The 62,814-nt window shown below is 42.9% G+C and overlaps 1 protein-coding gene across 1 annotated transcript; it reads right to left on the bottom strand.

Annotated features, from left to right (window-relative positions):
* Nucleotides 1-2,502: 2,502 nt before the first annotated feature.
* Nucleotides 2,503-47,420, bottom strand: LOC306965125 (high affinity choline transporter 1-like; the record flags this gene model as incomplete). The annotated part of the gene is made up of 8 exons (XM_079559367.1): nt 2,503-3,036; nt 5,775-5,992; nt 6,195-6,348; nt 8,961-9,104; nt 20,490-20,638; nt 20,715-20,870; nt 20,953-21,069; nt 47,237-47,420. The coding sequence occupies 8 exons, from the start codon at nt 47,418-47,420 to the stop codon at nt 2,503-2,505; spliced, it is 1,656 nt and encodes a 551-aa protein (XP_079415493.1).
* Nucleotides 47,421-62,814: the final 15,394 nt, after the last annotated feature.

The raw sequence follows: 62,814 nt of genomic DNA, 5'->3' as shown, positions 1-62,814 counted from the left end.
TTGAAAATTTACCAACTCCACTGGTCCCCGTTTGGGCTTGCTGTGATTCAACGTTGAGAAAGTACTATGGACATCAGGATTGAGCTCAGACAGATCAGTGTTTGATAGATTTATCCACTGAAACATTTACATGAAACAGTAAAATGTCCATACTCAAAACATTTAAAGCAAAGTCTCTTTTCCTAAACAAAATTAATCTTCCCATTATGTTGCAGGGTTGTGAACTTGGGACAACAACTTGAATAATGACATTGTGAACAAAAACGTAGAGTTGGGATTATTAACTTTTACAGATATGATATTAGTTTGGTTCATGTCTTGTTTTTTGGTTTAACAGTTTCTTAGTCGACACTTTGAGTTTGAAGGTCACCAAATAAGGGATCAGTGATGATTTTCAACTGACACTCAACAATAATTATAATGTCAGTGAAATTTGTCTTGCGATTCTGTTCTTCTTGGACGCCACATGCAACATATCTGAACTGTTCTTTCAGTTTGTTTGGCAGCTTTATTATGGTTTTGGTTGACAAATTGATCTCATTTAGGTGTGGTAGTTGAGTTGTTTTTTTTGTTTGTTTGATGAGCAGGTCTGATATTTCATTTTGCTTTTACAGAAAATGTCCCAGTAAACTTTGATCTCTGTCAAATTTTGGTGGTGAAGGTATGCTGCATTGATCGCAGGTTGGATGTTTGGAGTGCTTTCTTTGGTTTGTGTACTTTCCATCATGTTAAGAGTGGTTGCAGTTTGCATGACTTTTGGTTTGGGTTGGAGTGGTAGTCTTTGTTGCATCCACCGCCTCAGTCTTGTCATTGAAAGCCAATTTTCTCCAGTTTATGTTTTTTTCCTTTAACACAGTCTCTTTTACCTCTATGCTGCTCTTTTGGCATATGCATGGATCCTCAAAATTGATGACCTCATTGAGTTACTTGATTTTTAACTTTTACGAGACACGTTTTGCTACACTGTCCACATGTTTGATATCATACAATTCCTTTTTAATATTGTGACACACTCTGAACACAGTCTTTGACATGCAAAAGCTTTGCTTTGATCCAAAGTTTATTCTTTTCTTTTTTCAGAATCAGATAGAACCTTGTGCAAACTCCTTATCACCGGGCAGGTGGCGAGGGGGTGAGGATCAGGCGCATACTGTATGTTAATGTCAGGTGTCAGCCTTGTCTAGACGCCTAAGTGGTCAGGACTCTTCAGCCGGGACGCAGATTGAAATGTTTTACTTCAAACACGCTCTATGGGCTCATCTTTACATCATTTGATGTTTTATTTAGGCGTGTTTCCTCTGTGCTACTACTGCACCAACTCAACGACAACCAAGTCATACACAATATACTGAATAATAACAAAATATATTATTATCACTATTATTATTAGTAGTAGTATTATTCCACTATAGAAACATTACAGAAGTAAAGCTTACAAACTAGCAATCAAAATTACTTTGGAATAGCCCAAATCAATAGTATAATTAAGTTAAGACTAATAAAAATAAAACATTGCAGCTTAGCTCTTAAAGCACAGCTGTTTAATGTTACTTTAAAAAGTAAACATTTAAAAACAGTTTGTCACACACAACACCGTCAGCCAAATTGTCGTTACTTCCATTCTAAACCCTTTCGGTCATGTTGTACACAAAGAATTGGAAATTTTTTTACGTTTAAAGGAATGAACTGACCGAATAAACTACTACTACTACTACTAATTTAGCTCAAAGACCCACAAGTCATACACAATATACTGCTGTATCTGTAACTTTAATTCAGTGTTTGTTTTCCTATGGAAAACGGTAAACAAAAACGTTTTATTTTTATGTTGTTTTGTTTACAGAATCCCGTATTTACGCCCGCACACATTTCTCTAAAATAAAATAATGAAAACAACAAAATATATTATTATCACTATTCTTATTAGTATTGTATTATTCCACTATAGAAACATTACATAAGTAAATACAAACTAACAATCAAAATGACTTGGGAATAGCCAAAACTAGATAGTATAACTAAGTTAAGACTAATAAAAATAAAACATTGCAGCTTAGCTCTTAAAGCATAGCTGTTTAATGTTACTTTAAAAAGTAAACTTTTAAAAACAGTTTGTCACACACAACACCGTCAGCCAAATTGTCGTTACATCCATTGGGACACATGCTTTTTGCAGCAGGGGAGGGGAGGTGAGAGGGGAGAGGGGTCTGCAGAGGCGTGAACCGGTTTGCCCATGCACCTGCAGTGGCGCCATCACGTCAAGGACACCATGTGGGTTGGGGAGGTGTGGAATAATTTTATTACGATATTTTGTTTACACATAATTAGCATAACAAAGAAAAAAATAGCATAACAAAGAAAAGAAGCCCCATATTACTACTACCATCCATGAAAATATGAAATATATATATTTTTTACCTTCATGGCACTGAAATACAGTTTGCATAATAATTTGGAACGTGGTGTGGAGCCTTGATCTAGTGCTGTCAGAGTTGATCAGGTTCAAATCATTGGTTCCAAAGTCTCCATTTGGCAATCACCATTAGTCACAGCCACATCCTCTTGCCCGCTGGCTGTTTTATTCAACGGTAATGCTTGAGCTTTCACTTTAAACACATCCCACCTCTCAGGAAGCAGGCCTTTGTTGAAGAGCCTTGACCCCAGGTAGGAGAACAGCAACACTGAAGTCAGAGTGGCCAGCATGCAGATGGTTTTAATGGGCGAGTGCTGGACGTAAACACCATCCTTCAGAGTGCATCCTGGGAGGTGCAGGGCAGGAGCCAACCCTATTAACGGCTCTCCACACAGCAGGCGTAAAGGGAAGCCCACCAGGAAGCCCATAACAGCGCCGTAACCGTTTGAGATGTTGAAAAAGAGGACGCAGAGGAACTGGGGGAATACTACAATGTAGCCGATATCTGCCGAGAGAAACCAAAACAATATGCCGCTGTTTTTTAACATGGTTAACGATGTGCCACTTATGCCGGCGACAACCACCGAGGCGCGGATCACCCACTGGATCTCCCTCTCTGACGCCTAGAAAAACGGGGGGAAAAGCAGAAAGTTTAAGTGGGATTTAACACATCTTAATCACTATCCTCAAAAATAACTTGTTCATGAAGAGAACGAACTTTCACTGGGATATTTGCACCTTATTTTTTTATGTTTGTGTTTTGTCTATTTGTAACAGTGTGTTTTTTCTAACAAGGGAAGCTCATGATATTTTATATTTATGATCATGGATCTGCATAAGCCTGTACCAACCATTGTCCTCTGCATTTATACACACATGTAGTTCAAATGAAAATGTGAAAATTCAACAACAAACAAGTCGAGCATAGTATTCCTACATCAGCAACAAGTCCAAACAGTCGCTACAGCGCTAACAATTTGAAATGATGCAAAACTTGGACTTAACCAGGTCCAAATTGGGGCAAACTCTGAGCTGTTGTGTTTGTGTGTATGATGAAGAAGAAGATCTTTATTTCTATAGTGCCTTTCACAGACACAGTCACAAAGCACTTTACATGAGACAATTGTACGTTGACGCCATAGTGGTAAACTACGTTTGTAGCTTCAGTTTCCCCTGGGGGAGACTGACAGAAGCGCTGTCGCGACTGCACACGTCTGCGCAAACGGTCCCTCTGACCACCACCACACATTCACTCACACACATCATTCGTCCTCGCCTATTGTACATGTTTTTTGTGGTAGGAAAACCAGAGTACCCGGAGGAAACCTACACAGGCACAGGGAGAACATGCAAACTCCACACAGAAAGGCCTCGGCCTGGTGGGAATCGAACCCGGACCTTCTAGCGAGAGCGCTAACCGCTGCGCTACGGCGGTAGTGTGGTGAGTGAATGATGGATCTGTATGTGGCAAACAGCTGCTAAAGCAGGAGGAGCTAACACCAGAAAACATTTTCCACTCACCACACAAGTCTTTTATGCTACAAAAGTACATTCTTTTGAAAGCTTTGAAAAAAAACGTTGACTGAAATAAAGTCCATCCCTGTCATGGTGGTGCCAACAGAGCTTCACAGTGACACCAAATAATGCTAATGCTAATGCTGCTCTCACAGACACAGAGCAGGAGTAGCCGAAGCTGTCAGTCAAAGCCCCCCCCAATGGGCAAGGAACACGTATGGTCCTTATGGTGGGGAGCTGACATTGCTGTAATACCACTGCCTGGTGGCCAGGGGTGACTCCAAGAGACACTTGGGAGCATTGATTCTAATGGGACTTCAAACATCCCAAGAATTGCTTAAAAGCCAAGCCAAGAGTTTTTCTTTTTCTAAAAATCGCTATTTTTAACCACACTGGTTTTTGTTTATCAGCCTGACAGTTGGAAGCATTTTCAGTACATTGACTGGCTCCGTGTGGAGGCCCCGCTCACCCGGGCACTCACAGGGTGGGCAAAAGGATTCTCGCCTCGCCCTTTTATGGAAGCGGCCATTAAGGTTCACACAGGACTCGGGAACCTTTTTCAATGAATGGGGCTGAATGGGACCCACTCATCTTTATTATATAGTATATACATATACATATACATATGTATATATATATATATATATAACATTATATATATATAATGTTATATATACATATATATAACATTATATCTATGGGAAGATCACACTGAAACACCTGATTAGCAACTGACATTCTCACAACATTGAAGACAGATAGTGGATTTATTATGTAAGGATTAAACAACGAGGAGCCGTGCATTCAACGGTTATAATGCACGACGCGGAGTCAAGAACACCACGACGCGCAGCGGAGTGGTGTTACTCCGCGAAGTGCATTATAACCGTCTGATGCACGGCTCCGAGTTGTTTAATCCGCTTATACCATGGTCCCACAAACGTAACATTTATAATAAATATTTGTTTCATTTACTAAAGTCACTAAATATGCCAGACCACCGGGACTATTTTATGTTGGTTATTAGCCGGTCACTGAAGGCTCGTCTCAGAGCGAGTCATTCTCCGCAGCTATTACGAGGATCTCAGTCAGGCGCAACGAAACAACATAAGCACACGCTGCATCGCCAGAATCACAACACAACAGGACTAACCCGGCACTTTTCCGTGGAAGTAAACACCGATGTGCGGCACTCGTGGGCAGGAGTTATTTCACTTTTACGCTGTTTAACCTGAAGCTAGCTAGCTAGCTCAACCAGCTCAACTGTTTATGGAAACAGCTGTGGTGGAGTCCGCTTACACCTGAGCCCCACGAACTGAAACTTTTATGATTGACTTTACTAATCCAGCCAAATATGTTTAAATGCAGAGATCATTTTATGTACGCCTGAACATCATGAATAGTGCCTTAACCGTTTTCAATAGAAATGGAAAGCTCATATTTTATTAACAGTTGGCTAACCTAGCTGCTCACTCTCCTCTACTTCCCATTTATCAAACATTTTGTTTTGGCCAAAAACGTTGAAATTAAACAAAATCCATCTCATACGTTCCTGTCAGTCACTAATTACGTGTTTATCTGATTCAGCTGTGTCATGCGTTGCTATGGCGATGCCCACAGCGGAGTGATATCCCAGTGATTTAACTACCGGACTACGTGTGTGGTTATACCAAAATAATGCACGCTTGTTAGCACCCACCAGCCAATCAGAATCGAGTATTCACCCAGACCATGGTATAAGTCATTTTATACCCACATTTGCAAAATAAAATTAATTGTATTCATTCAAAGCTTCCCTTACAGTCAAAAGGGCGCTGCCGCTGATTTGTAATGCACTTTTTCTCACCTGAGGCCTTATGATGTTCTTGTACACATTGGCAGAGAAGACCGAGGCTGCAGACATAAGTGTGGAGTCTGCGGAGGACATGACGGCAGCCGCCACAGATCCAATCCCGATGATGGAGATGTAAGACGGAGTGAGGTACTGCATCATGATGGGCAGCACATGAGCGGCTTCTCCTCGTTCATAAGGAGAGGGAGAGCCGTAGGACGTCTGGTTCCAGTCTGGGGGAGAAACAAGGATGATTGATTGACCTTTATTCGTATGGTTTTTGGGAGGCCTTGAGCACAGTCAGCTTTTTGTAATGTTAAACGCAACAAATAAGAATTGACAACAAACCCTGACCCTAATTTTCTGCTCTTTCCTTTATTTTCCTGGCATCAGAGAGAAATTTGAAGCTTGGCTTCAAAACAGCCAAGATCATACCAGTGGAAGAGGCGGCTGCTCCAAACAAAACAGGTGGGATGCCAAATATCAGTATGAGGATAGAGGCGACACAGCAGGTGACCTTTGCTGTTTTGGTGGAGGAGGCTGACAGGGTTCTCTGATGCAAACACTGGAATGCCATGCTTCCAACAGACTGAGGAAATAAAAATGTCATTAAAATGTCAGTGTAAGCTTTCAGTCGTGCAGGAGTTGTCCATCTTCAATGAAGGTATTCGAGCCGTCTTCTGTACTCAGTGGTTGATGTCTCGAACGTTTCGCCTCTCATCCAAAAGGCTTTGTCAGCGAACTAGGGTTCTGTTCAGCTCACAGCCTAGATAAAGACCAAAAGGGAGGAGTTGGGGTAGGCCCGGTTTCCGGTTCAAGGAGGGATTTTCTTTCTTGACAAAAATAGCTTCTTTTACTCCTCGTTCAAACCAACTTTCTACTTTTGCTAAGATTATGACCTCTCCGTCCTCAAAGGAGTGGTTGGAGGCTTTGAGGTGGAGATGCACAGCTGACTGGGGGCCGCTAGTGCTTTCTCTTCGGTGTTGATAAAGTCTCTTCTGTAGTACTTGTTTTGTTTCTCCAATATAATGTTCTTTGCACTCTTCTTCTTTGCATCTAATATAATAAACCAAATTGCTTTGTTTGTGGCTCGGTGTTTTTTCTTTGGGATGAACTAGTTTTTGTCTCAGAGTATCCACAGGTTTGTGGTACACTGGAATCCTGTGCTGCCTAAAGATTTTCTGATGTATCTCTGAGACCCCAGCTACATACGGCACCGCTACTCCCTTTCTTCTGGGCTCTGTGATCTGTTCTTTGGGTCTTCTTGCCCTCTGTGCTTTAGTGAAAGACCAGTTAGGATACCCACAGCCTGAGAGCTCTCTGGATGTGTTGCTCCTCTTTGGTCTTGCCCTCTGCACTGGTGGGAACCTCTTTAGCCCCCAGTCGGCTGTGCACCTCCAGCTCAAAGCCTCTAACCACTCCTTTGAGGACGGAGAAATCTTAGCAAAAGTAGAAAGTTGGTTTGAACGAGGAGTAAAAGAAGAGCCGGTTCTTCCTATACGCAGACTAAGTAAGGTGCGTAGGGCCCCCGCGGCTGCAAGGGCCCCGCATCTCAGTCAAACTACGGTGTTGTTTCACTGATTGATCAACGCGTTGTTACGGGGACAGACTCTTCCAGCGCGCACTCACTCTCCGCCTACTTCGCCACATATAACATCAACACGGAGTAGTCTGGTGAAGTGAATGAGCAGGAGAGACCGACCGCCTTCCCCCTGTCTCTTCCAAAGCGCGAGTGCTTCTCCGCTCGTGTCCCCGCCCGGCCGTCTGTTTCCCGGTGCTTCGCCTCATACTCGGCTCCTCCGCGGCTGCATCATGTCACCCATGTCCCGAGCGCTGCTCTCATGTTTTCTCTGCGCGGACTCTGGGCTGCAACTCTGGGCCTCTCTCTCATTTAACCCCTTAACTCCCACCTGAACCGAGCACATTTTCTCCAGCTTAACCCCAATCCAAAAGGCTCTGGAAAAAAGGTGTGAAAATAGCAATAAAACTGAAACGAAAACAAGGATGAAAAAAAATCTGATGACGTGAGGAAAAAGATCAATTTAGTTTTGTAGGTCTTAGCTTTCAAATGAGGTGTTACACTGGCCTACAGGATTTGGGTAAAGCTGAACTGGAGAAAATGCTCTCGGTTCAGGCGGGAGTTAAGAGGTTGAACTCTCTTCTTATTGTGCTGGTGAGTCTGGGGCATCAGGACAGCAGTTTGGCGAGTAGACGAGAGTAAAGCCGTTCTCCGTGGCCTTTTTGTTGAGTTGAATCCACATGGTTCTCATGAGCACAGTAACTTACAGTAACTCTGTTCTCTGAATGTGCACAGTCTAAAACGAATTGGGCGACTCACAGACTAATTCTCAGTGCTCAGACAGAAACAACCGCCAGGAGCAGGTTTCAGTTAGTTTTAAATCAGCGGTTCCCAATCTGTGGGTCAGGGACCAGAGGTGAGAGAATGGGACCATTTTCCATTTACTATTTTAAAAAGGGAAATAGACTAGTAGTCGTCCTAAATACCAGTCTCACAGTGGCTTAGTGGTTAGTGGCTCTCACACAGGGGGCAGGGCCTGAATTGAGGTCTGTATGTTCTGCTTCTGCCCTGGAACAGTGGAACTGTTTTGACCATAAATGGATTCTCTCTTCATCGAATAGCTACTGTAGGGCCCCCGTGTGGATTTTTGCTTAGGGCCCCAGAAGGGCCAGCACCGGCTCTGAGTAAAAGAAGCTATTTTTGTCAAGAAAGAAAATCCCTCCATTAACCGGAATGGTGGTCTCAGATTTCATCTTTCTCCACTTTACTCCAATCTCCTTCGCCGACAGCCGTTCACTGCCAGTCCAATTAGACGGCACATCATCCAGCTACAGAACAATAGGCAGGTAATTAACAGTGATCAGCTTTGAAGAGCTCAGGACACATCCATACTCTGGAGTGAGCAGGTGGTTAGAGACACTCTACTTCAAAGGTGTTTACTCACAGGTAAGAGTACCGGTAGTTTCTGGGGGGGAGCCGGGCCTACCCCAACTCCTCCCCTTTTGTCTTTATCTAGGCTGCGAGTTGATCAGAACCTTTGTTCGCTGATGAAACCTTTTGGATGAGAGGCGAAACGTTCGAGACTCCAACCACTGAGTACAGAAGACGACTCGAATACCTTCATTGAAGATGTCGTTAAAATGTATTATTTACATTTGTAAATATATAAAAAGATGACTCACCATGAGTAAGAAATCGTCAATCAAAAGCCATATCTTCTCCGTGTTCGGTGCACCGATCCAGGGAGTGTGCAGAGTGTTGTTCATCAGAGTCTCGCCGATGCTGACGGTGTGAGGGTTCATCAGCACAAAGGGAACGCAGAGCCACTGCCAAACAAGACACACTCCAAATAAATTCACAATTAGTATTATTTTTGGGGACTTGGCACTTATGTAAGCAGAAAAGTTAAGATTTCCCAGGAACATTTGGCATCTAAGTTTCAGAAACTATGGTACATGTTTATAGCCTTCCATGTGTCAAACCAGAGTACCCATGCAAAGTCCACACAGACAGGCCTCACCCAGACTGGTAATTACTGTGAGATCACTAACTGCTATGCCACTGTGCCGTTTAAATGTGGTTTTCAGGTATTTCAAGTATTGGAAGAACGGAAAATCTCCTTGGCGTGCATTAATCCTGGTCCACAAACACAACATCGCTGGCCAAAAAAGGACATCAACGCCTCTTATAGTACGTGCGTAATTATTATGCATGTGAGGTTTTTTTTTACTATATTGCTCTTCTTCACAGTTTCAAACAACAAACTGTAAAACTGAAAGGCTGTTTTTAGCTATTCACAACAAAAACAAAGTCAAAGATGCAAGATTGTGTAGCCACCAGGAATCCGGCATGGTGGCATAGCAGTTAGCGCGGTTAGTGCTTCAAAGCTAGAAGGTCCCAGGTTTGATCCCTGTTCAGAGGGGACCTTTCTGTGTGGAAATGCATGTTTCCTCTGGTTTCCCCTACCACTAAAAACATGTACAATAGGCCAGAATGAATGAGTGTGAGGGGGGCTCTAACAACTCCCATGCATTTCTCTGCATAAGTTTCCCTCAGAACAGAAGCTGAGGTTCTTTAGGCCATGATGAGTGTTACAATAAACTGGTTGCTCTATTAGAATATTAAGGTAAAGAATAGTTCACAGTTTTTCCATACTGAGATATGTTCTTACCTGAGCTTAGACGAGTTGATGCGTACCTGTCTGGTCTTTTTGCGTGCCCTAAGTCACGATGTTGTTAGCATTTGGCCTCTCCCAATGTATGCTCCAAACGGGGGTGAAGTTGGAAGCTACAAAGACCAGACAGGTACGTATGAACTTGTCTAAGCTCAGGTAAGAACATATCTCAGTATGGAAAAACGGTGAACTATTCCTTTAAGGTTAAACTTTATTGTCCATCTGCGTACAGACATCTGTCTGGGACTTGCCGTGCTATGTGGTTCCTGTAATAACAATATGACAGTACATTCAGTACAGTACAGTACAACAGCTCAGCCCATTTGGCATCATTTCAACAATGGAGTATGACTGTTCCATAAACAAAGACAGTACAAAAGAATGTGTTGCACATTTAGACCGCAATGTTGCCCAAAGTTTCATCGAGGCAATGAAGAGAACAAGTCCAAACACAAAAGTGCTATCTGCACTTGTAAAGAAGAGAACCGATACAGGAACAAAAGAGTGTTTGTATCGGTTGCTTGTGGCTTTTACAGCCTGATATCGTTTCCCTGCTAGTAGAAGCTCATATTCACTAAAGAGCACATGAGAAGGTTTTTCCAGAATGTTTTTTGCCTGCACTGTAACAAATTTCTGTAAATTTTCAACATGAACCTTTTTTTTTTTTTATGTAACATGCACATTTAATCATAGTTTGGTTCAAATACATCCAGTGGTGTATTTTTACCACAGTTATAATGTAATTACAAAAAAACTCTATCATGCTGTTAATTCACTTTGTAATTATCTAAATTTAACATTACCATGTTATATTTTTGGAATGCTGGGAATTTTTTTTGCTGAGCAACCTCTACGTGAGGACAACGTCTCAATTTTTCCTCCATTTTCATCTGCAATTTCTCGGTAAGTATTGTTTTACAAAGATTACACAAGAAGCAGCACAGGGCTTCACAACCTTCATGTGTTTTTACATTTCTTTGTGACGGCGACAGGACCAATCTGATGAGCGTGTGATATCTTTAGCTAACGCTTCAAGTTTTTCTCATAGAGCCTTTCAGAGGAAGACACACAGATGCTCTGCCATCCCTGTGACGTGGGTGGTATTTCCCCTCTCGTTCGCCTCTCATTTCGATCAGACTACAGCGACCACCCTCCTACTGAGTCTCTTTTTCCCTGTAATTAAATTATTTTAGGAAACTGGCCATTCTTTGACAGATAAATGCTGCTGTGTGCGTTTTTATCGCTTCTTTCTCTCGTTCGTGTGAGCTCCTTGCTGCACAGATTTTGTTGCGCGTAGCGTCACTTTGTTGTTGTCCCGGTGTAGCAGCTCAGGGCCAAACACACTGCACATGTGGTGTCTGAGAGCCACTGTTCTGAACTCGGAGCTGTGTGCTGAGTCTGAGTAGGTCTGAGTAAAACTGACTCTGACAGCCAAAGCATGCCCCCTTTCCCTTACCTTTTTGTGGACTATATGTTCTTAATTATTTCATTTGTTTTCTTCACAGATCCGAATTTCACAACTTTTACAACTTACAAAACCTCTTTGTAAGTACTCCCATGTTTTTGTCACCTCATTCTTGAGAAAGACAATGTTGTCTACATGTAATATTTGCGGACACATCAATGCAATATATCAGACATATAAGACAAATGTGCTGTTGCACTGTTGTGTGGTTGATTGCAAAATGAAATACAGAAAATATAAAACTTTAAAAACCCATATTTACCGGCATCATAGACAATCAACGAATAAAATATTGCCTGGCGATATGATACGTATCCCGATACATAGGTCACGATACGATATGTCAGTATGATATATACAGTATAAGACGATTATTGCAGCTTTTTAAATAACTTTGACTTTAGTGCAACATGGCTTTGACTTTGTGCAATATGGCTTTAGTGCAATTTAACTGAGGTATATGCCTAGAACAAATAAATGCAGAAAGTTGGTTTCTTTTAAGATTTTTTTGAAGAAACACAAGCTGCTCAACATGCCCAGGTTTCAGCGCACTTCTTTGTGCAGTTACAATGTCTCCTGCAGTGGAAAAGACTCGCTCTGCAGAGACGCTTGTGCCTGGGATGCAGAGGAATCGGAAATATGAGGATAGGCTCCCTCATGTTCTCTCCACCAAGTGAGAGGATCACCATTCAGCAGCAAAGGGGACTCCATCCTGACCATCTTCACCTCATCTCCACTTCAGCTGCTTCTTCATAAGTTTTTGTTTCAGTGTCATGTCACTCAGACATCACTAATGTAGCATCTTTCATTGGCTTCAGTGCTTTGAGTACCTCCTCTGTAGGGATGGGTACCGTTCGTTTTTTTTCGATACCAAGTACTTTAATGATACCTGCTTTTCGGTTCCGGTGCCTTAACGGTACTTTTTTCGATACCTATGTTATTTTAATTCAATAAAAATAACGTGTATAAAAAAGTATAGTTCAGGAAAAAATCCTAAAACAGCACAGCAAAAGCTACACAGGAGCAGCAGCGTCACCTGTGACTTCGTGTTTTGAGCACAATTTCCACTTAAGCAGAGATAAAAAGAAAGAAAGGACGTTATTACCTTAAAGGAATAGGCCACCGTTTTTACATACTGAGATATGTTTTTACCTAACCTTAGTCGAGTTAATATATACCCGTCTGGTCTTTGTCCGTGCGCTCTGCCAGGCAAACGGAGCACATACGCAGCCTCTCCCACATGTCATATAGCTCCAAAAAAGCTCACGATAGAAGCTACCAAGCTCTTCCACGTGTTCCCTATTTAAATAAAGTTACGTGAAGTGTTTTCATGCGAAGTATATTTACACAGAAATGTAACATGTCGATTTTATAAGCAGATAAAAAGGGGTACTATAAAAAGAGGCGTAAGGATACGAGGAGCAAAACGTCCGCGCAGTAACTCTCAAAGACTTCCCCCGCTCACTTCCGGCAATAACCTTTAGGAGTTACTGCGCGGACGTTTTGCTCCTCGTATCATTACGCCTCACAATATAGTGCCCCTTTTTATCTGCTTATAAAATCGACATGCTACATTTCTGTGTAAATATACTTCGCATGCGTGACAGAGCGCACGGACAAAGACCAGACGGGGATATATTAACACGTCTAAAGTGAGGTAAGAAAATATCTCAGTATGTAAAAACGGTGGCCTATTCCTTTAAGCTGCAGAGACAGGACAGATCCACATCCACATCAGGTATTGGTTTCTTTCAGATAAACTTTTCTAAACACACTGCGCTGTTCGACGAAGCGAAAGCAACTTCACACTCAAAGATCCTTGCATGGTGTGAGCGCTCACTCTGCCACTAACAATTTACCAAAACTGGACCAACAATGTAATACAGAGTGAGCGCTCGCTTTCAACAAACCATCTTGGATATTCCTCTCGCTGCAGCCGCAGTTGTAAACAACAGCACGTAAGCTCAGCCTCCGTGGGTCTGTCACTAAAGGTAAAGACGTCTTTCTTATTGTCACTGCTCTCTTTTGCTTTTCACTTTGACTAAAAACTCCAGTTTCTTATTCAGTCCTGGTCAAGTCCTGGTTTATAACTGGTTTTGTTTAGCTCTGGGTCTTACAACCGGTGTAGTCTACGTCCTGGCTCAGTCCTGATGCAGACCGCGGCTTTGTCATCTCTATTACAAAAGTTTAGCAAGTTTTGCTTCGCTATAAGTTACATCTATAAAATATATCTTTGCTTCGCTCCATTTGCGCTGAAGCGGGTCAGTATCTGCGCACACGTTCATGTAGCTTTTTTTAAGACTCACTGCGGGTCACATATTGACGTCTGGAGAGAAAAAGAACCGAAAGTTGGCACCGAAAGAATTCAAATTTTTCGATACCGCCCCTGACCGGAGCTTTTCGGTCGGTTCCAAGTAGGAACCGTTTAACGGTGCCCATCCCTACTCCTCTGTCTCACTCAGTGTGAATACTTCCTTTTCATTCTTTCGCACTTCATGTGAATAAAGTGCTGCACAGACAGCTGGTTGCTGCTCTAAAAACCTCTCAGTCATGTCATAGGAGCTATTCCATCGAGTGTCTATCATCGATCTATGCTTTAGTTGCTCCAGTTGGACTTGTTTGAGCTGTAGTTGGTGACTTGCTGTGGTACTGCCTCTGAGGAATCCAGTAACACGTCTAATTCTCCCCAGCAGTCTTGCCACTGCTGGTAGTTCGAGTGCTTTCTGTGAGGTTAAGGCTGTGCGCTTTTTTGGTCAAGATGTAATTTTTAGACATTTGGTGAAAGATTTGAAAGACATTGAGGACAATAACATGGTGTTAGCCAATGAACAAGTTTGTAAAGGAGTACTTCTCGCTATTGCTGGTGACAACCTGGGGTCTGTCAATCAACAGACACACCTTTTCTGATGACCTCTCAGCAAGGCTCCAGATCGTACAATAGAGTCCTACCGAGATCACATTCATTGAACAAGGCATAGATCAAAGTGGTGGAGTAAAATTTGACTCCGTCTTTAGTATGCTGTCTTGTTATCATGTATGCAAGCTGAGACTGCCTCCATGTATGGGTCATGACCTATTCAAAGGCTTTGTCTCATCAGATTTGTGAAAATTGACAAGTAGTTTACCTATCCTGAGTTGAACTGAAGGATTAAGCATTTTAGGTATAAGGTATAAGGCAGACAGACAGACAGACAGACAGACAGACAGACAGACAGACAGACAGACCTTCTTTCTTTCTTTCTTTCTTTCTTTCTTACTTTCTTACCTTCTTTCTTTTCTTCCATTCTTTCTTTCCTTCTTTCTTTCTTTGCTTCTTTCTTTCTTTCTTTCTTTCTTTCTTTCTTTCTTTCTTTCTTTCTTTCTTTCTTTCTTTCTTTCTTTCTTTCTTTCATTATCTTTTCTTCTAACAAACAACCTAACTAACTGTCTTCAGTTTCAGGAGACACTGGGGGAAGCTGCATTTGGCAGTGGAAAATGCTGCTGTCTTTTCATTATATTATAATTTGAATCTACAGTACCAGCTTGAATCAGAATGCACAATGGAATTCATTCAAAGGTTAGTTAAATAATAAAATGCATAAATATACTGTATTTAAATCAATCGATGCCTTGCCTGTCTAAGCCAGTACTTTTATTCGCAGGCGCTTGATTGGAATCAACCCTGAACGTGGAACAAAAAGAGTAAGTGGGGAGGCTGTGTGAATCCTGTGTGAATGAAACAGTGAATCCTTGTGTCTCCACTCTTGTAAGGAAACTCATGGACTTTGAGTGGGATTTTATTTAGTTGAGTCTGATATTCAAAAGAATGTCAAAAGACTCTTATGGACGTACAACAAACAAGGACCGTGACGTTGCCCGGCATGGCACAGCCGGGGCCCCACCCTGGAGCCAGACCTGGGGTTGGGGCCCGAACGCGAGCGTCTGGTGGCCGGGCCTCTGCCCACGGGGCCCGGCCGGGCACAGCCCGAAGGGACGACGTGGGCCCGCCCTCCTGTGGACCCACCACCCGCAGAGGGATCCGTAGGGGTCAGGTGCGAAGAGGACTGGGTGGCAGTCAGAGGCAGGTGCCTCGACGACCTGGTCCGCATGCACAGCTTCTGGCGTTCGGGACATGGAACGTCACTTCGCTGGGGGGGAAGGAGCCTAAGCTTGTGCGGGAGGTTGAGAGATACCGGCTAGATATAGTCGGGCTCACCTCCATGCACAGCTTGGGTTCCGGATCCCAACTCCTGGAGAGAGGCTGGACTCTCCATTTTTCTGGAGTTGCCCGCGGGGAGAGGCGGCGGGCTGGGCTGGGTTTGCTCATATCCCCCCAGCTCAGCCGCCACGTGTTGGAGTTCACCCCGGTGGACGAGAGGGTCGCATCCCTACGCCTTCGGGTTGGGGACAGGTCTCTCACCGTTGTCTCGGCCTACAGGCCCAACATCGGTGCAGAGTACCCGGCCTTCTTGGAGTCCCTGGGAGGAGCGCTAGACGGTGCTCCGACTGGGGACTCTATTGTTCTACTGGGGGACTTCAACGCCCACGTGGGTAAGGACAGTGAGACCTGGAAGGGAGTGATTGGGAAGAACGGCCTCCCCGATCTGAACCCGAGTGGTGTTCTGTTATTGGACTTCTGTGCTAGTTGCTGTTTGTCCATAACAAACACCATGTTTGAGCACAAGGGTGTCCACAAGTGCACGTGGCACCAGGACACCCTAGGCAGGAGGTCGTTGATCGACTTTGTAGTTGTGTCATCTGATCTCCAGCCGCGTGTCTCGGACACTCGGGTAAAGAGAGGGGCTGAGCTGTCAACTGATCACCACCTGGTGGTGAGCTGGATCCGCTGGCAGGGGAGGAAGCCGGTCAAACCTGGCAGGCCCAAACATGTTGTGAGGGTCTGCTGGGAACGTCTGGCGGATCCCTCTGTCAGTGGGGTCTTCAACTCCCACCTCCGGAAGAACTTCACCCGGATTCCGAGGGAGGCTGGGGACATGGAGTCCGAGTGGACTCTGTTCTCCTCCTCCATTGTCGATGCGGCTGCTCGTAGTTGTGGCCGTAAGGTCTCTGGTGCCTGTCGCGGCGGCAATCCCCGAACCTGCTGGTGGCGCCCGGAAGTAAGGGATGCCATCAAGCTGAAGAAGGAGTCCTACCTGGCCTTGTTGGCTTGTGGGACTCCGGAGGCAGCTGAGAGGTACTGGCAGGCCAAGCGTGCTGCAGCTCGTGCGGTCGCAGAGGCAAAAACCCGGGTCTGGGAGGAGTTCAGAGAAGCCATGGAGAAGGACTATCGGTCGACCTCGAGGAGATTCTGGCAAACCATCCGGCGCCTCAAGAGGGGGAAGCAGTGCTTCACCAACACTGTTTACAGTGCGGGTGGGGGGCTGCTGAACTTGACTGGGGATGTCGTCGGGCGGTGGAAGGAGTACTTCGAGGACCTCTTCAATCCCGCCGTCACGTCTTCCGATGGGGAAGCAGAGGCTGGGGACTCGGAGGTGGGCTCGCCCATCACCGGGGCTGAAGTCACTGAGGTGGTGAGAAAGCTCCTCGGTGGCAAGGCTCCGGGGGTGGGTGAGATTCGTCCTGAGTACCTTAAGTCTCTGGATGTTGTAGGACTGTCGTGGCTGACACGTCTCTGCAACATCGCGTGGCGTCCGGGGACAGCGCCCCTGGATTGGCAGACTGGGGTGGTGGTCCCTCTCTTTCAGAAGGGGGACCGGAGGGTGTGTTCCAATTACAGAGGGATCACCCTCCTCAGCCTCCCCGGTAAGGTTTACTCCAGGGTGCTGGAGAGGAGGATCCGGTCGAACCTTGGATCCAGGAGGAACAATGCGGTTTTCGTCCTGGTCGTGGCACACTGGACCAGCTCTATACCCTTCATCGGGTGCTCGAGGGTTCGTGGGAGTTCGCCCAACCAGTCCACATGTGTTTTGTGGATCTGGAGAAAGCGTTCGACCGTGTCCCTCGTGGTGCCCTGTGGGGGGTGCTCCGGGAGTATGGGGAACGGGGCCCTCTGCTAAGGGCCGTCCGTTCCCTGTATGGCCGCAGCAGGAGCTTGGTTCGCATTGCCGGCAGTAAGTCAGACCTGTTCCTGGTGCGTGTTGGTCTCCGCCAGGGCTGCCCTTTGTCACCGGTTCTGTTCATTACTTTTATGGACAGAATTTTTAGGCGCAGCCAGGGGCCGGAGGGTGTCCGGTTTGGGAGCCTCAGAGTCTCATCTCTGCTGTTTGCGGATGATGTTGTTCTGATGGCTTCAACGAACCAGGACCTTCAGCTGGGTCGGTTTGCAGCCGAGTGTGTAGCGGCCGGGATGAGAATCAGCACCTCCAAATCTGAGGCCATGGTTCTCCACCGGAAAAAGGTGGTTTCCCCTCTTCAGGTCTGAGGTGAGATAGACAGACGGATCAGTGCGGCGTCAGCACTGATGCTGTCGCTATATCGGTCTGTCGTGGTGAAGAGGGAGCTGAGTCGGGGCAAAGCTCTCGATTTACCGATCGATCTACGTTCCCACTCTCACCTATGGTCATGAGATTTGGGTAATGACCGAAAAGATCGCGAATACAAGCGGCCGAAATGAGTGTCCTTCGCAGGGTGGCTGGGCGCACCCTTCGAGATCGGGTGAGGAGCTCAGTTACCCGGGAGGAGCTCGGAGTAGAGTCGCTGCTCCTTCACGTCGAAAGGACCCAGCTGAGGTGGCTCGGGCATCTGTCCCAGATGCCTCCTGGTCGCCTCCCGCGGGAGGTGTTCCAGGCATGTCCTAGTGGGACAAGACCTCGTGGAAGACCCAGGACACGGTGGTGGGACTATGTCTCCAAGCTGGTCTGGTGTCGCCTCGGGGTCCCCCCAGAACAGCTGGAGGAGGTGTGTGTGGATCGGGAAGCTTGGGCATCTCTGCTGAGACTGCTGCCCCCGCGACCCGGCCCCGGATAAAGAGGAAGAAAATGGATGGATGGATGAGTCTGATACTAGTGCGGGATTTACATTTTAGTTCAGTGTTTCTCAAACCATTTTACAGGTACCTGTGGTGTTGACCACTTAAAGAGGGGGTATTATGCTTTTTTCAGCCACATAGCACCAGTCTATAGCACACTACAATGATGACGAAACCTTCTGTTGGTCTGTCAATGCAGTAAATTAGAATAACTGCCTTGTATAAAATCGCTCTTTCAAAATGGCGGTAGCAAATGACTTGAAATAGGCCCCTGTCTCTTTAAGACGCTCCCTGACCCTTTCAGACACGCCCCCTCCACACGCTGTCTGTGGCATCACAACACTGCGCTCGTTTTCTCCACAGTATTGAAACTACGATCGGTGCATTTTAATTTTTATTGTTGGAAAGGAGCTACTGTTTATCACTTTGTGAACAATGGCCACACAGGATATTATTTGGAGACGAACCTTCCACACCGGACGCTTGGAAGGGGCTCTTGCCTGAAAAATAACTGCTGTTTGGAGGCTATCTCTTTGTAACTGCCATGCCGTATGGATCTCTAACTATACCCCCATGGACAACACCAAGATCTGCAGGAGCCCATACGATTCAAAGACGGACATTATCTGTGCAGGTGGACAATGGTTTTTCGAGGTTACCCGTTAGCTTGTTATAATCGACTACAGCTCATTGTTGATGAAAAGTCTGCAATAAACCACAAATGTGTAAAGCCAGGCTCATTGTGTGATCATCGTAAAGGCTGCTTCGAGTAGTTGCTGCTTTATTGACGTTATTTGTGCATAATATGCTGCCTGTTTTCAATGAATGTTGTGAAGGTGAAGGTTGTTAGCTTGTCACGGCTAATAGTGCCTTAGCTCCGGGAGAAAACCTCTCGGCTACGACTCACTGTAGATGAAATGTGAGCAATAAACTACGACATCAACAAGCCAGGCTCCGTGTGTGATCATCATAAAGGCTGCTTCAAGCAGTTGCCTGTTTTAGTGGCGTTTTTAGTGCATAATATGCTGCTTGTATTCAGTGAATTTTCCCGTTAGCTTGTCGCGGCTAGCTTGTTAGCTCCGGGAGAAAGCCACTCGGCTATGACCCATTGTAGATGAAATGTGAGCAATAAACTTCCAACTCAACAAGCCAGGCTCCGTGTGTGATCATTGTTAAACGGTTCTTTATGTGTGTGGTGGTTTTATTGACTTTATGTGTGCATATTTCTCGTTTTCACGTGATGACTCGAGGTTTAGCTTAGCATTAGCTTTCTCCGGAGGCTCTGTGCATCATCAAGGCCCAGCGCAGAACCAGACACTAAAATAAATGTGTTCTTGTCACCGGTTTTAATCCTGGGTGTTTAGGTAACAGAAACACTGATGTGTGTCTTTGTAAAAGTCTGCTGTGGCTCCGGTTCACAACACATGAAGCTAATCCTCCATGATGACTCTGTTTACATCTTAGGGCTAGACACTGTGGGGAGGGGGTTCTGCTGAGGAGCAGTGGTTGGTTACTCGGCTGGTGACGAAAGGTCGGAGGCGTATCCTGGAGGTCGAGGCGTTCCCTGAAGGAATCAGGCGTTTTATCCCTAAAATGGCTGCCATCAGAGTTTTTACAGATTACTCGAAAATACGTGAATGTGCTAAGGCAACACTTCAGGCATGGTTTTAATGAGGGAATGACTTAATAACATGATGTAAAGCTTGAAAAAGTCGATTTTGCATAATACCCCCCCTTTAAGATTTGTTTTTGATCTTTTGAAGACCAGATTTCACATTGATATGGCCATGACATGGTACCCAGTCTAGAGATGCTGGGGCTTTTTTGTTTATTTGTCCTGGTGTTGCTTTTTTAGATGGTTCTTGGAGAGAGGTTTAAGATAACCCCTGCTTGTGTTAATATGGTGCTTTTGCCGCTAGCCTAGTGAGGACATTTCGGACCTATTTCTCAATTTTGGTTTTACACATGACAGTAAGAGGGCCGAACCAGGCAACCATGCCATATCTGATTAAGCTTTCCAGAACAGCATTAAAAAACCACAACATTATTTTTGTGCTCACGCCAAACAATCTGTCTTCTTAAAATATGAAGCCTCTGGGGCAATTTGCGACCGAGAAAATCTACATACACATTCCACTTGAAATGTTGAAGAGTTGAGTCCTCACCAGGCTGACGAAGATGAGCACCAGCTGTATGATGTCAGTGTAGGCGACAGAGTAGAGTCCTCCCATCAGAGTGTAGGTGATGGCCACAGCAGCAGAGATCCAGATACTCACCCCATAAGGCAAGTCTAGAACCACCTTGACAGTAGCTCCTGACAAACAGGCAAATATGGAAGCTTAACATTTGGTTCAGTTTTGGTGAAGATGTTAAAGCACTTGATCGATCACCTAAAGCAACTAATGTTGAGGCCAAATTGAGCGTATCAAGGAGAACTGAGACCATGCAGAAACATGATGCAAGTCCTTTCCCATACTTCCAATGAAAGGGATCCATCATGGTGACACATCTTCTGTCTCTTAATGGCTTTGCAAAAACAAATCCACCTACAATGGTGTAGACATAAAACAGGAAGTATTTAGTTTTCATACACACCACAGGTCCAAAAAAATATAGTGTTGTGCTTACATAATAGAAAAGATGTACTGTAGGCCATCAGTAATATTACACCCATAGTCAGTCCCATGGAGGGTCGGTAAATCGTTTCCGTTGTTCCGACAATGAAACCTCCTCCAACCCATGTTGCTGCAAGGAAAACAATAGAAATCAGAGCTGCACCTGAAACACTTACTGTAACTATTCAAGGTATTTGCTTGATTTGATTCTAAGGGGCACCCATTTACCGTGTACCTGATTTCTGGGATTGTTTTTGAAACTCTAACGGTAAAGTGGCGACTGGTAAAGTGGCGACTGGTAAAGTTCCGACTTAAAGGGACTATACGGAGTTTAAAAATGTTAAAGGTCCTATATCATGCAAAATCGACTTTTTGGAGCTTTTAGCCATGTTGTTATGCTATTTCCTTATCAAAAACACCCCCAGAGTGGTTTGTGGCTTCATTCACGCAGCTCTCCGCAATCCTCCTGAATCCTGCTCTCTGAGCAGCTGCGCCTCCCTCTCCTGGTGAACGACTGAGTGTTCAGTTGTGTCGTAACAGCGGAACGGAAGTGCTCGACGTCTGTAATGTAATGTCTTAATTCTATGCTTACGGCCTGATTTTAATTTGTAAAACAGCGTTTTCATTATTGCTGTCGTAAGAAAGAAACAAAGAGAAAAAATAAATTAAAAAAAGAATAAAAAAAATAAAAAAGGATGTGCCCGAGGTGCTTCCAGGTCAGCTGTGGCCAAAACAAACACACCCCTGAGCGTCTGAACAGACGTCATGTTTGCGCTGCAGCTGTGAAGATGGAGCTCGTTATAACTGGACACCTCTGTTCTTTATTCTTAACTAACGATAATGTCATGGAGAAAAAGAAGCGCGTTTGGCTACGAGGACGAGGAGTTTATTCAACCTTTTTCAGGAAGAGGCCACTCAGCTGTTTTTTTCTCCGGGATTCAGCGACTATCAGCCAAAATATTGTTTTTCTGTGACTGTCACTGATGGATGTTTGTGAACCTTCGCCAGAATCAAAGTGGATTAACTTTTATAACCAACGCGAGTCCCACAATGTAAACAGCGATGGACCAGAGCGGTGAGTCAATCCAAACGCGGGTTAGCTTGTGTGTTAGCATATTAGCATGTGTGTTAGCCATTTATGAAGCTGTGTTGCAGATGTCAACTCCGTATAACTGCATCGTGAAGTAACTTCACTTATTGCTGTTTATTTATATTACGGTAAAGTTATATGTGCGGAGAGAGGGGGCGGAGTTAACTGAATCGAAGCGTTGTGTCTTCCGGGTTCGAAAAATACCTCCAGAAAACACTTATATTTATCACAAAAATGAGTGCTCCATAGTGGTAGAGGTACAATATATCATTTAAATGCCTATACTTAACTTTGGAATGGCTAAAATAGCATGATATAGCTCCTTTAAAACTACCGTAAATGCTCTAATATAGGCCGGGGCCTTTATTTACTCAAGGGCATCTAGGACCAGGCCTTTATTGGAACCAGGCCACAATTAGAGACAGGCCTTTATTTCTATTTGAGCAAAACGGACGACCAGGAAAATGAAGAAAAGCGGGATTTGTGTCCATTTGCACCTAAAATATTAGGTTCATTTATTAATTAACATTGCAAACACTCTTCCAGCGGCTGGAACAGGGGACGCCTTTTATTTTGTCGGGACAACCGGAAGTGTTTCGTTGCTGTTAGCGGAGCTTTGACATCAATGTCACTGCAGGTTTCTGTTTCGTTTTTACCGCGGACTGGATTATTTGTAGTTATCTTGTGTAAAGCCGAGTTTAGACGGCGCGTTTGTGTTTGTGATCGATCATGAGACAAACCCGAGAGAAGACGAGACGCTCGCGCTGATGAGGTATTTTGAGGCGTGGGACTTACCTGCACACGGAGCAGCTGGACGCACTTTGAAGACGCGATGGTGACTTTATTAAAACCCTGGAGGGTCACACAACATTTGTTGTTTGCCCTGTTTCCAAATATAGTCACAGACGGTTTGAAAAGTGCCTAAATCTGTGTCAAAGTTACGCTCGGATCAGCTCCTCCGCAGTGTCCCCCTCGGCGCGGGTTCCCGTTTGTTTACTTCCTGCACGCGAGTTTTCATTTACACAAGCATGAGACAAATTCCTAACATGGGGAATATTTCTACCGCTATAGTTTCTAATAATAGGCCCGGCCTGTTTTAGAGACCGGCTTTAATTTGCGTCCGCCAGCCGCGAACCCGGCCTCTATTAGAGACCTGGCCGCTAATGGAATACAGGCCAGTATTAGAGAATTTACGGTATGTATTTTCCTCCCCCACATGTTCCAGCCATGTCCTAATGTGTAGAATGAGCTCAGACCTGTTCACCACAACTACCTCTAAAATCCTGCACTGTCACTCAAAAAGGTGTTACTTTGAAGTGCAGTTACACGTATGACCTGAGGTGGCAGTAGCGAGTATAAAATGGGCAACTTGCATCTAGCCTCTTTAATATTGCCTTGGAATACCGCGCGGAGTGGTAATTACGACATGTAAACTTGGAGATGATCAGAGTGGTCTGAATACAGATATGAGATGAAGACCTCAATAGCGCTCCCCAGTGGAAAAGAGCAGCGAGTGAATTTCACCACTGCATCAGTTTGATCTCAGCCTTGCTAACAACGCTATTTAGCATGTTTTGAATTACATCCAGTGTGAAGAAACGTTTGTATAACACACATATGTCAAGGTTCGCAAGATGATTTAATGTGGCCCTTTGAGGAGCATGAAGTCCTGAGTGTGTCAAAAAAAAAGTAAGTCTCTAGCCCATTCCTGTGCGGAGTTATGGATTCTTAAAGAAAAAAACAGTTTGCTCACTCCAGCCACTAGGGGGCAGCTTCAATTTAAAAAGGAAAAGAATTCCACACGTGTCCAGCAGATGGCACTGACATAAGAGATCAGGATATAAACAGCATACTATAGCTACGTAGCAAACTTCATTCATATGATTAGATTCTTTATCTCTGTGATCGCTCCACGCTGCCATGTTGTTGTTCTGACTGTGTTACGCAGGGGAGGGGGCGCCTGGCTCACGCCGCGCTACGGCAACCTACAAGGACAAGGTAACGAAAAACTGTGGTGGGAAAAAAAAAACGTGTTTGGAAGGGTCAGATTGTCCAAATTATGAAATATCCAATATCTTAATTTTGCATATCGTCCAGACAACAATTTGGATATTATCGTCTAAAGTTTACGTTAGCATCACTAGATAGCTGCTGTAGCATTAGCCGTTTTATTTACGTAGTGGAAAAAGACAGCTATTATCACAACTACTGCAGCTACTAATACCACACTGCTACTATCCCTTTCTTCTTTTTTTATAGGTGACCGTCCTAAAAGTGAATGAAAAAAAAAAGAGAAAAGAAATAATAATAATAATAATGCATTGGTTTTATATAGCGCTTTTCTGACACTCAAAGACGCTTTACATTGCACTATTCATTCACTCCATACTCGGTGGTGGTAAGCTACTATTGTAGCCACAGCTGCCCTGGGGTAGACTGACAGAAGCAAGGCAGCCAGTCTGCGCCATCGGCCCCTCCGACCACCACCAACCACTCACTCACGCATTACATTCGCTAGGCTTGCTGGCGTTACCAAACGGTCTCCCATCCAAGTACCGACCAGGCCCTTCCATGCTTAGCTTCCAAGGTCTGACGGGATTGGGCATCACAAAGGCGGTATGGTCTTACTAAATAAATAACTAAGACTAATGCCTTTTTTTGCCAAGTTGATGACTCCAAGAAAACCCTTCAGAGTCTGGAAGACACTGGACTAGGACTCAATTGAGAGCCTATCTAATGTTTCATTTGTTGATAACAACAAAGACATCTAGTAGCACAAATTAAGCATTCTTAACCAGCTTGCATCATCTGATTGGATGTAAAGGATACATATCATGCCCAACGTTGGATGGCTGTGATAGCAAGGCCCTAGCAGATCTTCAACAAAGTACTAAGTGCCCACACATGCCAGCAGAGAGTGTCCTGTCCGGCTGTGCAGTGTTGCACCCAGTGCTTTGGTCATGTTTTCTGTTTATCTCCTGACCATCTAACCAAAGCCATTCTCCAGTTCAGTCCCTGGGCAGCAGGATGGGGGACAGCTGCGAGCCAAGCCCCACACTCAATGGCTTAACGTCACTGCGGGTGACTTCAGGAAACAGTGATTCACTGAGCAGCTATCACAAGTCAGATAGCGTGGAAGTAACTGGTTCACCTGGTCGGCTCAATGCCATAGTGCCACAAGCAAAGAACAATCAATCTTTTAGAAAAAAATCTCTGATGGGCTGTGTTCAGCAACTGATGGCCGAGCGAGAGGAGGCACTTTTTGGCAGAAATACCATATAAAACAACCATTTAAACACCTTCAGACAAGGTGTCCTAATGGTATTGATACCGGAGCATTTTAATATCATGGCAACCTTGAAAAAAGTGGCCACAGAGGTCTAGCAGAGTGCACGGGGGAGGCGCTTACACTGACTGAGACAGATCAGTTTTGTTTCTGGAACACAGAAATAGGACGACACATTGAAGAACACCATGGCAATCACCGCAAGGACGTTCACCACCATGATGCAGCCAATGACTGTGGTGGATGAAATACATAAAAAAGGAGCTCCTGCAGATGTGGCACAGCAGGAAACCCTGTGGCAGTTTTCTGTGGTTACAGTTTGGCACAAATGTAGATACATTGCTTCATTATTTTGTCATCCAGACCAGTGACTCACCCACTCTGGCTGCCTGTCCCTGCCTGTTCCTATTTACAGATCATTGTGCGCTCTTAGGAAATCAAGCTAGACTACACTGTCCACAGACTGGATAATATAAGCAGGGCTGTCGACGGTCAAGAAAGGACAGCAGCAATTTCGCAAACTGAGAAGAGCCGGAGTCCTGGCCCCCGATCATGTTCACCTTCTACAGGGGGGCCCGAGCATCCTGACCAGCTGCATCACTGTGTGATACGATGCCAGCACTGCATGTAAGAGCTTCCACTGCAGGGAGAGAGAACAACTTCAACCACCAGGCTGTCTGATCACACCAAGGCCCAGCGTCACAATGAACACCACCTATCATTAAACACCCGCATCCAACATATCTGTAAGACTGCATTCTTTCACCTCCGCAACATCTCCAAACTCTGCCCCTCCCTCTCCCTTTCCGATGCAGAGAGGCTGGTTCAAGCCTTTGTCTCCTCCAGGCTCGACTACTGTAATGCACTCCTCATTGGGATCCCTGGCAGGAGCCTGCAGAGATTGCAGTACATTCAGAACTGCGCTGCCAGGGTCCTGATGAGGGTGCGTAAATCTAAACACATCACACCTATGGAAGAAATTAATTATGTATGAAAGTATGAACCTTCCCAGAGGTCAATTAAATGCTCTGTCATGGTTGTATAAGCTGTTGTTGTAGAGTAGCCTCGAATGGCTGCTCAAAAGTCTGATGAACTGGGGTGACTGTGCTAGCACCAGGTTCATCAGACTTTAAAAAGTTAATGAATAGTGACTGAGCAAACTTGTTTTGGTTCGGAACCGCACGTACTGTCTGGGTGAAAAGTCAGATCTGTTTGGTTTAGGGGGTAAGGTACCTGGGGTATAAAGTAGAATGTTTGGGGGCGATGCTCAGACTCGCGAGTGATGATATCTGTTGGAGTGCATGTTGCTTTAACTTGTATCCTGTGCTATGATTGAATAAAGACCTCTTCGAAAGAAGTAATTCTCCTGACAAGTCATTTTAAAGTCTCGGACTGGAGCAGATACTTGAACGAGGACCAATTTCCACAATTTTGGTGACCTTTTACGACGTGATATTTATACAACAATTGTCCGAGGACTTTTTACAAACAGTCCGACACGCGGACAGAGAACTCTCATCTTCCCTCCGCTCACACGGGAGGAAAACAGGGCTCAAAGGTCCAACCGAAGCCCCATCCCATCCCCCGGCTCCCAACAAGACGGTCCAGACGCAGCCCCACCCCTTCCCCCGGCTCTCAGAGAGAAGGTCATCGCCAGTCTCCGATAAAGTTTCTCAACCCATTCACGACGGTCGACAACAAAAAGAAGGTTAGAAACAGAAACCTGTTGTAACAAATTCTGTTATATTGGCTCAAAATACAAAATGTGTGGTGGATGACAGAGGAACTTTACGTATACATTTTCGTCATTAATTAATAGAATAAACTAGTTGTACCTTTTTTTAAGAAAAATAAGAAAACACTTGAATAGAATAAAGTGCTGATTTTTTAAACATAGTAGCTACAAGAAGTGTGAGAATAGAAGCTTTTTTCCGAGCACTTAAAAAATAAACTGGAAGAGAAAGCAAAATACCGTGCTGTTTTTTTAAATGCATTTTGTGGGGCACGATAAAGGTAACTGAACGTTCGAACAATGTTAAAGAGTATACAGTAAGTAAAGAGTAGGGAAAATTAGGGACAGAAAAGAGAAAGGCGTTTGTTGAAAAATAAGTATCATATGTTCTGTAAAAAAAGTGTAAATAAATAGATAATAAAACGTTTAAAAATAAATTACTAATAATAATATAAACGTAAAAATAGCATAAAAACCCAATTAAAACGACCAACAATTAGTCTAGAAATAGCAATAAATTTAACTAGAAAATTTTGCAATTGCTGCGCAATTGCGATTGACTGCGGAATAGATCTAATGCAGAAGTCACCTGAAAAATCCTTGAAAATGCCTTGAAACTGTTAAAATACTTTCTTTGAAACTCCTGAAGTCCTTGAAAGATTTGAAACATTGAAACTCCTGAAGTCCTCTTCAAAACTGTTGACACCTTGAACCTCCTGAAATCCTTGAAACTGTTGAAACTTTGAAACTGTTGAAACCTTGAAACTGTTGAAACCTTGAAACTGTTGAAACCTTGAAACTGTTGAAACCTTGAAACTCCTGAATTCTTTGAAACTGTTGAAACCTTGAAACTCCTGAATTCTTTGAAACTGTTGAAACCTTGAAACTCCTGAATTCTTTGAAACTGTTGAAACCTTGAAAATCCTATAATCCTTAACACTGTTGAATCCCTCACCACTCCTGAAATACTTGAAACTCCTGAAATTATCCGGTAACTATGGAAATGCGGTCTGGACTGCCTGGCTTCTGTAGTTTTCCTGGATCTGGTTTTGGTTCCGGTAACTATGGTAACTTGGTCTGGACTTGGCCTGGCTTCTGCAGTTTTCCTGGTTATGGTTTTAATTCTGGTAACTATGGTAACTTGGTCTGGACTTGGCCTGGTTTCTGTGGATTTCCTGGTTATGGTTTTCATTCTGGTAACTATGGTAACTTGGTCTGGACTTGGCTCGGCTTCTGTGGTTTACCTGGTTATGAATTGAATTCTGGTAACTATGGCAACCTGGTCTGGACTTGGCCCGTTTCTGTGGTTTGCCTGGATCTGATTTTGGTTGTGGTAACTATGGCAACCTGGTCTGGACTTGGCCTGGTTTCTGTAGATTTCCTGGTTATGGTTTTAATTCCGGTAACTATGACAACCTAGTCTGGACTTGCCCTGGCTTCTGCAGTTTTCCTGGTTATGGTTTTAATTCAGGTTACTATGGTAACTTGGTCTGGACTTGGCCTTGCTTCTGTGGTTTACCTGGTTATGGTTTTAATTCAGGTTACTATGGTAACTTGGTCTGGACTTGGCCTTGCTTCTGTGTGTATTACCTGGTTATGGTTTTAATTCCGGTAACTATGGTAACTTGGTCTGGACTTGGTTTAGGTTTTGGTTCGGGTCTTGGTTCGGGTCTTGGTTCGGGTCTTGGTTCGGGTCTTGGTTCGGGTCTTGGTTTGGGTCTTGGTTCGGGTCTTGGTTCGCGTCTTGGTTCAGGTCTTGGTTCGGTCTTGGTTCGGGTCTTGCTTTGGGTTCTGGTCTGGGTCTTGGTTCGGGTCTTGGTTTGGGTCTTGGTTCGGGTCTTGGTCTGGGTCTTGGTTCGGGTCTTGGTCTGGGTCTTGGTTCGGGTCTTGGTCCGGGTCTTGGTTCGGGTCTTGATTCGGGTCTTGGTTTGGATCTTGGTTCGGGTCTTGGTTCGGGTCTTGTTCTAGGTCTGGCTTTTGGCTCGGGTCTTGGTCTTGGTTCGGATCTTAGTCTGGGTCTTGGTTTGGATCTTGGTTTGAATCTTGGTCTGGGTCTTGGTTCGAGTCTTTGTTCTAATCTTGGTCTGGGTCTCGGTCTGGGTCTTGGTTCTGTTCTTGGTCTGGGTCTTGGTCTGGGTCTTGGTTCGGGTCTTGGTTCGAGTCTTGGTTCAGGTCTCGGTCTGGGTCTTGGTCTGGGTCTTGGTTCGGGTCTTGGTTCGAGTCTTGGTTGGGGTCTTGGTTGGGGTCTTGGTTGGGGTCTTGGTTCGGGTCTTGGTTCGGGTCTTGGTTCGGGTCTTGGTTCGGGTCTTGGTTCGGGTCTTGGTTCGGGTCTTGGTTCGGTCTTGGTTCGGGTCTTGGTTCGCGTCTTGGTTCAGGTCTTGGTTCGGTCTTGGTTCGGGTCTTGGTTCGCGTCTTGGTTCAGGTCTTGGTTCGGTCTTGGTTCGGGTCTTGGTTCTGGTCTTGGTTGGGGTCTTGGTTGGGGTCTTGGTTCAGGTCTTGGTTCAGGTCTTGGTTCAGGTCTCGGTCTGGGTCTTGGTTTGGGTTCTGGTTCGGGTCTTGGTTCGGGTCTTGGTTCGGGTCTTGGTTCGGGTCTTAGTTCGGGTCTTGGTTCGGGTCTTGGTTCGGGTCTTGGTTCAGGTCTCGGTCTGGGTCTTGGTTTGGGTTCTGGTCTGGGTCTTGGTTCGGGTCTTGGTTCAGGTCTTGGTTCGGGTCTTAGTTCGGGTCTTGGTTCGGGTCTTGGTTCTGGTCTTGGTCTTTGTCCCAATCCTTGAAACTGCAGAAGTATTTGAACTGCAGAAGTATTTGAAACTGCAGAAGTATTTGAAACTGCGGAGGTATTTGAACTGCAGAAGTATTTGAAACTGCAGAAGTATTTGAAACTGCAGAAGTATTTGAAACTGCGGAAGTATTTGAACTGCAGAAGTATTTGAACTGCAGAAGTATTTGAACTGCAGAAGTATTTGAACTGCAGAAGTATTTGAAACTGCAGAAGTATTTGAACTGCAGAAGTATTTGAAACTGCAGAAGTATTTGAACTGCAGAAGTATTTGAAACTGCAGAAGTATTTGAAACTGCGGAAGTATTTGAACTGCAGAAGTATTTGAACTGCAGAAGTATTTGAACTGCAGAAGTATTTGAACTGCAGAAGTATTTGAAACTGCAGAAGTATTTGAAACTGCAGAAGTATTTGAAACTGCGGAAGTATTTGAACTGCAGAAGTATTTGAACTGCAGAAGTATTTGAAACTGCAGAAGTGTTTGAACTGCAGAAGTATTTGAAACTGCAGAAGTATTTGAACTGCAGAAGTATTTGAAACTGCAGAAGTATTTGAAACTGCAGAAATGGCTGAAAGACCTGAATGTACCTGAAGTCCCATTAAAATGCATGGCCCTATTAAAATGAATGGGCAGAATTCCCCATACAAATCAATGGCAGAATTCCCGATCCCGTAGAAAAAAACTGGAAAACTGCAGAACTCTAATTTTTTCTGAAAACTGACAAGCTGCGGAAGCTGAACAAGCACAAACTGCAGAAATTGCTGAAACTGCGGAAAAAACTGCAGAATCTGTGAATTTGAGGAAGCCCCATTATAAGTAATGGGAAAAATCGGCCGAATATCGTCCGATTGCGGAAAAACCGGAAATCGCTGAATTCCCAAAAGTAATAGCAGGATTCTCCCGAACATGCGGAACGTTTAAATGTATAACTTGCTGAAATTGCTGAAACTGTGAAAGCTGTGAAAGCTGCAGAAAAACGGGAAAAACATAGATTAATAATAATAAAGAACATGAAAACCATTTATTGACTGCGGAAGTTTTCCGCAGTCAATCAATTAAAATCTTGTAAATCCAAAATAAGGTTAACAATGTTTTTAAATATAATTATTTGTTGCATGCTGGTGGTTGTGAACTCAGTGAACTCACAGAACACTGGAGATGTTCTTAACATATACACTGAAAAAGGAGAAGACATAATCTGCCGGTGTAGTGTAATTAATGGAACAGTGACAGCAATTAGTGTTCAGTATGAACCCTGTTATCCAAATGAAGTCCTAGCAAATCTTCCAACTATAGACAAAAAAGAAGGAACACGGCAGGAAATTGCCACATATGCTCGTGATTATGGTATAACATCTGAAGTTTGTACGGAGGCAAAAGCCGACACTCACCCCCTGATCACCGCAACCACGAAAGGCGTAGAGGTTGTAGTGGTTTGTACGTGGCCGCGACGCCCCCTACGGGCCAAAATTTACTGTATGTGTGGGACTCATCCTTATGGCAATGTAATATCAGAACCTAACGATGAATGTATCGATGACGATCTATTTCTGCCCAAAATAATATACGTTACGCAAGACGTGACCGTTACCCAGGCCACCACCCAAATGATAGAATCAACACCCCACGACATAAACCCGAGTGTAACACAACCAGTGGACACAATTATGGCTGTATCTGTCATGATGGAGCCTGAGTCAATTACCAACACAACAGTAAAAAATGAGCAAAATCAAACTGTAATCCAAATTGTTCAAGGTTGTATTGACGCACTTCTGTCATCCAAAGCAATTAATGTTTCACACATCTTAGAGCAAATAGATTATTCAGAGCAGTATAGTGAAATAGAACTGTTGCGGGGACTCAAGGTTAAAATACATGCTGTTTTAATTGCTGTTATTGTGACACTTGGGAGTATAATGATTTTGACTGCGGTATTGTGTATTTGCATACCGATTTTCATAAGATATGTTCAAAGGGCTGTGACAAAAGCCATGTTGTTGAATGTCCCGACTTTTGAACTTTTGCCTGATAAAGATGAAGAAGTTGATAGTCTAGAAAAAAACCTAGACGACGAATTTGATCTGTATATCCAATCTGGAGATACATGGCGTGGATAATTCAAAAAATGTATAGAAACGCGGTTGTGTAGAGGAAAGCAGTGTTTGAGTGAGTTGCCTGAGGTCTTGTGGAGGCACTTTGCATTGGCGGTTGTAGTTCTAAATTTGCGATAGGTTTGTGTCGCATGCTGTTGCTTCGAAGACGTGGCTAGTTGCGCTGTTTGAGTTGCCCTCAGGCTACGTTTGGCGAGGAGTGAGAACATCTGAATGTTTACTTTTCGCGGAGCTTGGACTGTGACTGCGCGTGCGGTGTGACGGCTGTGTGTTTTTTGGAGCAGTGGTGTGCGTGCCTGTTGCATGTTGGAGCTGTGACCGTTGGTGGTGTGTGTGTTGCAGTGCTTTTGGGTGGCTTGCCTGGTGCTGTTTTGACCTACATAATTGCGCAAATTAAGAATATTAAAATAGAAAATAAATTAAAGTGTAGACTCTCCCATTCTCTTGTATTTTGTAAAAGCATAATTAAAGCACCGGTGTGCAGTGCATAGACTGTAACCTATAAGATAAGAAAATCCTTTATTGATTATATTAGACAGTTTCCTCTCCCCCGCCTCCCATAGTGGACTGGGCTTGTGGGGAAAGTCATGGCTCCTCCCCAGCTCTGATGAAGCGTGTTCTTAAAAAGGTCATGTGGGCGGGATCTGCAATGTATAGACTCGGCCCTTGTGGAACGTACATTGACAGTGGTGACGAGTACCTAGCGCCGCCCCACTGATGACGTTCCGACGTTTAGTAAATAATTGAGACTGGTTGACACAGCGATGGCGACCTCTAGTGTTGTGGCCAAAAACATAGAGGATTCAGTGACCATCGCTCTAGTGTGTGTTTGATTTAGCATGTAATTTGAAGATAGCTTGATGATTTTTTCATGTCTCAACTTATATAAGGATGCTTTTGTGGCTGGTTTACTTGCAGTGTGATAACTAATGCATTTCCATATGTAATATCAATAATAAGTATATGCTTGGGTATTAGAGTAATCAAAACATTACTGTTGTACTTATATTATGAATAACATGAAGTAAATTATGATAACATAAACAAAAAATATATTATTTTGTTCACAAGTAACGATAATGATAAAAATAGAAACAATAAAATTACATTAATAGTAAACAATAACATAATGAAAAACATTTTTAAATTTCATAATTATAAATGTCCCATAGTAACGTTAAATGAAACTGATCAGTGCGATTTTCTGTTTCTTTTTAGATAAAACGGAGGACAAGATAGGGCGAGACAAAGGCATCGGGCAGCCAATCCAAGATTATTCAAACATTCTTAAGGTAAAAAATTAGCAATAACAAACGCAACAAAAGATCTAAAATAATTATCAATTCATTTTCTATAAATAGAGTTAACAATTAAAGTTGAGTGACTGATTGTTTGATTGGTTGATTGATCGGTTGATTGGTTGATTGGTCAATTAAGGTTGATTGATTGATTAATTGATCGGTTGATTGGCTAAGTGATTGGTTGATTGGTTGGTTGATCGATTGATTGGTTAAGTGATTGATTGGTTGGTTGATTGATTGATTGATCAATTAAGGTTGGTTAATTGATTAATTGATCGATTGATTGGTTAAGTGATTGATTGGTTGATTGATTAACTGATTGATTGAGTGAGCTGAGTGATTGATGAAGTAACTAAATAGTTAATGAAAAAATAAATAAATAAACATATAAATAGATCAAATAAATAAATAAAAACAAAACACATAAAAATACGGATAAATAAATTGAAATAAAAATAAAACCTAATGCAATTAAGACTTACGTATGTAACAAAAATAAATATAAAATAAAATGTCTCGAGTTCTTACTTTGAGCCAGTTAACGGAATTTTGGAACAATAAAATTCTGCAAAATGAATCCGATCCTAAAAAGGCCAAATTCAATCACTCTATTATACAAGATTTACTGAAAAAATATGCCAAAAAAGGCCTGATCCACGGGGGAAAGAATGCGATTGCACCAACAGAAGACCAATGGAGAAGCATCATGCAATACCACGAAGGAAAAGTTTTGCATTACAAGACGCACCCCACCCGCACCCTCCGAGGAAGAAAACTGAATGAACAAAAAATCAAAGATCATGAGAAGAAACAAGCCCAAGCTCAGAGGATAAGGAAATGGGCGAAGGAAATGCTGGAAAGTCAAGAACTAAGAGAACTGTCATCAATCCTCGTAATGAAACCAACGGATGAAGATAAGAAAGTCACATTTAAAACAAAGCCCTTCCCAAAGAAGATTGATTCAACAACTGTTTACACAGTGGAAGGAGACAAAAGACACGGATACAATACACGCTCACAACAGCCTTCAACACGGCCAACCTCTCCAACGAGATATGAATATGATGATGATGCATCAGAGGAAGATGAGAAAGGTGAAGTGGAAACTGAAAGAAAGCGACATGGATTGACCCCACGACAAGAAGATGAGCTGCGAAAAAGCCTGAAAGAGACTATAAGAAGAACACGAAGCCAACAAGACATACCTCTGACATACAATACCTTGTATTGTCCATCATCCACTCAAAGTTTAGCCGCACATGATGGCAAACTACTCATGAAGACACCACTCATGACCAAACCGCCTCCTTATCGTGCTCCCCACTCAGCGCCTATACCACGTCTGTACCCGTCCCTCTATGGAAAGGAAGCAGCCATTGATGGTGGACCAATGCACTGCATGACGCCCCCGGCCCCTTTGATGACACACAACGTAACAGCAGGAGCTCTGTCATTGGCACCAATACAATATGCTCCCGACCTGGTCCAGCTTGAAAAACAAGTGAATTCAGTACAAAATCAAGTGTCAGCATTAACCAGCATATTGGACACTGATAGACAACTGAAAGAACTGGACACAATCGTCGGCGAAAGACGACCCAGAAGCAAGAGCGTTGACCAAATAAGAGAAAATTCATACATCAAAAATCTACGGCATGAAGAACCCTTTGCTGTCACCGGAAACTTCTCTGGTATCGTGGATACGGAAGAATACAATGAAGTATTTATTAATGGCATTGTTGATCCCCTGCCAGATGCAAACGCAGGACCACAACCAACAGGCTCTGCTGCAGTCTATCCATTAAGAACAACAGACAATCGACAAGTGCTGTACCAACCATTTACGCTCAGAGATTGGAGCGCCTTGATGCTGGTGTTGCCAAAACTAACAAAGGGCGGAGTCCCATGGATGAGAGCACTTCTTAAACATACAGCAGGGGACAGGTTATGTTGGGGAGACGTGCACGCGGCCTTGACGAAAGCTGCAGATGAAACAGTCGCAGAAAACATCAAACGAGCAGTGGAAATCAAAGTACGTATACACTTGCAAAAAACTGTTTCCATGCACATGTTTCGAAATGCACTCGAAGAAGAATTGAGAACAAGATTCCCGTGCATCATGACTGATGAACTTATGTCACTGCGGATGAAGGATGATGAAGACTACTACAGCTATAAACAACGTGCTAAAGCTCTGTATCATGATGCAACAGGAGAGCCAATCCAACCAGGCACTGGCACAACAGTCATGTTCTACTCTACCTTGGTCAAGGGGATGCCGAAAACGGTACAAGACGCCCTAAGTGATGTAATGGGCTTATATACCAAGACTGAAGATGAATTTGATGCTCACTGCAACCACAACGTCACTAAGTGGTTGAACAACAACAAAGAAACTGACTCTAAGAAGAAAGAACTTGAGTTAGCGACAATAAAGCTACAATTGCAGAAATTGCAAACACAGTCCAAAGACAAGAAGAAAGAAAAGACGTCTAATGTTATGACAGTCAAACAAGATCCCACTGAAGAAAATGTGCCAATAACGACCGAGCAATTGACGACTGCCATCAAGATGGTGATGCAACCACAACAAGCACAGGGGGCACCTGATACACAGACCAATCGCTTACAGCAAAATCAGCCTAAGCTAACCCCAGCTGCACCAGTGGTAATCTATAACACCGCCCCATTTGTTAACCCTCGGGGAAGAGGAAGAAGAGGAAGAGGGCGAGGCAGCTTTGGAAGGGGGAGATTTAACAATTCACGGCCTGGTCTGTGCTATGCATGTGGAAAACCAGGACATTGGAGTTTGGAATGTCCTTCGGTGCCCCAAGGACAAGCACAAGAGTATAATCGACAAGACAATCAACAACAAATGTATACACAACCCAGGGGCCAACAGCAAACTATGCCCAACCCGAGAGTGATGAATCTTGGAAACAACTATCGAGATGGGAAAGATACTTACGGATGCTTCAATCAATATGGAGACTGCTACTAGAGGGGCCCGCAGCCAGACCAATCGCTTAAGCCATGGAAAAGCGAACCAATGGTGGTCTTAAAAATAAATGGACAGAGGCTCAAGTTCTTAGTGGATTCAGGAGCAACAGTATCTTGCATTCGACAACGCTTTCCACTAACAACAAAAACAATGTCCATAACAGGCTGTGTGGGAAGACCAGAAGCTAAAACCTTTACTGAACCATTGGCAGTAACATTGAAGAACCAAACCATAGAACATGAATTCTTGTACTTACCTGAATGTGACGTGTCCATTTGTGGAAGAGATCTGATGTGTAAACTATCCTTGTCTCTGATATTTTGCCCAGAAGGTCACAAGATACTCAACAAACAAGAGACAATCATGATGATGCGAAGCATGCAAGAGAAAAGCATGATGAAGATGTTGTATCTCTCCCCAGACGTCGTGCAAGATCTCAAAGCCCAGACGACAATATATTGGACTGAAGTTCTCACTGATCCAGAGAAAGGGAATGATGCATCAAGAATATGGCAAACATACAAAAAATGGGCAAAGTCATTATATCCGCTCAGAGAACCTTTCGACCCATTACATGTGACCCTGAACTATATCACGCTTGAAGATGACACATATGACGAGTTGTGGCAAAATGTAGAAGGCCAAACATTCCAAGTGACATACACCAATTTGTATTTGGGCCCCCAAGGAATGGCACTTGCAGTCGCTTTGCCAGAAGAACTGAGACCATATTACATGGGAAATGACGAAAGTGCTCCACATGTGTCACTTGCAATATCTAAGCATCACACACAGAAACAACTCGGCCCAATGGTTAAGTTTGCCTCTACGCTGCAATACGAAGCCACTGAAACAGATGGAGTTTTTTATAACCCACAGCATCAAATGTTCAAAGTAATCGTATCCCAAGGATCTGGAGACGTCACAAGAGCTTCTAAACAAACAAGACATCGTACCTTCGAAGACCATCCAGACACAGAGAAATACCTCGCACAAGTACCAGACAGTGTATGGATGAAACATCCTAACGATGTGGGACAAACAAAACATGTTGTCAAAGTGGAACTTACAACGACAAAACCCATATACCGTCCACAATATCCACTTAAAGAAGATCAAATACAGGGTATTCAAGAAACAATAAACGGACTACTGGAATCAGGAGTGATATATGAAACAAAGTCTGAATACAACACTCCACTATTTCCTGTAAAGAAATCTGACTTGCAGAACTGGAGAATGATTCAAGATCTACGACCAATCAATGAAGTGACAGCTGGAGAATCATATCCCGTTCCAGATCCATATATTGCCCTGAACAACCTAACTCCAGAGTGCAAGTTCTTCACGGTGATAGATTTGGCGAATGCCTACTTCACTATAAACCTGGATCCAAGTTGTCAAAAATACTTTGCCTTCACCCTTGGAGGACGACAGCTGACCTACAGCCGTTTGTGTCAAGGTCACAAATTATCAGCCGGATTTTTTAACCACTTCCTGAGGCAAGATTTGGCTGATTTGCAACTCCCTAACACAGTTAAAACCATCCAGTACGTCGACGACATTATCCTGGGGAGCTCGTCACCAGAAGATGTTCTTGAAGCCACGGTTGCTCTGCTCACAAGACTGTCTGAAAAAGGCTACAAAGTGAAAAGACAAAAGATGCAAGTGGCAAGAAGATCTGTACACTTTCTCGGACGAGAGATATCGAATGGAGCACAAGGGGTGACAGATAGCAACAAGGACGCTATTCTGCAAGCACCAAAACCAACAACAGTACGTCAAATGCTCAGTTTTCTGGGTCTCTGCAACTATTCCAGAGAGTATGTCCCAGGATACACAGAACTCACGGCACCACTCAGAGAACTCATCAAGCCACATGGAATGCACAATCCCACAGCGACGCTATCTTGGGATCAAGAGGCTGAAGAAGCATTCATAAGAACTAAACAAGCGATATGCTCTGCATGTGCATTGTGTGCCCCGAACTATAACAGCCCATTTCACCTGGATGTGACGGAAAAAGGGTCATTTGTGCAAGCCATACTCTATCAAAAGCAACATGGGACACGGAAAGTGCTGAAACACTACTCCTGCAAGCTTGACCCCCACGAACAGTCACAGCCTGGATGTGCACGATATCTTGCAGCCCTGACCAAGACTATTGAAAAAACGTCACATATTGTACAAAATCACCAGCTGAAGGTGCACACCAATCATGGCATACTTGCATATCTAAACTCTCAGCTCTTTATCACCACAGCCCAGAGATCGAACAACATCTCAGGAACCTTGAGACAGTCTCACATCACGTTTGAAAGTGGTACTATCAACATGGCCACCAACATGGAGACCGAAGGAATTCCACACACATGTGAAGAGAGAGTCAAAACTGAACTATACGTCAGAGCGGATCTACAGACCACTCCACTGACCAGCCCTGATATGAACTTGTATTGCGATGGTTGCTCGTACAGAGCAAGAGAGGGACACGTCATCTCCTCATATGCTGTAGTCAGACAGCTTTCGATTGACCAACATCAAGTCCTGGAGGCAAAACAACTGGATGGAGGATCAGCACAAACTGCAGAATTAATGGCTGTACTACGTGCTCTACAACTTTCGGAGGGTCAAAAAGTCAACATATATACTGACTCGGTTTACGCCTTCAAGACAATCACAATATCCATTGCTGGTTGGATACGGAATGGCTTTAAGCTGACGACGGGGCTTCCCATCAAGCATGAGACACTGGTCAGACAACTCATCGACGCGGTTCAACTACCAGAGAAACTAGCCATCATGAAATGCAAAGCCCATACCAAAGGACAAGACCCTGTGTCCATAGGGAATCACGCGGCCGATCAAGCCTCAAAAGATGCAGCAAACTACAACAACAGACACATGCTTGTCCGAGATGCTGAACAATCTGACGATGCAGCTGACTCCTGCATCATTGACACCAAATATGTCAAAGAAATTCAAGAAGCAGCTGGAGCATATGAACAAAATGCATGGAAACAACGGGGAGCAGTAAAGGACGATGAAGGAATCTGGAGAAATCATGAAGGAAAAATTGTCGCTCCTGTTCCCCTACTCCAAATGCTGTTTGATGAATATCACAATTCAACCCATCGTAGCTACAAGGCTATTTTGAAGCACATCGATCTGTGGTGGCACCCACACATGCAATCTATTGTGCAATACTGGATTGACGACTGTCATGCTTGTCAAACGTTAACACCCAAGAAGGCTTGCAAGCCACCTCCAGGCACGTTCACCCTTCCAAACAAACCTTTCGAAAAGATTGTGATGGACTTCACAGATATGGGACCAGAAATGCGAGTACGTGGATACAGATATTTGCTGGTGATTGTCTGTGAATACACAAAGTGGGTGGAAGCTTTCCCATGCAAGACGGAATCTGCTAAGGAAGTGGTCAAACATCTTACCACCGAGGTATTCCCAAGATTTGGTGTCCCACATACCATAAGATCTGACAATGGTACACACTTCACAGCCAAGATGGTACGTGACGTGTTAAAAGCCCTCAACATTTCACAGCGACTGGGAAATCTATATCATGCATCTAGTCAAGGAGCTGTGGAAAGAATGAATGCCACCATAAAAAGAAAACTGGCTAAAGTGTGGCAAACCTCAAAACTCGACTGGGTGACGGCCTTGCCGTTTGTTCTGATGGATATCAGGAACAGCGTCAATGGAAGCACTTCATATTCACCCCATCTACTGTTAACTGGCAGAGAAATGCACAAACCATCTGGTCCTTTTAATGAAGATGCGCCATTTGTTGATTGGGATAAACAACATCACTCATACGTCAAAATGCTTCAAGAAATAGTGATGCAACTATATCGGTGCAGGAAAAGGACACATGATCTAAAACATACTCCTGATCCAGAAGTTGATGTTGTCCCAGGATCTTGGGTCTATGTTAAAGTGCATAAAAGAAACAACTGGACTCAGCCTTACCAAACTGGACCATATCTAGTCCTCCAATCAACGGGAAGATCGGTACAAGTTCAAAAAGGAACTTCTAAACTGTGGTACCATTTGTCTCACTGTTTCAAGTCACCAGTGGACCCGACACAACGAAGTCTAGGTCAAATCCGAAAAGACATTACTACAAATGTTTCCTCTGATAATGCAGAAAACAGAGAGGTTGGCTGTGCAACGCTTGACAATGAAGATGAGAATCACCATTCAAGAAGTTCTACCCCTGGGGCTCCAGGGGAAGAAGAGGGGAGAAGAGAGGGGAAATAAAAACAAGAAAAAGATATAAAAATTAATAGGGAAATAGAAACAAGAAAAGAAATTTAAAAATTAGTTAATTTTATAAAGTTTGACTATATTCATGTACTAAAAACATTTAACATTTACTAAAGACTTTTAACTTTAACTTTTTATGCTTAACTTTGAAATTTTTGTTTCTAAGTCTTAAATAAGACCTTTTTATCTTTAAGAAAAAAATTGTTTTTGATTTTTAATTTTTTGACTTATCTATCCTTATACCTCTAACACTTTTTGAATACGTTCATTAAGGTTAAAATTCAAAATCATATATACAGAGATTGAATCATCATAGTATCCATTATATTTTTGTAGTACGTTAAATCAATAGTTTTGGGTATAGAACCAAGCATATTTCAATAATATTCTTAAAAAATAAAATGGGGTGCAGAAGAAGACCTTACATGCATAAGGACAAGTTTAAAAGACATTGTTGCAAAATAATCAAATACCAGATGATCTGCCGGATGAATCTCTTCCATTACAGGACAAGGACGCACCTGTAATCGGAGAGGCTGTGTAACTCTGTAAGGACTGTTGAAAAGAGACTGATCAGTACCCAAAGTGGGAAGATCCATGACTGTATCTCCCACCAGCGGATAAAGGTACTGTAATTCACAAAAACACCACCCAAGTACAGGAAAAGACACTTTTAGAACCCAAAAGAAAGGAGCATGTGCTAGTAACCTCTGCTCCAGGAACATAGAAGACCGAGGCCACGCCAGATTAAGGAGCATGTGCTAGTAACCTCTGCTCCCGTCACACAGACGATCGCGGTCACATCTTACACCCCACACGTGACCAGAAGAAGCTGTTTCCATTATGAACATTTCAAAAGTGAATCTACAAAAGATGAGTCGTTCTTCATTTACGGTGATATGTTCTGTCATAGTGATATCAATGATGTTTGTGTTTACCCTGGTGCTGTTTAGAGAACGGTCGGAAATGAGTCCTGAAAATTTCACCAAAAGGTACATAGACAGGGGGGAAAAACACCACCACTATCAAGCTAACGTCTGGTGGAGATATGTGAACTACACAGCTCATCTCACAAATAACACTGACTGCTATGTGTGCACCCATCTTCCCATATCTGTCAGTCATACTGGCATCTATGCAACCTCACCAAACGAAACTCAAGTTGTTTGTCTTGTAGCCTTATCCATCCATCCTGGCACTGACAAAACGATAACCGGAGGCGACATGTCGATTCCATTTGAGAAACCAGAAGCCCTCCTAAAAAACTCACCATGCGATGCCCAATTAGATCTACTAACATGGCCACAGCTAAAGGAACCTTTTGTCATGGATGACATTATAGAACCTCATAACTATACTGCTTGTTATGTAGGAAATGGCAAAACACAAGTAGGACACATTGATAAAACACATTGCCAAAATGTAATTACTTTTTGCCCACCTAAAAATGAAAAAGCATATTATGCATGTTTGAATGACGACTCTTGTTGGCAGAATACGCAGCTGAGAGCGACTGTCCAGGAGATGAACAAAGATTTTGCACTATGGTGTGCTAAAAGTCTTGGCTGCAGATGTTCTCGTGTAGCCCCTGTCGTTCACACAGGTACTAGAGTACTGAATGATTGGTTGTGGCTATGCGGACATGCACTTTACGCCAACCTACCACAGCACTGGGGAGGTACATGTGCACTTGTAGAACTACATCAACCCATTATGTACATCCCAAAAGACAAATTACACACTGTGCACAACACTGTAAAAAGTTCCATTGGTAGGCGTGGTAAGAGAGACACATTAGCCGATCGTGGAGTTCCATATGATCAACGTATCTTTAGTACAGGGGAAAGAATTGCTATAGCATTGTTTCCCAATTTTGGCATCTCCTCAGTCCGTGCAGAAGTAGAGTATAATCGGTGGAGATTATTGGGATTTATGAATACAACTATAGTGGCCATTAATGCAACTAATGAAGAATTAAGAGCTATACGTACCATGGTGTTGCAAAATCGCGTAGTGCTTGATTTATTAACTGCATCCTCAGGGGGTGTATGTGCCCAAATTGGAACCGGATGTTGTACATTCATTCCTGATAACAGTGGAGATGGAGGCCTAATCACACAAGCACTAAAAGACATGGTGGTAGCTAGAGATGACCTACAAGCTCACATGTCATCCAGCAGTTGGGACTTGTGGACTTGGCTGACCAATGGCACATGGTGGCAGTTACTGCTAAAATTGTTAATACCTGTCCTTGTAGTTTTGATGATAATTTTTGTAGTTTTTTGCTGCATTATTCCTTGTCTGCGAGCCTTGGTGACAAATCTAGTTAAAACTCTATTTGAGCGGCATGGCCCAAAATCACAATACATACTCCTAAATGCCGAATTCCAATCAGACCACGAAAATGATTATTAACTCGAGCCGAAATTCACAATTGATAAAGTGCTTTGGTTCTGACCCAATTATTTGAGCATCACTACTGATTTACGTACATGAACATTGTAACAAAAAAAGTAAAAAAGAACAAAACAAACATAAACATTTATAGTTAAATCAATACACTAACATAGAACAAGGATGGGTGTATAATTGTGTGAGTTTATAAAAAGAGATAGCGACTTGCATCTCTCAATGTCAAGTGCATAAAGATATTATGAATGTTTTGTTTTTAATGATTACCTGTAATCAGGTAATCAAGAGAGGGGATTATGGAAGAAATTAATTATGTATGAAAGTATGAACCTTCCCAGAGGTCAATTAAATGCTCTGTCATGGTTGTATAAGCTGTTGTTGTAGAGTAGCCTCGAATGGCTGCTCAAAAGTCTGATGAACTGGGGTGACTGTGCTAGCACCAGGTTCATCAGACTTTAAAAAGTTAATGAATAGTGACTGAGCAAACTTGTTTTGGTTCGGAACCGCACGTACTGTCTGGGTGAAAAGTCAGATCTGTTTGGTTTAGGGGGTAAGGTACCTGGGGTATAAAGTAGAATGTTTGGGGGCGATGCTCAGACTCGCGAGTGATGATATCTGTTGGAGTGCATGTTGCTTTAACTTGTATCCTGTGCTATGATTGAATAAAGACCTCTTCGAAAGAAGTAATTCTCCTGACAAGTCATTTTAAAGTCTCGGACTGGAGCAGATACTTGAACGAGGACCAATTTCCACACACCCATCCTCTATAAACTTCATTGGCTTTCTGTTAGGTTCAGGATTGAGTATAAGATCTGCCTCCTGACCTATCAGTGTGTCTACGGCAGCGCACCGGTGTACCTTAAAGGAATAGGCCACCGTTTTTACATACTGAGATATGTTCTTACTTTAGTTACGTAAACACAGCGCAGACGGCGTTAGCATTTAGCCTCTCCCTCTCTCCTCTATAGCTCCAAAACAGGTCAAGATAGAAGCTACCAAGCTCTTCCACGTTTTCCCTATTTAAATATGGTTACGTGAAGTGTTCCACTACAAAGTATAACTACACAAAAGTAAACAATGTGTATTTTCTAAGCGGCTAAAAGGGGGGACTATATTGTAAGGCGTAATAATACCAGGAGTAGTTCAAAATTCGCGCAGTAATCTTCACTTTACTGCGCAGTAATCTTCACATTACTGTGCGGATGCCAAATTTTTATTAATTAAATAGGGAAAACGTGGAAGAGCTTGGTAGCTTCTATCTTGACCAGTTTTGGAGCTATAGAGGAGAGGGGGAGAGGCTAAATGCTAACGCCGTCTGTGCTGTGTTTACGTGACTGAAGGCACGGGTGAAGATCAGACAGGTCCTAAAGAACTCGTCAAAGCTACATATCTCAGTACGTAAAAACGGTGGCCTATTCCTTTAAAGGAATAGGCCACCGTTTTTACATACTGAGATATGTTCTTACCTCACTTTAGTCGAGTTAATATATCCCCGTCTGGTCTTTGTCCGTGCGCTCTGTCACGCAAACGGAGCACATACGCAGCCTCTCCCACATGTCATATAGCTCCAAAAAAGCTCACGATAGAAGCTACCAAGCTCTTCCACGTGTTCCCTATTTAAATAAAGTTACGTGAAGTGTTTTCATGCGAAGTATATTTACACAGAAATGTAGCATGTCGATTTTATAAGCAGATAAAAAGGGGAACTATATTGTGAGGCGTAATGATACAAGGAGCAAAACGTCCGCGCAGTAACTCCTAAAGGTTATTGACGGAAGTGAGCGGGGGAAGTCTTTAGGAGTTACTGCTTATAAAATCGACATGCTACATTTCTGTGTAAATATACTTCGCATGAAAACACTTCACGTAACTTTATTTAAATAGGGAACATGTGGAAGAGCTTGGTAGCTTCTATCGTGAGCTTTTTTGGAGCTATATGACATGTGGGAGAGGCTGCGTATGTGCTCCTTTTGCGTGACAGAGCGCACGGACAAAGACCAGACGGGGATATATTAACTCGACTAAAGTGAGGTAAGAACATATCTCAGTATGTAAAAACGGTGGCCTATTCCTTTAAAGAACTCATCAACAACCACAAACCAACCCGACAGCTCCGCTCCTCTGACAGCCACCAACTCCTGGTTCCCAAAGACAAAACTCCGCACTATGGGAGATAGGTCTTTTTTTTTTAAAGGTCCTATATCATGCAAAATCGACTTTTTAGAGCTTTTAGCCATGTTGTTATGCTATTTCCTTATCAAAAACACCCCCAGAGTGGTTTGCGGCTTCATTCACGCAGCTCTCCGCAATCCTCCTGAATCCTGCTCTCTGAGCAGCTGCTCCGCCCTCTGCTGGTGAACGACTGACCTGTTCAGTTGTGTCGTAACAGCGGAACGGAAGTGCTCGACGTCTGTAAAGCAATGTCTTACAGCCTGATTTTAATTTGTAAAACAGCTTTTTCATCATTTCTGTCGTAAGAGAGAAACAAAGAGAAAAAAAAAAGTTAAGGGGAAAAAAAATAAAAAAGGATGTGCCTGACGATGGAAATCGTTGCAACTTATTCTGGACATCTGTTTTTTATTCTTACCTAACGATAATGTCACGGACGGAGAAAAAGAAGCGCGTTTGGCTACGAGGACTTTATTCAACCTTTTTCAAGAAGAGGCTACTCTCTCAGAAGCTGTTTTTTTTCTCTGGGATTCAGTGACTATCACCAAAATGGTGTTTTTCTGTGACTGTCTCTGATGGATGTTTGGTGAACCTTCACCAGAACCAAAGTGGATTAACTTTTATAACCAACGCAAGTCCCATAATGTAAACAGCGATGAACCAGAGTGGTGAGTCAATCCAAGCGCGTGTTAGCTTGTGTGTTAGCATATTAGCATGTGTGTTAGCCATTTATGAAGCTGTGTTGCAGATGTCAACTCCGTATAACTGCATCGTGAAGTAACTTCACTTATTGTTGTTTATTTATATTACGGTAAAGTATGTGCGGAGAGAGGGGGCGGAGTTAACTGAATCGAAGCGTTTTGTCTTCCGGGTTTGAAAAATACCTCCAGAAAACACTTAGATTTATCACAAAAATGAGTGCTCCATAATGGTAGAGGTACAATATATCATATACATGCCTCTACTTAACTTTGGAATGGCTAAAATAGCATGATGTAGATCCTTTAAAAGTAAACTGAAGACGCACTTATTTTGTGCAGCTTTCTCTTAGCATGTTTGTTTTGTGCTTTTACTGCTCATATGCTTCGTGTTTTTACTACTGATATGTTCTGTTCTTTTTTGTGGCAATTGTAGCACCTTGAGATGTGTTTTTCATGTGTAAAGTGCAATACAAATAAAATGTATTATTATTATAAGACATTCTCTATCCCTTTTACAGTGCATCTTGTATTTGTGGCTTCTGGTGACAAAAAGGCATTTGCACACATCTTTTGCATTTAAAATCTTAACAGGATTATTACTGCAAATAACATAAGGCACAAACTCATGAAAGATAGAGACATGCATAAACTTGTATTGTGCACATAGCATCAGTAGTGTACTGTATTTTTCGCACTATAAGGCGCACATAAAAGACTTTTAATTTTAACAGTGCGCCTTATATCCCGGTGAGTATGTATGAACTTCATTTGTACTGCATCGTGCTTTTGTTTACAGGTAAACCAGCATTAATGCGCCTTATTTATTAAAATAAACATTATCATTGATTATGCCCCTTCTAATTAGGTATGGTAATCTGGACTGTACATGAAATACATCAATCAATCGAAGTTTATTTATATAGCACAGGGGTGTCCAAAGTGCGGCCCGGGGGCCAAATGCGGCCCTCAAAACAATTTTTGGTGGCCCTCTGCCTTTTTGCTGAATCGGGACACATCATCAGAGATAGTCCTTTTTATTTGAAATGTAATAATTCTATACAATTCTAACCTAACAACTAACCTTTTACTGTGAGACAGAGCTGGCATGAAGGTTTTGAGCAGAAATAAAGGTGTGGGGCGCAATTTTAACCTCCAGAACCATTTGATTGGCATACCGGAGAGCTCTGCTGGGGCGATGTACGGTCAACAACTCAGTTAGATATAACGGAGCGAGACCATGGAGGGCTTTAAAAACAAACATTAAAATTTTGAAATCAATCCAAAAACGGACCGGGAAATACTATATTAAAACTGAGACAATACACTCAATAGTTGAAACTGCATATTTTCCACACAGCATTATCTGGTAGGCAACACACTGTATTATCAGGAATTCATTACTTCCACCCAGACTTTTTGTACCCCACCTGTCATGGTGAAGATCCCCACCACCAGGCTGATGCCGCGGTTCCCCAGGATGGTCATCTCTATTTCAGACGCCGCATTCTTCTTCTTCTCTCTCCTGGATTTGAAAGACGCCCAGATGCCCGTCCCGAGCACCAGCAGGTAGAAAAACACCATCGCAATCACCCCAGGGATGTTCACCGCCATGACAGAGCTGTAAACTTGAGCAACGATGCGGTTCAAGTGGCACAGGAGCACAGGCAGAGGTGGTGCAGCAGGAAAGTCAAAGTCACCTGACTATAATTACTTTACAGTTCAGTGCAGTTAGTCATTGTTTTTCACTGTCATGTTGAACTGGAACAACGTCTCACGGGGGAAAAAAAGAGCACAATAGAATAAAATACACAGGCCAGAGGACCAGGGGCTGGACCTCCACTGAGAACCACCAACACTGGACATGTGTCTAACACACACTAAAGTGCTTAGAACAGGTTTTTATTACTAATATTCTTAATGATTGATTTAATCGTATTATATCGTATGAAATAAAGTTGATTTCATTTGTTTCATCGGTGACACAATAAAAGGGAGAAATCCATACAGCTTGAACTCACTCGTGACACTTCTGCAAAATAAATAGTTATAACTGTCATATGCTCTTGAAATACAATTATGCCACAATCTGATTGGCATCTTATAAATTGTTATAACAAAGAATGTCTTATTTTGAATATATGTATTTTACAATTATGTTAATACAATTAGTTCATCTAAAATGCATCAAATTACAGCGAAATTCGCCCCAAGGTGTGCGCCTGTGTGGTGAATACCTTTTAGGGCATTTGACCAACTGCACTTAAGAATAGGATGCCTCATGGACCTCCTAGCAAAGAGCTATTACTTGATGTGAGGCCACTGGGTAAAATGCCCATACAGACATTGAAGAAACATTTTTTTTTTTCCTTTGAGTCATTTGTTGACGGTCCCTTAATAGAGCGGACAGCAGCGCCAGCACGTACTTAGCCTGTGCTGTGCTTGTTCAGTAGGTAGTTTTTGACCAACTACAACAGCAGTGTTTCTCTCGGGTTCAGTCATCGTAATGTTGAATATCTGAACAGGCTATCTGAATGTCATTCTAACTTCACCACACAGACATACACCCGACATAATGACCCTTCCTCACTCATGTTACCTCTTGGACTTCATTTTGGTCATAAAAACAGAAACTTCACTCAGAAAAACAGGATTTATGTTTTCACATGAATGTAATACTTTACATTTTGTGTACAATAAATCTTTCTCAGTGAATCAGGCCTAAAAGCTGTTGTGCTGTTGGATGTTCCATTTTGTCAGAACTACAGCTTTAATCTTGTAAACTGTGTAAATTAATGATTAGAATCAATGTCTGCAGATCTCAACAAACTGTGTGGATTATGTTTTAAAGTTTAACGTAACCGTGCCGGACACATCAGGCTCCAAATTCTACGATTTACTTTCCATTAAACTGGAGTCCTAGTGTTGCCACCTGTCCCGGTTTTACCTGATTGTCCTTTTTAATGATCTGTCCTGGGTTTTTTCTATATGATGCATAAAATGTGTATTTCTAGTTAGACTTGTGTGAAAATCTATGAATACATGCATGATGTAGCGCGTACTCATTGGCTGAGGCTCGTCTCACCAGTGTGTGGCGGGACAGCGGCACTCGGTAGGCAGTATTTCTGATAGAGACAGAGAAGGATAGACAGCAGATCGTGACTTAAACAGCGTGAAAATGGGTGACGGAGGACGAGGATGCTTCAAGAGCCGACAGTGAGAGGCCAGTCAAGACAAAACCAGCTTTAGCATGATACATACACAGTGAGGCTCAGACCATGTCCAGGCGAGCTGTTTTATGCGAGTTCCTCCTTGTGCTCAGTGAAAATTTGGGTGAAATCTAAAATATTAAACGCAATTGCTGGGTGGGCGGGGCTAAAGCTTCATAGGGGCGCCGCCATGTTTATTTCCCAGAACTCCGCGGGCAGCCCCCACGTGACCGTCCCTCCGCCTGCGGGCATTGGCCAGGGCAGTCCCGTCGCCAGACGTCAGTCTTAAGGGGGGCATATGAAATCCACGGGGAGGCACATTTACTATTAAATACATATTTTTCATATGGTATTCACGCAGCCCTGGCGCACACTGATCATTACATTAAACATAATCAACAACAAATATGACCACACCAACTACAGCCTGCAACATGAGTCCTCGTGGCGGAAACGTCAGTATGTTGCAGGTGGCGTTTCTCCGAGCTGAGCCTCCTCATCAACACATCCTTCTACTCAGACTTGAACATATGAGTGAGGTCCTTTTCAAAAGCAGCTGAATGAGCTGGGCCTTGCATCTGTGCAGAATATGTACGTGATGTAACGAAAACACGTTTCTGAGTGTGGAAAACGACCGGACTCTGGGGCTGTAGAACAAGCGCCTGCACCCCCACACTCCCCCCCACACTCGCGCCACCGTTTTGGACCATGAATATGGCTCGGTCAGTGCTGTGGCCGCGTCCACTTTTCAGTCTCTCTCAGCCTTCACTGAACGCTCTAGTGTCTGAGTGTAAAACGCACACTTGGAACGCGGGCTCTTTTCGGTGGACTTCAGCGCTTTGTAGTAAAATACACACGAGCACCTGTCACTGCCTTTGCCAAAAGCCTCTCACGAGCCGGGACGGGGAAATGAGCATAAAGAGGCCGACATCGTGGACTCTCAGAGGAGTATTAACAATCATCCTCCGCTCAATCATATCAGCTATATTTTATTTTGTGCTCAGACAACACGGGAGCCGTGCGCAGCTTAGAGGGAACCGTGCCAGAGGAAGAGAGAGAGGGATGAAATGCCGCCGGTCCCCTCTCTCGGTGTCAGGGGAGGAAATAGTTACTTGTTGTGGAGTTTGGTCTGGTCTCTAATCGGGCAGAAAGCGCAAAAGTAACACTGAGCAAATGAGTGATACGTAGCCTATCTTTGCCCAATTTGTAGTGGTGTAGTAATTTTCCAGTGTGTGGTGGAAATCGGTAAAAAATGATGAAATCTATAATTGAAATGACAGGATTTTGGCCTTAGCAACGGCTTAGCAACGAAAGAATGCTCTTCTGCTGATGTAGAAGAAGGTGAACACTGCTGAAACAGCAGACGTGAGAGGTGGCTTACTTTATATAGCTAGTATTTATTCAGATGCTTTTTTTTAATGATTTCATTTTACTGTTGACTACTTGATGACATTTCTTAGTATTTTATAGCTCAGTTTGTATTGGTAAAGTAATATTTCGTTGAGATTATGGTTAATTCATGTGTGTGTGAGAGTTGCGGCAATAGTTCCGCTAGCGGGCAGAGGATGTACTGTTCCCCAGATAGGAAAAAGAGTAGAGCTAGTTTCAAAGCCTGGGTGAGGTTTGTAAAAATCAACCGATTGGGCTTTCAAGGCTTCATCCGTCGCAAACCACTCGGTGATTTGTGACGCACATTTTCACAAAAGTGACATCAGGAGAAGTGACTTGATGGAGTTTGACATTGGGCCTCCGAAACTTGAGCCGCAGTGCCATCTATCCAGACTGTCCCTTCGGATGTGGGTGCGACAACAGCAGCTTCAAAGCTCAGAAGACCACCGTCAAAAAGCAGGCTACTTTCTGTAAGTTTTGTTTGTTTGATTAACAGTGAAGTAGGCTAACTGCAATTATGTTGTTATTGATATTTTACGCTAGACTACAGTGCCAAGACAGAGCTGATCATCGATAGCAAACAGCTTGCGCTACATTATTGTTATTGACTAGCTTATCATCATCATTACTTAAAAATGCATCCCGAAAAAGAATTACAAAGAAAAACTTTGAAAATGAGTGCTTTCTGTAAGATAGTAGCGTAGCACAGCATAACTGTAAAAAAGCATAAAACGAGAGGCCATTTTAGTGTAGTACCTTGTAGTACCTGTTTTCGTAGCTCTCTAATCATAACTATGTGCCTTTAGACCTGGTTTAGCCTGCAAGAGAGTAAACCAAGTTTGAACCAAGACTAAATAGGCCAAACCAACTCTAAAGTAGGAGTAAATCAGCAGGCTACTAAGTATCAGAGGTGGCTACTTGAGTTGCCTAAAAGCAGGGGTTAAAGTGGGCGGGAACGGTCAGGAACGGCGTTCCCCCACCTTGCATGGCCAAAAAAAAAAAAAAAAACAGTTAATGCAGTTAATGATTGCAACCTTGTCATTTTCACGCACATACGAGACAATAAAAATACTAGGTCGGCCCATACTATGCGTCCCGGGGGCCAACCAATAAGATCTGACCCACGTGTGTGTGTATTTATGTATGTATGTATGTATGTATGTATGTATGTATGTATGTATGTATGTATGTATGTTTGTATGTATGTATGTATGTATGTATATATGTATGTATGTATGTATGTATATGTATATATCAGAGGTGGGAGACTCGAGTCTCAATTTTCGGGACTTGAGACTTACTTGAATAGTTCTCTGAAAAGACTTGACTTGACTTTGGACTTTCTCGTTATGACTTTAGACTTGACTTGGACTTGAGCCTATTTACTTGAAATGACTTAAGGAAAACTTGAGATTTTTTATATTAAAGAATTAACTTTGAATGTTTTAGTAAGTCAGCAAAACCAAGTACTATTTTTCTTTATACGCATGCGCGAACCATTGGCGCTGTCCGGATGCCGCCTGCCTGGCAATAGCAGATTCCTCCGCAGACACCATGGACACTGTAACACCTGCTCCATGGATAGTTAAGTTTGGATTTAAAGATTACACGTGCACAATCAAGAAAAGGACGGCGGTGTGTACAATTTGCATAGCCAAGATAAGTGATTCATCGACCACAACTTCAAATGTCATTCGTCACTTCAAGTTGCACAGCGACAAGTGGGCTAACACACAGTTTTGCTATTTTTCACGCACAAGGTTTTCCATGGCATGTAACTACATCTAACTTCCGTCAAACAGCTAGCGATATAATGTAAACTTGAAACCCACATTCACAATGGTTGTGCTATCCCATGCTGGATGAAAACCTACTATATAATGTCCGAATGTGCACTTTGTTTAGTCTTAACCAGTGGTTGTTAAAAAGAATGCCAATAGACGTTGTTGGAACAGGCACGTTTTTACTGTTTACCAGGTGAGATCGAAGGAACGGGCGTGTCGAAAACGTATTGTTCTATGTATATTTTTATGTTGCTAAAGGACATAAATGCGTAAGCAATAAGTAATACAGCTGATTCCCTGAGCTCCATAATTGCTCACATGCAGCGTTAATTTGCCATATTGGGATAAATACCGCTAAACTACTGTTCTGTAACTATACTATTGTGGCTTCAAATCCAAATGGTTTTACATGTCAGACTCGGAGGTAAAAGGAAACATTACACAATTTGACAGTAACCAAATCTCAGGTTTTGTTTACATTTTGAATTGGTCCAAAAGAAAACAGGCTGCCATTGCACAAGGTGCCGATAATGGCCTATCAACGCACGCGATTGATATAGTGTGGAATCATTCGTGTTTGGTGGGCTATTATCGGCAACCTACCCAATGGCAACCTGTTTTCTTTTTGATCAATTGTGCGTATTTGTAGCCATTTTTCTATTTAGCTATTCTCCATTTAATATTTTGAATATTCAAAATCACTTTAGTGGCCCCACTTGATATTACAAGAAAATACAGACTTGAGCATGTACAGAAAATTGAAGTTTTTGAAGTAATGTGTGCTCTTGTTCTCTTTTAGATATGAAGAGTACCTCTACGCCAAGATTGAGATGGAGTCAAGTCAGCCTCAGATTTTGCAGTTCTTTGACCGGCACACTATTCCGCTCTACAGCACCAGTCACCCTCAGCAAAAAGCAATAACGCACTCAATACTATTGGACCTGATCATAAACTGCAATCTCCCATTATCTATAATAGACAATACAAAACTTTCATCACTTTATGTAAATTGTAGACAGCAAGTACATCCCTGTCTGTAGGCGTACAATGGCATCAAAACTCGATGATCTGGTATTGCAACGAAAAGTGAAAAAAAAGCGGAACTTGCCAACATAGACAGATTGTCAGTGACTGTTGACATTTGGTCAGATCGTAAAATGCGGGGCTTTTTAGGGGTAACAGCACACTGGCTTGACACGGAAAATGACAACCTAAAGCTACAGTCAAACCTGTTGGCCTGTGACCGGTTCAGAGGGTATACATATGTGAAAAATTTGAACAAATCTGTGATGAGTATCACATCAAGAAGAAGATTTCACATGTAATATGCGATAATGCGGCCAACATGAAGAAAGCCTTCACTGTTTGCTTTCCGGGACCAGAGGAGGAGGAGGTGGAGGATAGACTTGATGATGCAGAGATGTGGAATGATCCATGCATAGAGGAACAAGAGATTATAGACAGAACTTTAAAATCACAAACCAGACTCCAGTGTTTTGCTCATACCTGATGGAGAATTATAGAGTTAATTCGGCCATGGCACATTCCTTTCGAATCTTATCATATTGTACTGTCAAAGGGGAACATTCAGGCGCCGACCTTCTACATGACTTGTGGCCTAGTCAACGTGGCACATTGTCCAAGAGGTAGACTGTTAGTGCCTACGTGTAACCGAGGCTATATAGCTCTCTTCATGTGGAAGTATCCCCAGACTCTGAATGATCAATCCTCTGAACATTGTGTTGACTGTTCAAATGTCTCCAGGCCTGTAATACGGTAATAAACTTCTACCATGTAAGACATCCAGACCGTGTCCCGTCTCTCCATCCACATCTCCTCCGGACTCCTTTAGTATTTCCCTAACAGTTGGCGTCACGAACTTTGGTGTCTACAAAAAGCTGATCTGGTAAGTGCAGATTTTTCTTCTTTTACAAAAATGGAGATTGGACTGCCTTACCAGATGCAGACTTGACAGATTAAAAAAGACTAGTGTGTGGGGAATTTATTAAAGAGTCCGATATAACAAAAACTAAAATGGATAAATACCAATTGGCGTACAACAATCACAACATACCTCTCTTGCCACATGCAATGATTGTGCAAAAATAGTGTATTTGGTTTGTTCTGGAGTTCGAAGCCAATCGAAGGTAGGGAGAACCATCAAGGTTCAGGCTACCGCTCGATTGGGTATTCACGTGCACAAGACCCACAGAAAATAGCTATTGCAATTTGTGAAGTTCTATGAGGCTGCATTCTGGTCTAGAGTAGGTCTGAAAATCACCCGTTTTGCTCGAAAGCTGGTTTGTAATTATTGTCATGGATCCAAGAGGCACAACTTGTTGCAGCTATGTGTGTTTTGTGCCACGCTGGTATTAAACTTCAGTGTTAAATATTGAGATGGTAATATTTACAAAGGCCTTGTGATTTATTGCTGAAACAGTTGGAGGTTAAGAAAACTTCACAGTCGGATTACGACTGTGGCCACAGGCTGTGTGAAGACCTGATTAGAGTTGTCTATAACAGGTAGTCATAGAAGTTTGTGGTTTAATTACAGCTGCTGTTTTCTTCTGAATATTATTGAGGGAAATCGAGTTGCTGTTGATGTTAATGTTTGTTGGGACAGAAACCTAGGATAATCTCTCTCAGCCGTGAGATCGTTGACATCGTTTGAGTTGTGCACAAAAGAGGGAACACTTCTGCACCATATACAACCTATGGTCGCTTGAGGTGTTGACTTGAATGTAACTGTGAGCTCCGGAATCGACCAATGCACGTTACCTATTAGACGGACGCTCCCTAAACGAAGTGTTCGATACCTCTGGATGCAATAGCAGAAGCTTTGTTTGCCATAAAACTGTGAATTTGATTTTGTTACAGCTATGGGTTCTTCTCAGTCCACTTCCAAGGTTAACTATAACAGACCAATGTCGACCGGGGTGAGTCCACCATTTACACCTCACAAAGTTACCTTGCTATGGACTGAGGAATACCTGGCTGACTATGTTAAGGCGCTTGCTAATGTAACCAGGAAATTTCACTTACAGGTTCAAAACAGGATCCCGAAACCATCCGAAGAAAGCACTCATGACTTTGTGCCTGGTGATGATATACTAATTAAATCAATAGAGAAGCATTCTCTTGTTCCCAGGTGGAAAGGGCCGTATCAGGTGTTGCTGACAACAAGGACAGCCGTCAAGGTGCAGGGGAAGCCAGAATGGATACACGCCACCAGGTGCCAGAGGGTCCCGCGACAAGAGGAGGGAGGGGAGGCGAACCAGCGCTCCCTTCCTCCTCCGTCAGACAGCCCAGGCACAAGTTCCTCAGGGAAATGATCATCCTGGTTCTGGTTCTCCTCCGGCTGGGGGGGATGGCAAACTGCACTCCTGAGGGCCAGTCCATAGGCCGCAATACCACCGGCCGCAGCATCATTCATTCGAGTCCACAAAACTGTCCCCTCCCTCGAGCGAGAGGTATGTTAACCGCAAAATTGAGCAGACTAATGAGCTTGTGGTTACAGGAGGTTCGAGGTGGAAAAGAGCTGCAGGCACGCTTGACTTCATTTGCCCGAGCTCGAGGTGTCGAGATGGGGACTGTGTTGTGGCAAGGAGAGAAGCACGGAGGGGGCACTGGGAATGGGTAACAGATAACACCGAGAATGTACACATGGAGGTATCCCGGCGTTCACCAGGTATAACATTGGTTCGATATACACCCCGAGGGCTAGATACAGATAACATTGAGTTATGGTGCTTTACTGAACAACAACTAAAAGGGCAGCCAGACTGCTCAGATTGGGAGATCAACTATCCCCCAGGTAAACAACAACTTACAACATGTGCAAAGGTGAGTAATGATCAGGGCTTTAAGGCAGGACCTAAAAATTTAACCAAGCAGAGAAAACACCCAAACTCTGCCATTGCGTTAATGATAGATTATGCTAGAGAGCGTAACTTCAGTAACTGTTGGTTGTGCCAGCATTTGCCCAAGTCCATGCATTCATCCACTTTGTCTCCAATTCCATTTAGTAAGGCAGATTACATTAAATATAATTGGAACAGTATAGGTGATCGCCTACAAAACCGCTCAGACGATTGCTATACTCCAACATATCCCATTGAACGAGCCCATGATAAAAGGTACCAAGGCCTTGCCAAATTAATCATAAATGAAGTCAATGCCAAATATTTACCGCGTGGGGTCAACATCACTACCCTTCTGAGGATAACTTATGCTCGGATGTACACTAGACTAGGATTCGAGTATAGGATGCAATTGACACTTACCCAAACTAACTGCAGCAAGCAAATTAAGAGCAGGACATGCATTCCTCAGCCCTACACACCGGCAGTATTGGTGGAAGCTTTGGTTAGCGTACTCCCATGGTATGGCACTCGATCAGTTGATGAGGTAAAGGTAAACATTTTGGAATGTTCTAAATCAATTTGGACTGAAGCGGGTAGCCCCCGTGATTGTTCCCAATATATACCACCTGTATTGGTTAATGAGTTGACTAACGTTTCCGTCTGCTTTCAGGGAGTGGGAACTGATGCCAAGGAGAGTGTGGGCCATAGCCAGTGTGCCCACAGCGTCAGAGTTGCGGTAAAGCGGGTCCCGCTCCCTGAAAGAGTCTATATGGTGTGTGGGGGTAAGGCATACAGTTGCATTCCATATGAAAATATGAGTGGCACCTGCTACTTGGCATATTTAATCCCTATCATTCGAAAAGTTGCAGCATCTGAGGTAGCTGCCCTCTACGCACCACTACACCGAGACAAGCGTACTTTAACAACAACGGATAAGGTACTCGGTACACTGTTGCCATGGTATGGGGTGTACGTTACACAAGAGGAGGTTAGCTCCCTATCCAAAGTGTTGGAGGCACATTTGAATTCCTCGGCGAGGGCCATGCTGGCAGAACACAGAGAGTTAAATGAGGTAAAAAACATCGCCTTGCAAAATAGGATGGCCCTTGATCTCTTGCTAGCTGCACAAGGGGGTACGTGTAAAGTCATAGCATCAACAGAGTGCTGTACGTATGTTCCGGATGCCACACAGGAGGTAATGGACATTGTACACAACACAGAACAGGGGGTTCAGGAACTACACCGACTACATGGGTTCAACCTAGGGGACATATCTGGGGTATTTGGAGCATGGGGCTCTGGTTTGGCTAAATTTCTCTTTAGCGTAGCGTTACTTATCTTGATGGTGTGCCTTTTAGGCTCATGCGTGATTGCAGTAACTAAGATCCTAGCAAGAAAGACTGCGGCTGCAGTGATTCAAGCCCCTAGAGTAGCGACATGTAGCGTAGACAATGGAGAAGCGACGTGTAACATTGCCAACACTCAGTGGAGACCCCCGGTGATCGAAGAGCCACAACAAAGATCCCCTACAGATTATTAAGTAAAATGGACCTGGGATTCAGCAGTAAGGAGGCCGATTTTATTCCATTTTTTTTATTCATATTTTACATTTTATATTTTTACATTTTATCATTTTTCTAATCAGTATTTAACCATACCAAATTCATTTTTATATTTTTTTCATTTTAAATTCTTTACATTTTTACATTTTATATTTTTTACATTTTATCATTTTTATAATCAGTATTTAACCATACCAAATTCATTTTTATATTTTTACATTTTAATTTTTTTTACATTTTACATTTTACATTTTCACATTTTATTAATTTACATCTTATATTGTCATTTTTAAATTAGCATTTAACATAATTTGATTATTTATCTTACTTTATATTATTATTATTATTTTTATTATTATTATTATTTTATATTTCAGGCCTGCTTTGGTGATTTATCAATTCTTCTTCTTCTTCTTCTTCTTCTTCTTCTTCTTCTTCTTCTTCTTCTTCTTCTTCTTCTTCTTCTTCTTCTTCTTCTTCTTATTATTATTATTATTATTATTATTGTTATTATTATTATTATTATTATTTCTTAATCAGTGTAGTATTTTACTTGACTCTAAAAGTTGCAGAATCACTCAGTTTGGGTTTAGTTAATTAAAAAAAACAAAAGGTCTTCAACAAAAAAAAGAGAAGAGAAAAGGTGTTTAATCAGCCACACGGGCTTTGTTGTGGTGATGTTTCATGTGATCCTTTTCGTGAGTCTGCTTTGTTGAAGTATTATTTTGTGGTGAACTTTATTACAAGCAATAAAGTTTTATTAATTGAACTGTCCATGAAGAAGATTGTGAAGAATCACAGTGGATTTCACGATGGAGATCCATTGTATGCCTCATGGACATTGTTGGTGATTCCCCCATTTCATGCCAGTCGGAAGAACAACGTAGGGACCTCTTGGTGTGTGGGCAGAATAATCCCTAAGCACACCAAGAGTGGAGTGTGCGGCAGTCTACCCGCACCCTCGGAGATCTTGCCGATGACACTGTCTCGAAGGACAGTGAGAGAGTGTACACTGAATTTATTCAGTGTGAAGATTCCATTCATTAAAATTCTTTTTCTCTTATATATTATATTTTACCTTTTATTTGTGTAACCAATTGATGATCGATATTGACAAGTGATTATTTTATTTTTTGTGTTATGTTGCCATTAATTTTTAAGGTGTTTGTATTGATTGATTTGTGATTCTAATGAACTAAAGTCTGGTAAGATCCCAATAGTACCTGAAATGGTCGCGGCTGGGTGGAGGTTGGGTGCAGCAGCGCGATGAGGTCGCCTTTCCCATCAAATGAGTAATCATGAAGACAGTTTACTGCTCTGATGGGTTTTCGGGCCACATACTGATGGGATCAGGTATCCTTCCACATAAGAGTGTTATTTTAAGCGAATTTGTTGGGAATTTGCTTTATTTGGGTTAATGGGTTAAATTGATTTTATTGGGTTTTACTTTGGGATAAATTTATTTTTTCTTTAAAAGTGAAACTACTAGTACGTGTTTCAAAAGGGTGGGGTGATGGAGAATTATAGAGTTAATTCGGCCATGGCACATTCCTTTCGAATCTTATCATATTGTACTGTCAAAGGGGAACATTCAGGCGCCGACCTTCTACATGACTTGTGGCCTAGTCAACGTGGCACATTGTCCGAGAGGTAGACTGTTAGTGCCTACGTGTAACCGAGGCTATATAGCTCTCTTCATGTGGAAGTATCCCCAGACTCTGAATGATCAATGCTCTGAACATTGTGTTGACTGTTCAAATGTCTCCAGGCCTGTAATACGGTAATAAACTTCTACCATGTAAGACATCCAGACCGTGTCCCGTCTCTCCATCCACATCTCCTCCGGACTCCTTTAGTATTTCCCTAACAATACCTTGCAGTTGGTCATAGGGGATGGCCATAAAGACACAAAAGTTGTAAGCGCCAGTTTTTCAAAGTCCTCACAATTGAGCTCTTTGCTCCACACCAGTTCTTTCAAAGAGAACTTTGAGTCAGAGTTTGGACAACATGGAATCCCAGCTTCAGTGACCACTCGCTGGAATTCCACCCTGAGACAGTTGAAAGCGATTCTTGCATGTGAAAACCAAAGACTGGGCTCCGTTCTTTCAAAAGTTGGCCATAAAGAACTGATCTTCACATCACGAGGGTGGAGCCAGTTACAAGAACTTGTCCGCATCTTACAGCCCTTTGCAGAGGCCACTGATCTTACCCAGGGAGAAAAAGTAGTCACTATCAGTGCAGTGGTCCCGTGTGTGCTCTCATTAAATCACCATTTAGAAAATGAAAAGGATAAAGTGTGCTACTTGGGTGGATTTATTCACAGCCTACAAGCCTCCCTCAAAAGAAGATTCAAGGGGATCTTTGTCAACGTAGGGATGGAAGTTGGTGAGCATGTCGCAGGAACCTTGCCCTTCTCAGACCCTCTCTACCTGAAAGCCGCTGTACTTGACCCCTCCTTTGGCACCATGCGGTTAACGCATGATGTTCTAGAACCTGATCAGACCAAGGAGGCAGTATTTACAATGATTAAAGGTAGGTTTGTAAATATTATTAACTCAGTAACTATAAATTTCACATATATATGTTCTGTGTTTTTTAGACCTGATTATCCAAGAGGCATACAAGACCACACAATCTCCAGCATTCACCAGTAACCCTGAACTCCATGTTAGAGAACCAGAGGCAGAGCATCAATCTGGACTGTTCACAGGTTGCCGCAAAAAACAGAAAAGGGATTCGTGCTCTAGTCCGCTTATCCAGCTTAACCACTATCTTGACATTTGTGATGGACAGAATGCTCTTCAGTTTTGGTCTATAAATAGGAATGCGTTGCCCTCCTTATTCAAGGTGACTGCCAGGGTTATGGCAATTCCAGCATCTAGTGCACCAGTTGAACGTGTATTCAGTCATGGGGGAGTGATAATGTGACCCCATCGCTGACAAATGACCGATAAAGTTTTGTCCAGTTTGATTTTTTGCAAATGCAATTCGTTGTAATTTGCCTCGACATTTACAGTATTTCATAACAGTCTAAACAAACTGCAGTTTAACATTGAACTGGACAAGGGTTAAAAATGTAGTCAAATTCATTGGTATGTTTTGATTTAATGTATGGCTAATATTTCTGTAATTACTGTAAATTCTGTAATTAAATTAGAAAACTATTGAAAAGTCCATCAGTAACAATATTGTAATAGTTTGGATCTAACTCTTAACATGACAGACGATGTTTAGAACCACTGCCTCATCAGTACAGTACAAAAAGTTGTTTTTTTGTTTTTTTACCCTTATATTTTGACAATTATAAAAAATATTCTTTGTGAATGTAAACCATGTGTTTTTGTTTCTTTACCCTTATATTTTGACAATTATAAAAAATATTCTTTGTGAATGTAAACCAAGTTGTTTGGTGAGATGATAATATACTCTAGACTTGAAGATTAAGGTATTACAGTTTACTATAAGAAACACAAATGCATCAGGATCATTATAGATGGATATCATCCAGTTCAACAATATTGATATTATTTTTTGCTTATACAGTGGGGGAAAAAAGTATTTGGTCAGTTTCACATAGACATTGTATTGGATTTTGCCCACTGTACCTACTAAAATAATAGTATGGATACTGGAAAATTAATTTCTGACCCCTCTTGAGTGGGGAACATCAGTTCTACTGTCTGAACACGCTACAATATAAGAAATGCCCAGATGTGTTCCAAGTTCTTTTTTAAGATTGTTCGTCTTAATTAGATTAAACTGTGAAAGTTCTTGTCTAGTTTAAACTTTGATAGAGGACGTGGCCAAAACACCACAGCAAAATAACTACATGTAGGGCAAGCATAAGATGGGAAAAGTTTGTATTTATTTTTTGTTGTTTTCTGAGCACTGCACTGCCACCTAGAGGTTGTTCATTCTGTGTTACATATTTGTGAGGTGAATCAAAACTGAATGCCTAAGGTAGAAGTGCACTATGACTACATATTTTTAGTTAAATATTTTTTTATTTAGTAAACACCATATGGACAGTGTATTGCTATTGCAAAGTATTGTCCATGTAACTTTTAATTTATGTTAATTTATGTTATTTTATTTCAGTGCATTTCCAAGTGCTTCTTAAAGTAAATATTACATTTTATTTATTATATTTAGGTTAATTTATTTACTTTTGTAACCCATAAACGCTCTGTGTTGTACAATTTTGTGTTTAAATAAGTAATAAATTATTAATCTCCCCATCACAGACCCCTCTTTCATCAATAAGAAAGCAGTCACACGCCTCGCACGTACTATAGCCATGGACTCCGATCACCCTCTCCACACTCACTTCGTCCTGCTGCCATCAGGCCGTAGGTACAGGACTCCGCGGTGGGAGCGGGTACGCTTCAGGAAAAGTTTTATCCCCTCCGCCATAGCCGCATTGAACGACCTGTAATTCCCGCCCCCCCCGCATATTCTCTTTTGCGTAGTGTGCTGTTACTGTCTTTGGCTTGTCTTCTGTGTCTTTTGTGTGTGTCTCTGTGACGGCTGTGAAAACAAATTTCCCCCTGTGGGACAATAAAGGTCTATCTATCTATCTATCTATCTATCTATCTATAAAAGCCTCACTGTTAAAAATGTGTAAAGCAAACCTGTGTGCGACTTGGCTTGACTTGATTAATTGGTTGTGTGTATGTATATGTATGTATGCTAGAGAGAAAGAGCTAGAGAGAGCTAGGGAGAGATAGAGGTAGAGAGAGATAGAGGTAGAGAGAGATAGAGCTAGAGAGAGATAGAGCTAGAGAGAGAGAGAGAGCTAGAGAGAGAGAGAGCTAGAGAGAGATAGAGCTAGAGAGAGATAGAGCTAGAGACAGACAGAGCTAGAGAGAGTAGATATTAGCCTTTACAGTAAACATCACAAAACATCACCACATGCACACTTACCATAGACTACTTCAAACAGCTTCAAGGCCTTGAATTCTCTCTTCCCGTTTCGGCCCACCAAGTTGTGCTGCCTGGATAAACCATGGTCTAGGAGGAAGCCCATCATCCTTCTTGTGGCCTCGTCAACTGTCGCTCCCCCAATATCAGCCACAGCTGCAACCTGAGAGAAAACAAAAGCAATACAAAGCAAATGTATCTATTAGGGTTGTGCCGGTTTGGATTTGGATCCTTGGTCAAATCTGCCAGCCAACGATCACCCTCTTGTCTTCGTAGTTTAG

This window comes from Gobius niger, assembly GCF_951799975.1.
Source record: "Gobius niger genome assembly, chromosome: 7".
Classification (NCBI taxonomy): domain Eukaryota; kingdom Metazoa; phylum Chordata; class Actinopteri; order Gobiiformes; family Gobiidae; genus Gobius; species Gobius niger.
Note: the sequence above shows the minus strand (reverse complement) of the source record. Positions and strands in the feature narration are given on the sequence as shown.